The 72089-nt window shown below is 33.7% G+C and overlaps 1 protein-coding gene and 1 long non-coding RNA gene across 9 annotated transcripts; one reads left to right on the top strand and one right to left on the bottom strand.

Annotated features, from left to right (window-relative positions):
• Window positions 1–11692: 11692 nt before the first annotated feature.
• Window positions 11693–68587, bottom strand: LOC143256746 (carbohydrate sulfotransferase 1-like). Of its 5 annotated transcripts, none has more exons than XM_076514384.1 (4): window positions 68442–68587; window positions 30295–30431; window positions 18123–18409; window positions 11693–15772 (listed from the first exon to the last, which is right to left on the bottom strand). In XM_076514384.1, the coding sequence occupies exons 3-4, from the start codon at window positions 18292–18294 to the stop codon at window positions 14787–14789; spliced, it is 1158 nt and encodes a 385-aa protein (XP_076370499.1). In that variant the 5' UTR covers window positions 18295–18409; window positions 30295–30431; window positions 68442–68587; the 3' UTR covers window positions 11693–14786. The 5 variants fall into 5 exon arrangements, with proteins under 5 accessions (XP_076370499.1, XP_076370500.1, XP_076370502.1 ...); XM_076514385.1 differs by having other exon boundaries at window positions 30295–30495; window positions 68442–68565; XM_076514387.1 differs by lacking the exon at window positions 18123–18409.
• LOC143256748 (uncharacterized) lies at window positions 28316–58993 on the top strand. Of its 4 annotated transcripts, none has more exons than XR_013031461.1 (3): window positions 28316–28564; window positions 36539–36607; window positions 58658–58993. It is a non-coding gene; the product is annotated as an uncharacterized LOC143256748 (long non-coding RNA). The 4 variants fall into 4 exon arrangements; XR_013031463.1 differs by lacking the exon at window positions 28316–28564 and adding an exon at window positions 30777–30798; XR_013031460.1 differs by lacking the exon at window positions 28316–28564 and adding an exon at window positions 32294–32352.
• Window positions 68588–72089: the final 3502 nt, after the last annotated feature.

Raw genomic sequence — 72089 nt, 5'->3', positions numbered from 1 at the left:
TCGAATCTCCGTCACACCAAACATGCTCGTTCTTTTAGCCGTGGGGGGCGTTATAATGGTACTGTCAATCTCACTGTTCGTTGGTAAAATAGTACCCTAATAGCCCAAGAGATAGCAATGGATGGTAATAACTAGCTTTCTTTCCTCTAGTTTTAAAATGTTAGGGACGGCTAGCGTAGATAGCCCTCGTTTACCCTTGAGCAAAATTTAAAAACAAATAAACAAAAACAAACTCATAGCTATAAGAACTTACTATTGTGGGAATTCTCACAGTTAATTCAAACAGAGAACACAAAATCCTCTATTTTGACCTAAACGAAGTGCCATGTTACTTTTTGTGTGTAGAAATTAATACACTGTGTAAGAACATAGTAGTAGTTAACGTGTCGGAGTGTGAATCCGAGGGTCCATGGCTTGCGTCCCGTTGCAGGCAAAATGTCTTCTGCATGCTGTGGCCATGTTTTTTTTTTATTAGAGTAGCCCAAGAGTATTGATAAACTGCTTTCCCTCTAGCCTATTTTGTTCGAAATTAGGAACAGCTGGTATCTATAACCATTATAAAGCTTTGCGCAAATATTCGAAACAAAACTCGATCAAAAGTAACGAAATTTTCTCTTAACCCTACTTCCACTATGATGATTCTTCAACGTTGCCAAAATGTTTTATTTTCAACGAGTTAGGGAAACACATCGTGTATTCACAGAAAACAAAATACGTTTTTGTTTTGTGTTTTTCTTTCACTTTGACGAAACATATTTGAGTTTGTTTTTTGTTTTGTTTTTGAAATTAAGCACAAAGCGACACAGCAGGCTATCTCTGCTCTGCCCACCAGGAGAATCGAAACCCGGTTTCTGGCGATGTGAATCCGTAGGCACACCACTGTGCCACTAAAGGAGGCGCTCCTATCTGAAAGTGGTATAAGTAATTTTTTCTCCATTTTTTTTACAGTATTGACTATGAAAACATTAATAAATTTGTGGAAACAATTATTTTATAAGATTAGGGAAGAATTTATTAACAACAGGATTTTCCTTTTGCAGGACTTGCACCTCTATGATATCATAGGATATTTATTATCAGTGAAATAAAATATTTAGTTAAATATATGATCATTTCAGTACATTTCAATGTCTTTGTCCTTCAATCCGCCATTACCTAATTGTTAGAGCATACGATTCGAAATTCATGGGTACGAATCCCGTCACTGAACATGCTTACTCGTTTAGTCATGAAGAGCGTGATAATGTAAGGGTCAATCCCATTATTCCTTGATAAAAGAGTAGGCAAAAGATTGCTGAATAATTATCTTGCACTATCAGAGTCAAATTACGGACGGTTAGCACATATAGCTTTCTTGTAGCTTTGCGCGAAATTAAAAGTAAATCTATTCTTTTCTCCTACACTGATTGTTATACACCATAGAAACGAGGTAATCTTTATTTTATTCTGAATAGTTACCATACTACTCTAATTGTTATACACCATAGAAACGAGGTAATCTTTATTCTATTCTGAATAGTTACCATACCACTCTGATTGTTATACACCATAGAAACGAGGAAATCATTATTCTATTCTGAATAGTTACCATACTACTCTGATTGTTATACACCATAGAAACGAGGAAATCATTATTCTATTCTGAATAGTTACCATACTACTCTGATTGTTATACACCATAGAAACGAGGTAATCTTTATTTTATTCTGAAGAGTTACCATAAGATACCATTTTCTCTTCCAATTTCCCTTTCCATCCCAAACTTAATCTCTTCTCTCATGATGTCGTTTATTCTTCTTGTTTTCTTTATCTCTCTATAAGTTTAGTTTTTCTCTCATAGTTAACATCAAGTATATTCTCTGCACTATTATTTGACATTTGTTCCTTTTGTGATGTCATATTTTTATTACATAATCCTGCCATATTTAGACATATTTTCCTCTTTGTTTTCTTATTCTGTTATTTTCCATTTTCTGAAGTGGATTGTCATCATCTTTCGTATTGAAAATATTCCTCTTTTACCTCTTTCTTTTGTGCTTTATGATTCCTCATTTCTTGAATTTTGGCATATAATACTCAAATTCTCTCTTTCTAATGTTTGAATTAATAATCACTTCTTTTTCCATTTCACTCAAGATCGTGATCTTTAAGTAATAAGTTTATTAACTCTCACACTCGCTTCCTTCTTCCTCTCTCTATATCTTTTACGTACTTTAAACAATTTTGATTTGTTTAATTTGTTAGTGTTTTCCAACACGCTACATATCCTTCATATTCCTTGTTTCTTTACAAAAAATTTTTTTTCTCTTTTTCTTTTCTTATTCAAATTCTACTGTTATACGTCTTGGCCTCTTCCTATTATTCCCGTTAAATGTGTTTGAGCAATTCCTAATAGAACATATCACTTCCCTATTATTTATTCAACTTTTTTCTTAACTTTCTTAGGTTTAATTTTAATTCTTCTTTACTCATTTGCCTGCTAAATTTTGTCTCTTAAGCCTACTTCTTTAATTACTTAAATGGTTTTTAAGGATCTTATAGATTGTACCCTGATATCCTACTTAAAATTGCGTATTTTATGGTATATCTTTGTCCTCCTATTTCAACGTTTTTTGCAGATAGCCCAAACAATTTTTCATTTCTCAATTCTTTATTTATTATATTTATATTAGAAAATTCCTTTCCATTTATTCTTTATATTCTAATTCCAGTTTCCGTTTCTTCTGTATATAATACACATGTTTTCCTTGCATTTTCTTAGTGATAGGAAACGTGATAACTTTAGACATTTTTCCAAACGTTTCTATATCTTTAAACATATTTTCTAATATTGATAAATTATTATTTCTTTCCTTTTCTCATGTCATTAATGAATGTTTTGGGCTGTTAGACTTCTGAAGATTGCAACACTTTTTTTCTGACAAGTATCTTCAGAAGTTTCGTTACAACTGCAAATACTGTTTTACTATATTTTAAAAATCATATTCAACCGTATACAATATTCTAAAGCGCCCCCATAAAATTCGATTAGTTTCATTCATCTCAACCAAGTTTCTCATTAGAGGTGAGGAGTAGTCTCACTGAAATATGGTGAAATATTTTTATATCAGAAACGTTTTGGTGGAAACTATTGATTTCGAAGCCAAATATACGCTAAAGTCCGGGATTTACTGAAATGGACACAATTAATGGCCTAATATTATTTTGATGTGAAAATCAAGGAAACAAACCATATTGCTGTTCACAGTGATGTATTTAGGTAGGGCCGAGAAAGGGCTCAGCCCTAAGACCCATGATCTGAATAAAAGCCCATTGATAATTTTTTTCTATGTAAAGTTACATAAGGTGTTGGGCCCACACAACCTTAAATCCACCACTAGCTGTACAATTCTTTCCTGTTTCCACTTATAATAGTGAGGCCTTCTTACTTCGAACCGCTCTGTTACTTAGAGGGCCCGGCATGGCCTAGCGCGTAAGGCGTGCGACTCGTAATCCGAGGGTCGCGGGTTCGCGCCCGCGTCGCGCTAAACATGCTCGCCCTCCCAACCGTGGGGGCGTTATAATGTGACGGTCAATCCCACTATTCGTTGGTAAAAGAGTAGCCCAAGAGTTGGCGGTGGGTGGTGATGACTAGCTGCCTTCCCTCTAGTCTTACACTGCTAAATTAGGGACGGCTAGCACAGATAGCCCTCGAGTAGCTTTGTGCGAAATTCCAAAACAAACAAACAAACTGTTACTTAGCTTTGCTTTGTTTTAAAATCTGTCTGTAAGAATATATCTTTACTAAAGTATTTGTTTATGTTCTATATCTACTAATAACTCGTGAATAAACAACACATATCTACTTAGACTCCATGGCTCTAACTTACTACAATACACTCTTACATTAGCACATAAAATATTTAAATTAACTGCAATAAACTTTCTTACAAACAAGCACACACGAAGTTCGTATCTGTCAAATTAAAGTCCTGTTTGTATGAAACTTGTGGCGTAGGTGGGTTACATACATGCCACTCAATGCAATACTCAATGCAAGTTAAATAAGAGAGAAAACTAATATGTAGAGAGGCGTTCATGCAAACTTACTTCGATATGTACAGTAATATATTTCTGTGTGTATTTTGAAAAAACAAATTATTACATTTCTACTTAAATGTTTGTTTTCACGTTCCTTTTTTATTTGTCTGTATGGGAACATTTGCCAATCACTGAAACTCTGTAACTCCAGAAGGTCTTTGTTATTAATTACGAAGTTTGTATAAGCGCGGGCCTGAATTGCGGAATAAACTGGCGATTTAATTATATTATTTATCGACAAATGGCACTGCAAATGATTTTCTCAAGAGTTCGGGATCATCAAAATAATCCTTGGACCCCAAAATACATAGATTAATCAATAATTTATTAACTCTTTTTAATACTTTTCCTTGTCCTTTATTAACTATCCTCATAACTTTGTTTGCAGTGTTATGTGACTTTTATGTCCGTATGCTTTCTTAAACCGTTGATGGCGTTACCAGCATTAAATAAATCTATGTTTAATTGATTTAAGGCCAAGAGAGTATTTTAAAATCATTTTAAAATCCTATTCACACAGGTGGTGTATATAATGTCAACTTTTGTGATTAAAAACGAGAACAATATTCGTGTAGGTAGCATTACAATGAGGTCTTTTGGTCTTAGACAGGTATCACTTCTTTTTATGTTCTTGAACGTACTTCTATTTCAGAGATACAAAAGAAGCTGATGTCAATATCCCAACAGAAGACATCTAACAATAATAAACTTCATATTCTTCTGTTGTCTTACGCACGAAGTGGGTCTTCGTTTCTGGGAGACTTATTACAGAGTTATTCCAAGGTCTTTTACGTATTTGAACCTTTTCATTATTTTACAAACAAAATGACTAGCCTCCAAACACAAAAATCAAGTCAATTTCTATACGACATTTTCAATTGCGACTTTTCAAAATGGCGTTCGTTTCTAAGTTGGACAAGAAGGTATAAGCAATATAAAAACCTGGAACGTAATTATCGATTTTGGACTGCTTGTTCGCTTGGAAGAGACACAAATAGATGTTATAATTTTCGGTTCGTTAGCTCTTTCTGCAAAAAGCAGTTAATGCAAGTCATTAAAGTGATAAGAGTTTCGATCATACAGGTTAAATGGATGCTCCAGACGAACCCAGGTATGAACTTAAAAGTAATCCACCTCATTAGAGATCCTCGAGGAACGATGAGGTCTCGATTAATGGAAGAAGTAATTGCTTCATGGTGCAAAAAGTCTTCATGTTCTAATCCTGTGTCATTGTGCACTCAAATAAATAACGATCTTAATTATGCTTGTAAAATGGCCTCAATGTTTTCTGGAAAATACAAACTTTTGCGGTATGAAGACCTTGCTCGAAAACCGCTTGAAACAGCACAAGACTTGTTTCAGTTTCTAGGCCTAGATACTCTACCCAAGGAGGTCATTGACTTTGTAGAGTCACACACCAAAGGAATCAAGTCGATTAAAAAACAGAAGCAAACGGAAAAATGGGCATACTCTACGTTCAGGAATTCTTCTGAAACTGTATTTTCGTGGGTGAATCAACTTCCCTTTAAAACAGTCTTAAACATCCAGTCTACGTGTAAAAGTGTTTTAGACCGTTTGGGTTATGTAGTTCTAAGCTCTCCCCCTCATTCCAAAAATCATAAACTTTTAGCAGATGTATTTAACGAATCAAATGTATGCTAATCAACAGTAGGAGCATTGACAAATGAATTTACTGTGCCCTTATTTAAATAATTATTTTATGCTTGTTTATATGTATGTTTATATGCTTTTATTAAAATTAATTAATATAATATTTATCTCATAATACTATAAAAATAACTGGTTGATCTGTTAAATTCAGTTATTTAGCTGACATTTCAATTTCTCTATAACATTGGAATTATTCATATCAGAATTATCCTCTTTACTTATATTGCTATAATTACAACCTACTTATTAGCTCTTAAATTTCGTATCTTCTATACGCAATTTACCTCATTAACGTTGAATTTTAAAATTATAGGCCTTCATTAGCTTTTGTATGAAAAATTGCTTTTCTGAAAACTGAAACTGCCGAGTTAATGAATAATGATAAACAGCAAAACAAAATAAAGTCGAAACTTTAAAGAATTTTTTTTAAGATTAGTTTGATGCCTTTTGTTTCTCCTTTTTTACTTCTAAAATATCTTAGTTCTACTTCATTTTATCATATATATTTTAAGTTGAATTTTCAGTTTTATTATTGTACAATAATTCATAAACTATGCAATGTATGAAATATAAAACTTTAATCTGTTTAAACAATGTACTTCTCATTAGATCCATTTATCTTCCTCAGTATCATTTATTAAATAATTTCTTTAAATGGAAAAACAAACTCTGTAATCCTAATTTCATCTTTTAATGAAGTCATTTTTTAATTGTTTCAAAACACAGCTGTAGTTGAGACGCTGTTAACGACGTGAATTGGATTATTTCGATGATTTTCCCCATACGTTCAAAGAGGTTGAAGATTTCCTCACCATACTGACCAACTTCACATTTATAAAACCAAGAAAGTAACCTTCCAGATCCCGGAAAGGTCATATGAGAACAACAATAACGGGAGAACTTAGTAATCTAACATAAACAAAAGCCAGTGTGTGTCACTTCACACTTCATTTCTCTCGATTGTCAGAAACAGGAGGACTCGAAAAAACCAAACTGTATTTAACCAGAAAGGTTGTTTGTTACTAAGCTACACAAACAGATGACCGTGCTCTGCTCACCAAGAATATTGAAACCCGGTTTCTAGCGGTAAAAGTCCACGGACATACTACTGTGCCACTGGAGGGCTTATCCAGATACAATAGTTAGATTAGTGTCTGCCCATTACGATTTGTGTGGATAGTTGCAAGGATGTTACGCGGGAGAAAGTGTTTGTTTGTTTGTTTTGGAATTTCGCACAAAGCTACTCGAGGGCTATCTGTGCTAGCCGTCCCTAATTTAGCAGTGTAAGACTAGAGGGAAGGCAGCTAGTCATCACCACCCACCGCCAACTCTTGGGCTACTCTTTTACCAACGAATAGTGGGATTGACCGTCACATTATAACGCCCCACACGGCTGGGAGGGCGAGCATGTTTAGCGCGACGCGAGCGCGAACCCGCGACCCTCGGATTACGAGTCGCACGCCTTACGCGCTTGGCCATGCCAGGCCAGGGAAGAAAGTGACGTAAAACCTTATGAATGTAGTAAGTATTGGTGTAATAAGCCTAAAGTAAAGAAGTAGTGTGGGATCATCTAGCTTAGGGCTAACTGTATAAAACTCATCATGAAAGTAAAAGAATATCGATTCAGTTTTAAACTTAAATCGTTTCTGAATTAAGCTGTTTTCTGTTATATTACCAACGTTTTTAATATTAAAAAAAACAAAGTTACTTTGTTAACAGAGACTCTAAATTAAGAAATCAACGAATATTTTTCCACTTTAATTGTCTGTACATTTCACTTCACACTTTCAGTACATAGACTAACAACATATATAGGCTGTAATTTTATAGCTAAGCATAAACGACATCGTTGGAACGTAGCATTACCAAAACGCACTGGGTTTTCTATATATTAGAAGTTGTTAAACTAACTGATTTTTACCTATAATTACTCGACTGTACTTTTTTTGCCTCTTTATTGGCCAAATTGAGTTTTCCATTTTTTTTCAGCTAACAATTAAATGTGAGGTTAGAATATACTGTGTAGAGGGGGTTAGTAATTGTTCTGTCTTTTTTGACGGGATATACGCCAGTTGTTAATAATTAACATTTGTATTAATTATCATTAATTGAAATGATTGTAATTGATGATGTCTTTACTGGCAAAGTCATGGTCGTAATAAATGAAAAAAATTGTGAAATATATTATTATCTTTGTTTTCTTCAATTCCAAGTTATACACATATAGTTTACCTTTGTTTATTAAACACAAGAGGTCGCTTGTAACAAATCATTCTAATAATACCATTAAACTAACAGGAATATTTTTTCCAAATTTTGTTTTTGCTTTTGAATTGTTTTCTTTCAGACAATGAATGAATATTGAAGTATTAACACTCAAAATCTGAGTGTAAAAATTATTTAAATCTTCAACTTACCAAAATTATCTATTCTGAAGTATGTATGTGTGTGTTTTCTTATAGTAACACCACAGTGGGCTATGTTGTGTCCTCCGAGGGGAATCAGACCTCTGATTTTAGTGTTGTAAATCTAAAGACTTCCCGCTGTCCAAGTGGGAGACTATTCTGAAGTAACTATAAACATTATCTCAACAGGTACACAAGACCATAACGACCAGCTGTGTCTCTTACATATTGTGTTCTATACTCTGTACAATCACTATTACATTTACCTTCGATAAATATACAAATAAAGAATCTAAATTGTCCTTTTTGAACAAATATTTGTTGTTTTACAATCGTTAAGGTATCACTCGGAACACCTTGCACTTACCAAATTAATGTAAACGTGTTGTAAAACCATTTAATAAAGATAATACTATTTAACCAAATCGAGTAATTTAGTTTGGAATACAAATAAAGCAAATGTTTACAAAAAATAACAGGAATCCAAGTGGATAACGTATGGCATAATTGTTACTCCTCAAAATTGTACGTTTAATCCTTTATGAAAACTGCATTTACTCACAAGAAATATACAATTAAAATATTAAGATTATTAACAAACGATTTTCTTCTATAATTTCTTAATCCAAGAATGTAAGTTAACACAACGTTCAACGTTAGAACACACGTGTTCTTACTCAAACGTATAGCCAATGTTATTCATGTCTCCAATCGCGTCCGAACTGTTGCATTACCCGTTTTCCCATTCAAATATGTTTGTACTGTAACTATTTTAGTTTCCTTTCGTACATTAGCTGGAACTCCAACAGTGCTGTGGCAGTTTTAACGATTGTTTGTTTTTGTGCGCTAAATTGAGTGTGCACCTGAGCCAGAACAGTACGCTCATCGAGTGTACAAAAAAATCAGTTTTTTTTTTATTTTGATTGAACGTTGTACTTGATACGCTATATCAATTTTCAAACGTAAACACTGAAGTGTGCATGGTGGCCCTGAAATTATATAAATATAATTGTTAATGGTATGACATGAGGAGTTGTGGGCCTGCCTTGTGACAGTATCGTTAAAGTAATTCAAGGTCATCTTCAACTTTATATCCTTTGAAGATTTTATTAATATGCATCATAAACCAAACTTCAACGTCAAAAATGTAGAAAATATTAAATGAAACATTTGAAGCCAAATATTTCTTGGATGTCTCCTAAAAGCAACAATTATAAGCATGATTTTGGTTTGGTTTTATGGTTTGTTTTGAATTTTGCGCAAAGCTACACGAGGGCTATCTGCGCTAGCTGTTCTTAATTTAACCGGCCCGGCATTGTCAGGTGGTTAAGGCGCTCGACTCGTAACCTAAAGGTCCCGGGTTCGAATCCTCGCCCCACCAAACATGCTCGGTCTTTCAGCCGTGGGGGTGTTATAATGTGACGGTCAATCCCATTATTCGTTGGTAGAAGAGTAGCCCAAGAGTTCGTGGTGGGTGGTGATGACTAGCTGTCTTCCCTCTAGTGTTACACTCCTAAATTAGGTACGGCTAGCGCTGATAGCTCTCGTGTAGCTTTGCGCAAAATTCAAAACACACTATAGGGAAGGCAGCTAGTCTTCACCACCCACTGTCAACTCTTGGACTATTTTTTACCAACCTATAGAGGAACTAACCGTTACATTATAACGCCCCCACGGCTGAAGGATGAGCATCGAATCCGCGACCCTCAGATTACGAGTCGAGTGCCTTAACTACCTGGCCCTGCCATACATCAGATATGCCAAAAGGAGATCGAAATCCGACCACAGTAAATGCTGTTACATAAACATAAGTTTGAGATGAAATATCAAAATTTTGCTTAAGGTTGAAATTAATCGAATGAAAGCCAGCTAAGCGGTAAAGCAAGCGTTTCAGTGTAGCTTTTCCTACATCGTCTACATATGGCATAATAGTCAATAAGTATTAGATGTGCATGGTGCCACGATACGAACGTATGTTTAGAATATTAGGGTTTGTTACAACATTATGTGCTAAATAATTTCCAGATTACTATAGTCTTTGACATGCTATATAATACAATTGAAATGAGCTTAAAACTGAGCTAAATGATAATTTAGATTTAGAAGTTAAATGAATGTCGATAGGTATCCAGTTTCTGGCACTTGCCAACAAGATTGACACACACACACACACACACATATACAATTGATTCTTACACTCAAGAATTTTTTTTCAAAATTTTAGTGAATAGGCTGGATTTTCGCAACACAGATTTAACAGTGTAAGTTCTGTATGTTTCTAAATATAAATTGAACTTAAACAAACATCGATCCTAAAACAGATAAATTATAGTGAATGCGTCACGACGCTATATGTGTGTGTATTGCGGGCTTATTTACGTTTAAAAGAACATCAATAAATATTGACAAGGAAACCATCAAACTGGCACTTGGCACATTTGGTATCATCAGTAGAACAGCGGTAAGTCTGTGGACTTACGATGCTAGAAAAATGGATTTCGATACCCCTGATGGGCAGAGCACGGATAGCCCATTGTTTATCTTTATAACTAAAATTCAGACAAGCTTAACTCATGACAGTTATTTTTTTCACTCGTTAGTCTTTCGTCACGTGAAAACTAAAGTAATGCTTGATTTGCCAACGGTATCCGAGGTGAAAATATTAGAACCTATTGCAATTAATATATTGCAATCACTAAAATATTTGGTCTAAAGCAAATCCATATATTATGCGTGTTGTATGTTTTATAATATAATACATAAGCATTATTTCGTGTATATAGCGACAAAGTTACAGTATAGGTAAAACCTATTGACAGTCCACTTCATTAGAACTTACCCTATAAGCATATGCACACGTGTTTGTGAAACACTCCATTTATCAAAGGCAAAACAAACTAATAGCTATTTTAGTAATAATACATAAGAAAGTTGAGCGAGTTTTACAGCTTGGGCGAATTTCAAAATTCAACGCGGACGTTCAGTGTTGGCGCGCTCTTTTTCTAACGTCAACTTTAAAACTTTCGTGTTCTTTGACTTCCGATTTTGCTTTAATACTGGCTGGGTAGTGAAAAGTGTTGAGATGGATGAATCCAATATGACGGCTCCCATGAGAGGTGACCTGTAACTTACTGAAAAATTGACCACAGAACCTTCTTTCATTCAAAACAAAATTACAAATAGTAACAAATTCACTTTATCTAGAAACGTTTCGAGCAAATATTTTACGACAGACTAAATTGTAAAAATAAAACTAAACCTCACGAAGATCAGTCGCTTGAAACGTCGCAGTATGAAATAAATTTGTTTTTATTTCAATTTTGTGTTTTCTCAGTGGTTTTGATCTATTACTCTTATCTCCCATCACTGTTTTCTCCCGAACAGTTTTTATGTGTATCTTTGTGTTTTGTAACAGACAAACAAACGTTCCAGATTCATAATCAGCTTTAAACAAACTGTGACGTCATAGTAGTTCTAATACTGATTGGTTTCGTTGAATTTTGGAATGAATTTTTATTACTCTCACCATCCAAACGTCGACTCAACCCTTTATTTAGAGAATAAGACATGCAACACTGTGATACAGCTTAAAATGTGGACGTTGGTCATCGGTCCGATAATTAACGTTTGATCAAAATAAAAGAACATGATTCACCAAGCAATAATGAAGAATTATTCCAAAATTTCAAATATTTATTAATTAGTTAGTAGCGTATGGTTACTGTTATTGAGTACAATAAGACAAAATCAATAACTGTTTAAATAACAAACCAGAGAAAATAATATAAGAAAAAACAACAACCACTTCAGTATAAGATTTCAGGCTTAGAACTGCCTCACCTCTTTCATGTCTCTGGTTAGATATTTTATGCATCTCGAAACCGTGTTAATATGTTTAGCATGACTGCAGATATTTTATATGAAGGAGGTTGCTAGAACGTTGTCTATGGTGAATTTCCAGTTATATTTCTAGACAGAAAAAAGGTTTCCATTTTGAATATGAATTAGGATATTTCTACACTCTGTGTTAAATATTTCCTCATAAATCTGAGTAAATTAAACAATGATTACATTGTAATCAGTTTAATTTGGTTTCAATTTCGTAACAAGCTACAATAGGACTATCTTACTAGTTGTTCCTACTTTAAAAAATGATAGACTATATAGAAAGTAGCTAGTCAACACCACCCACCACTGACTCTTTTACCAACACATAACGAGATTAAAACTTCATAACGAAGAACCCACTTTTAAGAAAATAAAAGTTCTGAGACGGTCTGACTGGGAAATAAAAACAAACATTTATTCTAAATGTAGTTTCTATAAAACCTCAACTTCAGATACCTTTTGACGATTCCAAAATTTTGTCGAAACTCTGTATATTTATTTTTAAAAAAATCATTGCTCAGTCTAGCCTTCTCAAAACATTTCAATAGTGTGATTGATCGTAACATTATAGCTTCAGCACAGATGAAAGGAGGAGTGTAAGGGATTCAAAACCGTACCTGGGCATTGCGAGTTGAACGCATAACCACCAGGTTATGCCAGATCTGTAGCATGTAAATGGGACAGTACAATTTATCACAGAGAATAACAACATAACATAGTTGATTGATGAACACCGTTGTCTTTGTTAGCATAACATACGAAACTTCATACTAGTGTTGAATACAGCACAGACAGCCCATTGTGCAGCTTTCTGGTTAACCACAGACAGACGTATGAAGCGGCTGGTGCTCATATTACTCATAACCTCATTAGAAATTACAAGAAATTCAATTTTAACGAAATACTTCGTAAATCAAATTTAACAAGTGTATATTTTCTTCACGAAATAAAAGTATTTAATTTCGTTAAAAGTGTATGCGTTTAAAGGGGAAAAAAATCTCAAGGCTGCGCACATCAACCTGGTTTAAAATCAAACATCATTGCTAGTCAGGCACCTGAATAAGACTGTGACGAATTTTTTAAATTAATACGCCATTTCTAGTTTATAGTATCAACGTCTAGGCACATACCTGTAAAAGCTTTTCATTTTCGATATACGCCAGACATACCCACCCTTTCAGCCGTGAAGAAGTTATAATTTTACGGTCAATCCCACTATTCGTACAAGAGTAGCCCAAGAACTGGCAGTTGATAGTGATGGCTAACTGCTTTCCCTCTTGTCTTACACTGCAAAATTAGGGACGGCTAGCGCAGATAGCCCTCATGTACCATTGCGCGAAATTCAAAAACAAACAAACAAAATCATTTTTGATATAAATTTACAAGCTAGTGCTTGAGCGAGGAGGGAGAATGCATTTCATGCAGTTTTAAAACGAATAGAATAACTTGTTTTTATATATATATAAATATATATACGTATAAATTCATATATATTTATGTATGAGAAATGTGAATTTTTAATAGATGTTTACACATATTCATTCCAATTAAAATCAAAACTATGTATATCTAAAGGACAACAATTTAAAGCCTCAATTACGTATATTATGGACAAAAATTTTGATAACGTGAACGAATGGAATAAAATTAAAATTACCTTCCTGCTCATGTTATATTATTCTCTTATATTGTATTTCCTCTTTTCCACTACACACAAAGAACATCGAATTCTAGCTTTTTATGACAATGTGTGTAAAATAAAAGAGAGAGGAAAATCTAATAATACTGATCGCATATTATTTTTCAGCTTTGATATGGAATACTTCGTTTTGCATCATTTAATAAAAAAAAACTAAAACTTCTATAAACACTATCACTTTATTTCGTTTGTTTTAATGACCATTTTATTAAAAATTTAGATAAATTTCAGCTTTTTAATTTAATACCTTCCTCATAAAATTTTCTTTTCCCACCCCTTCAATTAGAACCCATGATATCATTGGATGACATTTGAGCCAGTAATGATTATCAGTCAAATTTAAATGTTGAACATTCCACGCATTGGTTTTGTTTTGTTTGGTAACTAGTGTTCGTGAAGTACATTTAGTGTCATTCTTCAACAGGTTTGTTACTAGAAATTATGTGCTCCAATATATAACGAATTGTTTCACATAAACTTTGAATGCTTAAACTCAACTTCTTGCAGAGTCAGGTAATCGATTTGTTTCTTTGTGGTTACAGACAAAGTTACATTAAAATAGGTTTATTGTCTTATAAATTGACAGACATATTGCTGCACTATTAGACTGGGAGCGAGATTATGAAATTGAATGAATCATACTATAATGGAACTCTGGCTTACATGATACAGGAAAAACTATTTTATTACGCGATGTGCAACTTCCATCTTCGAGAAAACTAATGAAAAAAGCCATCATTTCGAAAGAGCTTACGTTATAGGGTTGTGTATTTTTGCCTATTTCAAGTCTGTTGTCATTGTTTGTTTGTTTTATTTCGAGCAAAGCTGCACGAGGGCTATCTGCACTAGCCGTCTCTAGCAAATCAAGACTAGAGGGAAAGCAGGTAGTCATCACCACCCACCACCAACTCTTGAGCTACTCTTTTAGCAACGAATTGTGGGTTTGGCTGTACATTAAAACGCCCCTTAGGTTACGAGTCAAATGTTCAAACCACCTCGTCATGCGGGGCCGTACTCATTGGTATCTTCTGAAAGTCATTTGCTCAACAAATATTGTTTTCATCGAAAGTTTCTTTAAAAGGTAGAGTATAATTGATCTGAGAGGAAGTGTTTAGGTTGTTGTAACTCATTCGATTAAATACATCTATACAGTTAGACTGAACTTTTAAAACTATGTTAAATGGAAGTTCATTTATCCATGAAACTGCAGTAGCAGAGGAGTTTCGGAAAGTCGTGTATTCCCAAAGTAGTTTTTCCTTGGTTACTGGAAACTTCGTTACTTTAGTGTGCGATATCACAAACTTTACAACCTCCTCTGGAAGAGATTCTTTTCCTAAAAATCGGAAAATATCTTGGGCAGTTTCTAGTGGTTTTTGGGCAAGGTCCTCATATCTCAAAAGTTTGTACTTTTCAGGAAACTTAGCTTTAATTTCACACCCATAAGTAAGATCATCGCTGATTTGAGTGCACAAGGACTTGAAATCGGAGCATAAACTCTTCTGACACCAAACACTAACCTCTTTTTCCATTAATCGCGATTTCATAATTCCTCGAGGGTCGCGTACCATGTGGATTATTTTCAAGTTTAAATTTTTGTTCTTTTCTAACATCTCTTGCACTTGGTTCAGGGAAAACCTGATCACTTTAACGACTTTGATCAAATATCTTTGACAGAATGAAGTAATGAAATGGGCGTTATAACAATTTTTTGTGTTTCTCTTAACCGAGCAAGCGCTCCAGAATCTGTTATTTCTTTGAAGGTTTTTGTATTGCATATTTTGTTTGGCCCAAATCAGAAAGGAATCCCAGTTATTGAAATTACACCGAAAGATATCTGACAGAAACTTTCTTGATGTCGGTATTTGTGGTAAAAGTATTTCATTTCCAAAATAATGAAGAGGCTCGTAAAGGTAGAAAACGTCGGGATGGCTTTGTAGTAAGTCACCCAAGAACGAGGATCCACCTCGCGCATAAGTCATCAAAATGACGTGAAGTTCTTTAGAGGGAGAAGGAGTGGAAGTGGTGAAGGCTGAAAAAAAATAAGAAAACATTAAACACCATTCCTTCTCATATTAACACATACTTCTCACTATAATATTCTAAAATGCAGGCAGAACAAAACTAAGTCCTGTAATTTAAACTTTATTGAATAATACACAGAATATTGTTTTAATATAGGTACGTGTTTAATAAGTGTTATGTAAAACAAACTTATTCATTCAACACTCGATTCCATCAAGGAACATAGGGTCGCAATCACTTGCGAATTCTTCAACAGGTTTTTAAGTGAGTAGGTTGTTAGCCCACTGCACCGAGCCGTCCCTAATTTAGTAGTGTAAGACTAGAGGGAAGACAGCTAGTCATCACCACCCACCGCCAACTCTTGGACTACTCTTTTACCACCGAAAAGTGGGATTGCCTGTCACATTATAACGCCCCCACGGCTGGGAGGGCGAGCATGTTTGGCTCGACGCGGGCCCAAACCCGCGACCCTCGGATTACGAGTCGCACGCCTTAACGCGCTTGGCCATGCCGGGCCGAAACAAGCTTATTAAATATGTTTAATTATATAAACATTGAAACTCTAGCGCTTTCATCTGTAGTACTATTTAAACATACTCGTTAATTAGACCACTATTTTCTTTACGTAAAAATGTTTATGAAACGAGCTTCTAAGAACTAGTTTAATATAATCCTTATTATATTAAATTATAAATAATAAATAACAGTTTATTTTTGCAATAACGTGTCAAAGGAGTTTGTAATTTATGAAATTATGAAAATTTATGAAAGATTTTATTTTACTTCCATGTTTTTACAGTTGTTGCTAAACAATAATTCTACACAATAAACTAATAAGTCAACTTTAAGTAGATTACACTGTTGTTGTTTTTTCATTGATTCAGGTTTTTCTCTTTTCATTTGAATGTAACAATATTGTACATAAACGTTTAGTATTGTATACGATAAGGGTTTTTGTTACTTTTAACTTGAACGGCACCTTATGAGTTAAAAAGTTAGGTCGGAAATGGCCGATTTCAGTTGTGGCTTTGTAGGGTAAAACTAATTTATACAAATTATATTAGGCAGACCCATTTTATAAAGGGAGAATATACTTTTTCTTCAACCAACCAACCAAGATCCAGTTTAGTAGTGTTTAAATTTAACGTTTATTACTTAACGAAAGTGTTACATTTATCCATACACACTTCCACTACCCACGTGACTGAACTTGTGATTCTCATTCATTTTAAAAAGACTGTAACCTCTAAATACCATCTACCTTACTAATGAAGCACACTGCCGTCATTTAAACTTCTGCACAACATGTAGTATTAGAGCACAAACATCTATGAGTGGGGTAAACGTCATCTCTATAGAACAACAAATGAACAAACCCAGCTACAATAAAGTCAAATTAATAATTTCCTGAAACACGTGCTACATGGAAACTACAAAGATGCAGAATAAATGAAAAAAAATATTTAAATAAGGAGGTACAAAATGCAATGTACGTGTGCATACCACAGACGTGTAGAAGTACGTAATTTAAACTTCTGCCAACAACAGAAAAATTCTAACAGCTGAAATCAGCATATCGCGGAATTGGACCTTGGACTGTCAGATATGTGTTTGAGTTTTCTTATAACAAAGCCACGTTGGGCTTATCTGCTGAGTCCGCCGAGGGAAATCCAACCCCTGATTTTAGCATTGTAAATCCGTAGACTTACCGTTGTACCAGCGGGGACTGTCAGATTCGCAACCTGGTACGTCAAGTACTAGACTATGCACAACCCTTACTTCAACTGACAATAATAGTTAGAAGAACTGAGTTGTGGTTATTTGAAAGACACGTGAAGGATGTGGATTAGTATGAGAATCATAGCTAATAATTAAGATACACACAAAAGAGACAACCGACATGTATTTATACATTGCATCTTTTCAAGAACAAGTTTCCTGAAGAACTGTTTTCTTTTGTAATGTTACATCCATTGTAATTAGTTACATTATATAGAATAAACAACTTTACATGATAAGAATAAAATAAGTATTGAATCAAAGTCAAATCATATGATAGCCTTTTAAATCCTTAATATAAATATTTTGTTCAAAGGCTAAATAAATAGTGATTATTAAAATAAGAACCTTTCGGGAATCATAATATAATTACACACGTACAACAAGAAGGAAATGTTACTGTTGAGATACCTCATGTAATTCCCCAATGGCTAAAATGTATATCTTGAATTTGTGTTAGTATTTTGTGTATTTAAGAAAACTATAAAACAGTCTCTCTATGTCCAAAAGAAATAATTTTAGTATTGAAACCATTAAATGTTTTCTAGATTAATTACATATTCTAGAAACACACTCACCAAAGTTTAGAAAAGAATAGTTTTCTCTTTTTACGGTTCCAACCATCAATATAAATGTGGCAATAAAAGCAATGCTGCAGCATACTATAATAACCCTTCGATTTCGGATTGACAACAGAGATAGTCTGTTCTTAAGGCTAGTTCTAAACGACTCAGTGTACGTAAAATACATTGTTCTACAAAGCTAAGAAAATTTTTTGCACTTTTATCTACCCGGTTTAGTAAATCCAAATATATATATATATATTTCTGAAAGTAGGTGGCAGTGAGAGACTCAGATTTTCCACCTGAAATACGAAAAAAAAGAAAATATAAATTAATTTGTAAATACTTCACTTAACTTAAATCTATATAAAAAATAATCTCATTTTCTTACATTAACATAAAATAACCATCCTTCACCGCAGGGCTCAAAAGTATTCCCATGATTTATAATGTACCAGTAAATTACTTTCATTATCCCCGATTACTTCTACAGTACATCAGGGGGGGGGGGGCAAGTACACCAAACAATTCCATTAGAACAACCTTTCGTGTTACCTGAATACATGTATACATTTTGGCATCTCTAACTTGTAAATGGATACAAATATAGTTTTCAATATGTCACTCAAGGATCCAGAGGAAGACAGGAACATCAAATTCGATGCGAGATTCGAGTTCAGTGACTTAAAACCTACTTCTATACCCCAACACCATATTTGGGTGGCCTTTAGGGACATTCCAGCCTTTACTTTAGCGAGTCTAAATTAGTATAGTCTAAAAAATGAGCATAATTAGAGGAATTAATAAGTGTTTAGGAAGAGGTTTTTCATTTGTTATCCTAATTCTGTAGAAATGTAAGTTTTGTAAATGTCGATAGAAAACCCAAATGACAAAGAGGTATTACATTGGTTTCTTAATTTATTTCAATTGTCACTAAAAAAAATAAAAACACTATTAAGTACTATTGCCATCGATTATAATCGAGTGAACAATTTTACAAAACATGAATCAATTGATCAGTAAATATTAATTCATTATTTAAGCAGTTTCAGAGTAAGGCAGTCAAAGGAATTTTATCATGCTTGGCATTGCTTTGTTATGCCTCGCACTGAAGTGAATACATGACAATAAAGTAATTTAATTATTGCTTATGTCCTTCTCGCTTTAAAATCTAAATACATTGTCAACTTTTATCTCTATCTAAAAAGTTTTGAAAGATTGACTGATAACCATAATTTTTAAGGAGTTTTGTTTCGTACCAGAATTCTCATTTGTCGTTTCTTGGTTCATTGCGTATAGTTTTAAGAAAAATCCAAGAGATGTCCCTTAAATAATAAATGTCGTTATTTTATTGTGATTTTGAGCAAATTAATGAATTTTAATCACCATTATCTATATTCTAATAAAAAAGCAAGCCCAAATAAACGTAAAAAACTTTGTACAAATTACAAAGATCACAAGGATACAAGCTATTGTGTGGGATGTAAAATGAATCCTGGGATTTGGAGGTAACTGCTGAAGTAGGACCCACATTGCGGTGGGGACACATCGTCTATCAGTCTTAACCTCCGTTTGCCAGTCTCACACGAAAAGACTCATAAATAATAATATAATCAAATGAAATAGATATTAGGAGAGCGAGATGTGGGTGCTGAAGCCCACAGTGTCCCACATCTATATCACCCTTCACTGCTTGCTGACAGTTGGGAGAAGATGACTGCTCTGCAAAATAAAAAGAAGAAAAAGAAGCCACAATAATATCAATAATGCACTTCCACTTAGGGGTAGGTAAGATAAACTTACCTGAAGTTGGCACTAGAGTTATTTATTTTTTAGTCTAGAATGTTTGTTTTGTTTTTGTTTTTTTGGAATTTCGCACAAAGCTACTCGAGAGCTATCTGCGCTAGCCGTCCCTAATTTAGCAGTGTAAGACTAGAGGGAAGGCAGCTAGTCATCACCACCCACCGCCAACTCTTGGGCTACTCTTTTACCAACGAATAATGGGATTGACCGTCACATTATAACACCCCCACGGCTGGGAGGGCGAGCATGTTTGGCGCGACTCGAGCGCGAACCTGCGACCCTCAGATTACAAAGCGCACACCTTAACGCGCTTCGCCATGCCGGGCCTAGTCTAGAAGGCAAAGTATAAAAGGCCCCAACCAGTTATTTAAACTAACTAGATACTCCCAACTACCACCCATTAAGTCCACTCTAACTACCAATTATCAGACTCTAAACAAGCATTTATATGTGATAAGGTGTTCATCTCGTGAAAGTAGTACCAAGTTGTTTGAATGACTTTATTAAAAATTAAAAAGACTTATCAGAGACATTCAGTAAAATTGTATTAATTTTTTACTTCTTTATACTTATCTAGCACATATTTATCACATAATATTTTAATAATTTTATTTAAAGTTTCTCTACTAAATCCATCAAATATTAATTTTTGCATCAATAATTCAACATTAACAAGAAAATATCGTAAGGACGAGAAACCCATCTGGAGAGAAAAACTATACCCAAGATGGCTAGTTTTTGGTTTAGTTTGTTTGGAATTAAGCAAAAAGCTACAAAATGGGCTATTTGTCCTTTGCCAACCATTGGTATTGAAACCCGATTTTAGAGGTGTGAGTCCGCAGACGTGCCGCAGTGCCATTGCAAGGGCAAGACGAGTGGTATAGGTATCAAACCTTTAATTAAAATAAAGTACAGAACAACGTTTTGAGACTCTTAGGTCATCTTTAGGTTAACAAAGAGAATTTGCAACTGACCGTTGTCGAGCGCATGTCTTAGGAACGAGAGTATAAACGGATATGGGATTGTAGGTGGCGTTGCAGTTAGATGTTAGGTTATTAATTAATATAGGTATACAGGTGTTCCTTCATACTGATTCAGTTTAGGTTTGAGTTGTTGCATAAGTAGGGCTTCTTTGATTTTGTGTTTGTTTATATTTGTTTCCCTACTTAGCATCCGGGTGTTTTATATGGTTATGTTAGGTTTATTCGATTTGCAGTGTTCAGAAACGTGTGAAGGTGTTTTTTGTGTTCTTTGAAAATCTGGTTTCCATTTTTCTGCATGTTTCTCCAATATAGAAGTCATGGCAGTTGTTACATTGTATTTTATAAATAATGTTGGTATTGTGCTTCTCAGTGTAGTTTTTACATAGTATGGACTTCAGTTTTATGTTTGTTTTTTGAATAAATTTAGTGTTTACTGGAAAGTTGTGTTTTGTTGTATGTTTTTCAAATCTTAGTTATTTTTTTGCTGATATCTGGAATATATGGTACGCAGCAGTGTAAGATTTTGTGGTTTGTTGTTGACATAAGTGTGTGGGTATAATTTTTTCAATGGTTTTTGGAGGAAATTTGTCGAAGTTGATGAAGTGTTGTTTTATTTTATTGATTTCCTCGTTAATTTTATTCTAGTTTTGAATTGTTAATTGGTTCTTGTGATCTTGAGGTTGAGAAATGTTGTTTGGTTAGTTTTATTGTGTTCACAGGTAAACTTGATGTTGGAGTGTATAGAGTTAACGTAGTTGGAAAACTAAGTGTGTGTTCTGTAGATGTCAATCCAGTAATTGTATCGTCAACATATCTGTACCAGAATAGTGGGAGGGGTAAGGCTGAAAAGACCAATTGAGATTCAATCTGTGTCATGAAAATGTTGAGTAGAATTTGAAACACGAGATTGCCCATACTTAAGCCATTTATTTGTCAGTAGTTTTGGTCATTGAACATAAAGTTAGTTTTGATAGTAGTGAAGTCCATAAGAGTTGCTAATTGGTTTCTGGGATTTGTATTAATGGGTTGAAGTCTTGGATATAAAGTTCTAAAGCTATTTTGCAGACTTCAGAAGTTGGGACTTCTGTGAAGAGAGAGATAACCTCAAAACTGTCCATTAAGAGTTTATGGTTTAGTTGATCAAGAACATATTTAAAGTTAAAAAAGTATTTGTAAAAGAATCCAGCTGATGTTACACATTTAGAAAATGCCTACTCTATGTATTTACCGAGGTTCTAGTTGAATAATTCATAGGCCAACATTATGGGTCTTAGTGGACAATCAGGTTTCTAAGACTTGAGGATACCATATAGTCGTGATGTGCATGAGTCGATCTGGTAGATAAGAATAAAAGTATTCTGATATTGTATTGATTTTTCATTTGTTGTAGTGTTTTGTTTAGTTGGTTTTCATGTGTTTTTGTTAGAGTTGTGTGTATTGGTTTAAATATCTGTAGACCACATCTCTTACTGTAAGAAAGAACAAAATTGAAACATTTTTGCAAGAAGTTTTATTTTCATCATAGTTATTTCACCTATTTTGTTTTTTAAAATATTCCAAGATAAGATAATCATATTTACCTAGATATAGTCCTGTTTTCTAATTTGAATTTTTTTAAATGGTTTAGTATGTCCAGTACTTGATAAGTCTGTTATTTTACTTACATTTATTAACGATATCAACTGAAGACATATTGGACTATGATGAAAAATGAGTTTCATATAAAAAATATAAATGAAGACTTGTATCAAATATTCAAATATACGTTAGAAACTCATAAACGTCTAAGCTAAACACATAATTATCTGGGGTTTGTTCCTTGGATTGAATATAATAAAATTAAGTTACTCTTTGTTCGTGAATTATCAACACAAGATGAAAATAAGTAATATTTTCTCAATATTTATACATTAACCCTGTCTAAATTTTTAATCAGTAGCAGGCCCAGATTAATCTCACTGAGTAGTCAGCATAAAATACTTTTGTTATAAAATACGACGAACTCACTGAAATACAAAAATTAGGCACTAATATTTTGATTCATAAACTATATTAAATATCTCACATAATGAGCTGAAATGAACGAGTGGTAATATGAATATAATGTATAAGAGATGTATGAAAACTAATTTAAACATGTATCATCCCTAGACCATCCATCCATTTTCTGGTATGGCCAGTGGGGAGTTTGGCTACCTTTTTTGGTATCTTTCAGCTCATAAAGAGACTACTGCCACAAATATTTGTATGCTGTGGAAAAAAACTACTGCCAGAAATGTTTATATGCCGTGGTCTCCCGATGTAAAGAAACTATTGCCATAAATGCTTCTATGCTGCAGTTTCCCAACATAGACCTATGTTGTCCCTCTCATATTTCAGCTCGGACTCTACACGTCATTCAAGTCGAGAGCGCTGGGATACAAGCTTTCTTGCTCTTGCTGGACAGCTACGAGCGAGTGTACACATAATCTTGAAAGGTGTCTACTTTCCTTTGGAAAATTTTAGTCGTATATTAAGTGCAAAATAATTTAGACAGAAACCACATTTATAGTAGTCTGTAGGGAAGTGCAAGCAATTGATGATGAATGCTTTATCAGCACTTATAGGAGGTCGAACTTTTTAATACAGTGATTGTTAATCCAGCAACAGGGGAGAGGGAAACACATCAGCGTTCTACAGCCCACCATGCTTCCAGTGGCCTACCAGCATAGATAGATTTTGTGCCATTTATGTACGCCCTGGGCTATCAGAAACTGATGTATATCCTGGGAACAGCACTAGAAAATATGGGACAGCATCTATGCAGGCTATTACCTATCAGGCAGATTTCTTTTTGAACGAAGCCCTTGTCTTGTCCCTAAACTTTTTATGAATTTGTTTTTGTCACTTCATCCAGCTGTAGAGTGCCACAGGCTTTTCATGTTCCAGCTTGGATCTCGTCCTTCATCTGGTGATGCTTTTATACTTCTTCAAGGATCAGTCTGAGCTCATGATCCGAGATTTCACTGTCAACTGGAGCAGTAGACACGTGATGTGAGATTGTGTTAAACTTTGCCTTGGCCAGCACCCGAATCTAATCATGCTTGTTTGAACTTAACAGCCTGGAAACACCTAATATACTGGGCAACCACATCGAGTAGCTAATGAACTAGAGCTGTCACTTCTAGGCCCAGAACCATTGAGACAGCAATAATAGTGGAGAGGTGATCAATGCCACCGATACCTGTTGCCATACTGGCCTTCAGTAGGCCAGTGTCCATGCCATCTAAAGCATTAATGTCATAGTGGTATGTTTGCCCAGGGTAGCATTCTTCTCTTTCTCTTCTTTGAGTTACTACTAGAAAAGACTTATCTTATACAGCCTATATATTTGTAATACCCCCACTGGCTGCTCCACAGGCAGCTAAGGATACATCATAGGATGTTCCAAAAGAACATCTGAAGGAAAGGCAGATGGTGGTTGTGTTAATTGATTCATGGTAGAGTGAATAACTAGAACAAGTTTAATTAGAAGCGACACAACTGCACAGGCAATGTTGGGGCTGGTGATGATGATGCTGACCAGGAGTTATCTTTGTTCCCTTGAGTTAAATTTAGTGGTGCCAACAAACTGACCACTGGGATTGATAACATTTCACAACGTGATTTCAGCAATGTTAACAATGAAAGTCACTATTGCAATCACATTTCTGCTTGCAGATGGCCCGATGTAAAGCATCCATCCTGGTGCCATCATGGTATAGCCATCTACAATGGTTTTGGACCATCTACACCAATGTCAAAGGATCACTTATACAGACCACCATTTTCTTTTGTGCATACAGTGATAAACAGCTTGCGGGAGTCCACATAAGCTTTTGTAGCTGCATCATAGGTTAATTATCTTATAATTGTTCCAACTGATGTTTGACGAGGGTTGAGTAGTGTCGTCTTGGGACAGCATCCTGCTTTATACTAGAGCTACTGCTCCTTGAGTTAAAATCATAAGCCTTTCTTCCTATGTCTTGCGTGTCATTGTAGCATAAAAGTTCGTGATACAGTTTATACTCATGTCAAGATATTATATATTTCGACATGCTGTCGCCAGCTTTAAAGACACAAAGTACATCGTGGTTGCCCACATAGTTTTTGGTGGCACCTTTCTGGAGGTCTTATGGGTCAGAGAAGTTACTAATCGTATCTGAAACAAGACCAGTGGACTGGGACCAGCTTATGATCTCATCAGGTTGCAGAAAAACTTTTCTTCTAAACTTTCAGGAATGCCTCTACCATGACATTTTCAGCTCATCATCATTCTTTCTCTTCACCTTTCGATACAACAAGACGTACAAAATCCGACTCTTGACCTGAAATGACTCCTAAGCCTACATATTCGACCCAAGAGAGTGACTTAACGACTGATTCTCTGTGGGCATTCTGTCAGAGAGTCAATGCTATACATTATTAACAACTGCAGTGCAACAAAGGCCCTAATGAAGAAAAATGATATGCTTTCCGAGTTGGCCTCCAGTGACCGCCATGCACAGCATGTGGATAGTTACACATAAGAATAACGTGGTCTTAAAATACCTCCAGGAACAGGTGTGCTGGGTTTCTCTATTCCACTGTAAAGATTGTGACTCGTTTGAGAACTGTGTCCATGGGAATGATGTCATCTCCAAAAGATGAACAGCTTGAAATGCAGATGCTACTGACAAAAATAAAGCATGCAAAGAGTGATCAGCTGGTGACTTATAAAGTACTTGCTTAAGCCAAGCATGTAGGAAACAATCATACTTATTCTAAGTTTGGAAATTTTACAAATATATTAGAATTCAGAGGCAGGGGTGCATTGCGTATCGTAGTTGTGAAAGGAAATAAACCGTGACAAATGTATCGACCGCTTTATGGATGTGCCAGAAGAACAGATTGCCCCTGTATTCCCAAGTAAAAACAATAGGCCTCAAGCCAGGTAAGAAGTAGGATGCAATGTAAAACCATCAGCAGCTAGCAGCTTTGGTCGAGGACAAGTCAAACAATACCTGTGTCGGATCATTACAACAAATTAGGTCAAAGTTATGCCTGACAAAGAAATAGAAAAACTCGAAGCAGCTATAACCAAGACCTTGGGGGCAACTGCTCTTCAGCCTTATATGGAGGTAGTCAGTGCTCTCCTTCACATCTTGGCAAAAGATTAGCCAGAGTTTGCTCACAGCCTCGATGTTGACCCATTTGTCGGGCATGCACCTATGAGCTGTAACACCATTATGGAATGGTCTTGGCGCCTCTAACTACAGCCTCGACCATGCATGCCCATGAATATCAGACAATGCTGAAGCTGGAAGAACTGAAGAAGGTGACAGTGGCTTAATCAATCCAGACAAAAGATCTTAAGAAGATGGAGGCAGGTCTAAAAAGTGCTGCAGCATGAAGGCCAAAACAGAACGATTATTGCCAGAGCTCCATGAAGCGAAGACAACCCTGATTTTAGAACTAGACACCGCTACGACGATCACTGCAAACACCACAGCTGACACAACTCTGTAAGTGTCACGATGAACTCCATATACGTTTGGCAGCCTAGGAATTGCAGGAGCCCTATGGCTCATTTCATGTTAGGATATAATACAATATATTCTAAAGGAATGATGGCAGACTGGCTATGGAATAACACCCAAATTCTCCTTCAGAGCATCATTTGAAAGTTAGTTTAGATCTGTTTATATACAGTAAAAATCATGTCAACAACAAGCAGTGATGGTAAAATGCTGGTCAATGTGACCTACCATTTTGCTGTAGTTAATGGCCTTACCATGGGGTAAAATGATCTTCAAAGGCCCCGTCCCCAAGCTGTACCTTCCTGGCTATGATGTAGGAATGGTAGTCTTTTATGTATGCCTTGCCATTGCACCATGATAAAATAGGGTATCATTCCAGTAGATGTGTTTAAGTAGCTGTGCTACTGAGCAAAAATAATTCCCAATAATGGAAACAATAATAGCTTCAATTGCAGTGCTTGTGGTGGAGGCTTTCGTTAGCGCTCTTGTGTTTGTGGCTCAAACCACCTCTTCTCCATGTTTGCTGCTTCAGCACACTTGTGTGTTGATAAGAAGTGCAAACACCATGACAACACTATAGAACAGTTATAGGCTGCAAAGACTAAATGTTCTCTAAAAAAGGACGGAATGCCTGGACTGTTCAATGAAGAGCTTAGCAAGAAGAGACATTTTTCTCGTGATCCTGAACTTGAGGAGGCATATAGGGTCCTCATGTATTATCAACAAAATGTCCAGTGTGCAGCATATGTCAATGACCGTTCAAACCCACCTGGCCATAACCAATATCGTGTTGGCATCATAGATATACAAGCTGTCCTCCATAGTATGGCTTTGGATAGCATGGGCGTCGTGGCACCTCGGTCGGTGAAGGAATTTATGGTTACTGGCTTGTGTCATTGTTTGGTTAACATGATTATCCCCGTGTATTGTCAGATGTATTTTCGTGACTCCTGTAACAATATACTCTGCATTACAGTTTATGAATTGTACTAAATATTCGATTGTGTGTGTTCACCATTTTGTTGCTTGTGTTAAATGTTGATGACCCTCAGTAGCAATAAAAAAACCTCATATATGTTGTAGTTCATTTAATGTTAAACATGAAAGTATCTACAAAAAGTAAGAACAATATTTTTCTACAACAGAAATGGTTAAACATGTTTATTTACATAGATCGTTTAAAGCTAAATCTTAGTGGAACAAATATATAGATTACTTATAAAGCTAAACATAAAATCATTGTACATTATTTAGATATTTATATTTAAATAAACGCTCTTTTCAGGGCGAATATATATAAAAGTATGTTATACAATATATTTATTACAAAAATAATATTAAATTAATTAGCAATAAATATTTTGGATATAAAACATCAGAAAATGCAAAAACGAAAGCCTTTCAAATTAAATATAAAAAAAACACATAACTTGTATGTTAAATGTGTTAGTAACACTATCGGCCTTTAGAAAAACAGTCTGCCATTGTAAAAATGCTTGAAAAACACTTATGTATAAATAAATAAAAATTATAAACATAAGTTGAGACAAGTTGAAATCTATATGCAGTCCTTTGGAAGTCTCGTAACACTGTCCACTAATAGAAACATAACCTGTCTTTGTAAAATATATATAATGCAATTAAACGTCTAAGCAAAACTATCAAGTTGACGATATTAGACAGCAGATTTAATGTAAGTTTTATTTATAAAACTAAATTGTAATTGTGATAGAGATAAAACTTATTCATTACTGATGATCGTAAAATGTACAATATGCAGCTTAGTTGAATTAATAATTTTAAGACTTCCATTGTTACTAAAACGTTGATGTCTTGTTACATGTTGATTACCATCTAGCGGGATTTTTGCGAACTGTGCGTTCTTCACAACAACCAGCAAGTGTTATGGCAGCCTGACAACTTCTGCTGGTCGCGAATTCGAATCCTTCACCGAACAGTAGGATTGACCATAACGTTATAATACCACCATAACTAAAAGAGCAAGCATGGTAAAAAGAGAGGACCAAAATTTGGCGGCGGGTGATGTTGACTAACTTCCTTCCGTTTTGTCTATTATTCAAAACGTAGAGACAACTGACGTAGAAATTCAAACAAGCACTAATTTTAGGCTTAAGTAAATAATCTATATTCAAACAATAGCTGACAATGGTCATAATGTTGATTAGACCTTGAAGAATAGCGACATTGTATGTTAGAATTGTTGTGTCGATGAAACAATGGGTAGAGCAGTAATAATACCACTAATATACAATTTAAATATTCCACACAAGAAAACCAAATTATACTCTATGTAACTGAGACACGACTGTTTTCCAGATAGGTGTGTATTACAGAGGAACTTATAATAACATGTTAACACCATAGCCCTTTTCTTAGATAAGTATAAGATAGCTCAAGTAGTAAGTGTTCCTTTTGGTTTAGTGGTATAGCTAATAGTCTTACTCTGATTATGAAATAGTTTATTTTAATATACAATACATTAGTTCTTACTGACACAACTGTTGTTATTAATATTCATATTTAATCGTCAACATGGTCGACTGTTGAAAGTTAAGCTACTTTATTGGCCTAAGTGAATAAAAAGCAATAAGTCAGTGAATAATTCTAGATCTTTCTACGACACGCTACAGTTACGAGTTCTGTGTTTCTTTCGTATGAAGACAGTATAGAACTACAGCTTAATTCTATTGGCTAGTATAAAATTAATAAGAGTTTTTATACTGGTTCGTGAAAATATAAGTAGCTAATGAGACTCGTATAAAAGTATCATGAGAAGCCTACTGAAGTTTTCTTGTTAACGTTTTTTTCTCAGTTCAAATGCAGCTTTAATAAAGTGTTCGTAAAGTTCCACGGCACAATTTTGTAAATAGTAATTGTTTGTTTTTATTCAAATAAAGAGAATACGAGAGCACTGATGTGATGAAGGAATAGAATAATATTGTATTCTGTTTTCTAGGTAGTTTGAACAAAGAAAATAGTTTTTTAGAGTGTTCTATGCAACCGACCTGTAGAACTTAGTCGTTGTGCCAGTCTCATGAACTCAGAAGGTCGATATTTGTTATTAAACGTAATTCTACAAAAAGGGCGACCTTTTTATTACCTGCTCATCATGGAAACGAAACCCGGTTTCTTGCAGTTTAAATCCAGATAAATACCTCATGTCAATAGGGAGAATTCATGATAACTTAAACCGAAGATAAAGCAGTATTATGGTTAAAACTAGATTCTTAAAACAGTTCTAAGCTAAGTGTTTACGTGGTCCTGTTCTGTAAACAAATAGTGTTATTTTCAGCCTGTAGGACTACAGCCTTCATATAACACGTAGATTTTCAAAGTAAGCAATGCAGATATAAATAAAATAATTTATCGATTAAATTATCCATAGATGGCGGGCTTCAAAATAATATAACGGAAACTTTATCAGCCACTATTTTATTATTATTATGTACAATAAGAATTGTGTTTCTTACGACTATTTAAGGGTTTGCTTCTTCAACTGGTGGGTCTATTTACCTTACTTATACCTTAAAGATGTAACTAACGAAACCATATCTTTCAACTACAGCAAAAACTGTTATTTGACGTAACTTTGACGAAACCGATATTTTAATATTTTGTAGATGTTATAGAAGAAAAAAAGAATAGAAAAATTATTAACTAATAAATCCGTAGATGCAAGAAAAGAACATTAAATGTTTGTTTAATAAGACTGACACATTGATCTTATAAATAACAATATTTCTAACTTAAAATTACATAAACAGAAAACGAATTACTCGTAAGGAATGACAAAATTCGCCTAATTAAAGGTTATATACATAAAAATGATTTGTTTTTACTTACTAAGACAATAACCAGGTGCTTAGTACAGAATTGGGTGTTAGCTGTTATGTTGTAATTCTCACTTTCTCCACTGTAAAGGAACGTCACGAAGTTAATGTGGCTGGAATATCGACTTCTGAAGTTACTGCGTGTTACATCTGCGTACGTGCGAGGGGGAAAAATGTTAATCGTTGAACTTTATTTCCCTATTTAATAGGGAAGCTGAAATAAAATAAATGGAATTTAAGAAAAGAAAAGAAAGATAACGTCATTAATTTCTGGATTTCACGTGCCCAGTCAGTCCAACTTCGTTGTATGTCCTGTGTTTAGTAACATCGCAATGGTTTTAACGTTTATAACCATCACTGTGTACCTGTTGACACATAGTTGAGTGCGCTGTTTTAAAACGGCTTTGAAAACATAAATCAATAAGTCTTGTAAAAATACGGCCAAAATAAAGTCATAGTGAATGCCATGGATCAGGTCTACATTTTAACATTATTTGGTGATCCATTTTTTGGAAGAGTAAGTATCAGCTCTTTTCAGTGCCAAATATTTATACACTTAGACCGTTAAAACGTAATCAGATCAGAGACTGGAAATTCCTGCAAGGAAAATGAAACATTTCAGTCTTTTAACGTGAGTACGCATATTTGTATTAATATTTGAACTTCCACCACGTTTATAGTACTTTTTTTTTTAAATTAATGCACAAGTTTTGGATGAATTATTTAAACCTTCTACAGGTGCGAGACGTTTAATAAATAACAAAATCTAACATTTCATATGTGTAGAAGTTTTAGCTTATTTAGCCAAATGCTTATGCATTAATTTAAAAAAAAAAAAAAAAACGTGGTGGTAGTTCAAATAAATTAATTAATACAATCCTTGTACTTAATGCATTTGAAAACAAAGGAAAGTGGATCATTTTGAAGCATTAGGACTGTCCAGAAAAAGATATGTAAGAAGTTTGCAACATAATAAAGAAATATCTCTCTCTGAAAACGAAGCCAACAAAGTATGGGTTCACCAAATAAGAATTCCAGTCATGTCTTCCGTTCAATTGTCGTATACCTCAAACAGCTACAGAATGAAATGGATATTTATGTTACTCCATACGAAAATATGCCGGTCAAATCGCTGGACACTATGCATATAGATATCTGTGAGTTTGTGTTATTGAAGTAGGGGCTTGGAAATATTTGATCCTATAAACTATAGAAAGCATGAAAAACATGCATGGAAGTGTGATTTGGAACAAACAACTTTAAGATACGAACTCTTGCAATGTAAATTACGATTCAGAGACCATTTTAAAGATGCACAGTCATCAAATAAGGCATGAAATAACATGGAGTGTAACGACGTGGCGAGGTTTCAAACTCGTTTTTATATAGCGAACTGAACCTCTGTGTATTTCATAAATAAGCAGCTATAAAGTAATACAGACAAGTGGTATTACTTGTATCCATTATGTATCCAATCTAAATACTTCTATTCTAATACAGACATCCATCCTAAGAAAACTCTTATTATGATACAGGCATTCATTCTAAATACTCCTATTATAATAGAGACACTCATCCTAAATACTCCTATTATAATACAGACATCCATCCTAAATACTCCTATTATAATGCAGACATCCATCCTAAATAATCCTGTTATAATAGACATTCATCCTAAACAATCCTATTATAATACAGAATCCACCCTAATATTGTTATAATACAGACATCCATCCTAAATACTCCTGTTATAATACACAGACATTCATGCTAAACAATCCTATTATAATACAAACATCCATCCTGATCAATCCTATTATAATACAGAATACACCCTAAATAATATTGTTATAATACAGACATCCATCCTAAATACTCCTGTTATAATACAGGCATTTATCCTAAATGCTAATATTACAAAAGAGTTCTTCTCAATCGTTAGTTTACTTTGTAAGTATTTTTCTTGTTATTCACTGATTGTGTTACTCTGATACACTACTTACTTGTCTTCTGGACATGTAGTGTCATGGCGGACGGGTGCTCACATCAATAGATAAGGTTTATTTACCAGGTAAAGTAATCTACCTTTAACATCCAATTTAGGTTCAACTCCCTTTGTCATTAAATACAAGTATAATTTCTCAGTGTGTTTTAAATAGCGAATTTTAGAGATCCTTAATTAAAATTTGAAATATAAATCGAATACATTAAACAATATATACCTCATATATTTATCAATTTTCTACAGTGTAGCTTGTATTCTAGTCTTTCTTTCTGCCATCTCTATATGACTGTCCGTGCGTTTGTTTGTTGAATAATTTGAGATATTTCAGAGAAATATCCAGTTTTGCTTTCGAGTCACTTTTATGTTTCACTTAACTTTTGTATTCTTGTCTGACTTTTTTTTTGTATTGCTCAATTTCCTACGAACAATTTAACCTGTGCCTGGCCAAGACTAGGTGCAAACTTTAATAATGCAACATAAATCTAAATGTGACTAATTTAAATAAATGTCAAAGAAATTAGGTAAAAGTACTGGAGAATAACACTTTGTTTGAAAATTAAACTACATCTCAATATCAATCAATAATTAACAACAAATTGTTTTAACTATATCTTATGAACTGACTTGTTTTCAAGATCAAGAAAGGGTTTTTATTTTCTAGTTAGACTAAGAGGTTACATCTTACGATTAGCTATTACCACAAATGTACACAGTCTTTCACAACAGTAATGTTTGTATGTCACCATTAGGGAAAGCTTGTGTCAGTTTCATAATACACACGTAGTCAAACTCAGTGAGCTATACTTTTGAAGGGTTACATTTTTCACATTAAGCCAATTTTTAATTCACATTTTGAACTACTCTCCAAGTTTTAAGATTCTGATTTAATAATCAACCTATTGTAAAGAACTTTATATTAGCTGTCTAGAAGACAATGCAGACTATCAAGAGTACCCTTCATTGAAACAAGCCAAAAGCCTATTAATCAGTGAGACAATAAAACCATATTTTAAAGCCTCGATAAAGATTTGAAACATTTTAACAACCTTCAAAGAGTTTTTTCTCATTATCTCCAAAAAGGAATGCAGTAGGATAAACAAGAATAAATGTCATGCTTATTAATCTATCATTTCCTGGATTTTTACTTTTTTCTAAAAACTTGGAACATTGGAAGTTTTCAGTTACAACCTCCTCCCAATGACTTTCAAATGTTTAAATAAATCAGGCCAGGAGTCTTAGTATATACAAGATTTCTAACCTTTCTCAAAGTGTGATATTTTTGAACAATAGTATTATCTAAGAATGTCAAACTTGTACAAGTTTTTATTGTGGTGTTGAAAGAACAGACATACCTATCCAGATAGTTTAAAGTGGCTAAGTGTAAACTGCTGTTATCTTTGATGAATGTACTAATTTTTCAAAAAAGATTAATATTTTCCTCTCTAGTAGCTTTTACTCTTTATTAGTTTAATTAATAAAATTTATTTTAATTCAAATGTGATTTTAAAACTATAACTGCCATGTACTCTGTCAAACCATATGTAGTGTGATAAACTTGCAATTTGGTTATTGCATGTTATAGAATTAGAAACCAGTTAAGTACATCACTTGAAAACTTGCAGTACTTTGACATATTTTAGACACTACCCTGTAAAGAGTAAATAATAAAGATTAGTTCAGTTTATGTTATTTGAAGAGTGGGGAATATCAGTGTGTGAAAACAAAATTATTAGGACTATTTCACTGTATCTTGCTAGCATTAAACAACACAATTTTTGATTTTCTGTGAAGTTGAATTGCATAAAGGTGAAATAGATGACTATGGCTTAACTTGAAAGATGAGTAATCTTGTGATTTCATCACAAATGTTAAATTAGTACAAATACTTAGAGTAAATTTTTCATTTTTTTTACCTTAGGATACTTGCATTATCCTCACTTATGTATTAAGACAGTTTTATTATGGAAGAATATCTTCAGAATGGACCACAGCATTTGTTCTGATGTTGTCCAGGTAACTGAACTTGCATCAAAAAACAGATTTGTCTTGAACTGGATGTCCTAATTTCTGGGACTTTGAACAGTAGATGTTAATGTATCCATTGTGCAGACTAACTTTTTTGGAAGCATATAGCAACAAATTGCTCAAGTTGTGGAGCAGTTGCTGCACCTGGTAGATTTGGATGCTAAACTAAACATACTTAGAAGGTTCTCAACAGTTACATTACATATGGCATGAGCAAGACATATTTGTAAGTTAAGCAATGTGACTATTTATTGGTTTCATGATAGGTAAAAGTTGAAGTGTCCTTCATACTTTGTGATGTTCCTGTTTTGGTAGTTTACAATTTCAGGAAAGCAATACTTTACAGAGAAGATTCACATGTTAGGTAAAAAAATACACTGTATGACATATCCAACTAAGAAAAAATCAAGCCATTATTTAAAAAAAATTGTTTATTGCATACAAAGATTAAATGAAAAAGTGAATTATAGAATTTAGAGATAGTAGTGCTACTAAAAGATTCATTCCTGCCTGCACAACTATATTGAACAAAGTTAAAACTTTTAAAAGTAAGTGCTACATATGTAAAAACAGATAATATATCATGTTTTTCACCAAAACTTTGGAAAGCTAAGTGCATCATGTATATAGGAGGGTTTCTTTAATCCTTGTCATGTCTTAGTGATATTATCTGTAATCTTATTTTTATTTAATTTGATTTGATCAGTTATAGTAATTTATTTTAGAAACTTCAAGCTTTTGTTATTCACATACAATGTATAAACAGTATACAGTAAACAATTAATTTGGTTTGTTTTGACATTTAATTTTGAAAAAAAGATTTTTAGATATACTCTGTGTAGAGTAATAATTGACTCTGAACCTTTATAATCACAAGCTTTTCAGTCTTTGATCAAGAGAAAGTAAAAATGAAATACGAGTCTGTTAAAAGTATGTAGGGATTAATAACACTTTTGAAAACATGTGTCTGTGAGAAAACTTGTTGTCTGATAGCTGTGATCAAACAGTGTATCCAAACTTGCAATTTGTAGTGCAATAAGCTGTTGCAAAGGATAAGGTCTGATATTTGTACTAAATTCTCCACTCTATTTTGAGTGTTTTCTTTGAAGACTGCATTTAAACAAAAACAAAGTCACAGAAACCTATTGAATCTGTATTGTGGGACTTGACAAGTACACTCTGTATGTTTGAATGTAATGGCTGTAAATCTAGTATTTGTAGACATTCTTCTAATGAAAATAGTTATTGATTTTGAAATGTTGTCAGAATGGTGTAAATCTGTTCTCCTGAACCTTTGTTAGTACCAAATTCTTGTTTTTCATCTTGTTAGTAACTTCATGAGATATGCCTAACTTTATCACAATGGCTGTTTGGTTCAAAAGGCTCTCCTTATTGTAGTGTCCACTTTATTAATAAGCACTTACACCATATAGACTTAAGTGTGGTTTAAGAGCTTTTTCCTGTCCTAAACTCTTGGCTGTGTGTTCTCAGATTTAGTAAAGAACATGGAAAACTCATTTATTAAAATGTAATGTCTTTTGGCTGTATAGTTCCTGATAATCTTGTTTTCCAGGAAGCTGTAGCTGATGATGTAACAAGAAATAATCAGAAGCTAAAATATTCAAAATATTTTGGTGTGTCAGTCATCTTTCAGAATTTTTTAAAGCATTTAAAATCTGTCAGTTCCTTCTGTTAATAATAGGTTAATTTCAGTTAACTAGTTTTATGTCTCATAAACCTGTTAATTTGTATGTCTAATTAAAATAAATTTACAAAAGCCCAAAAAGTGGGACTGTAAATTTCACTCTTTCAATAAATAACTTTTTATTTATCAGATTTTGAACATTAAATGATAAAAAAATAAATTGAATCTAACTTAGTTGCAGATTCATTAAAACATGAAGTGGACACAAGAATAAAGTTGAAGTTATGTATTAAGCCAAAGTTTTTTAAAATCATAAGGTTTTCAGTCTTGATCTCCATCTTCTTCACTAGTTAAACTATTTACAAGACAATATTATTTAAAACATTCAGGTACAAATATTTTAACATGCCAAATTTAAATGAGATAGCAATAAAATAAGATTGGATAATACTGTCATTCATTTGAATTCCTTTAATTATATATTAGTGTGAAAATCTTGTTCTTCATTCAAATTTGTATATTGTTTGTATTTTCTTGACATGAAGCTAGGTGTGAACAAAATTATTATTGTATTTCTTACAGGGCTTAGCAGTATAATTACAAGTCATCTGAGTATCTGTGAATGTGTGGAATAAAAACATGGAGCCTCAGGTAGGTTAAAATACATGTACTTAACTAATTTTTGTGGTTGTATCTGCTAGTTTGATAGTTCTGTATGCAAGGTTGCATAGAGTCCTGAAAAGTCAGGAAAATACATAATTTTAAATCTGGGCTTGGAAATCCTTAATTTTGGAAAAGTTGTGGAAAGTAATTCTTACGCATTAATTTTGAAAATCAATTATTATTTCTGATTGTTGTGAGTATAAGAAAGCTAAAGGAGAATACTTTTGATACCATACAGCAAGTCTACTAAAGGTTATAGTTCAAAGTGGCACCTTTTTTGTACTATACATCTGTTATTGACTGATATATAACTATTAATATTATTGGCTATCCAAAAATGCATTTACTCCAATTCAATTATTAATAAAAACTGATCTTAACAAAATGAGTGAGTTCAGATGATGGGCACGTTAAAATTCAGTTGATGCATGTGCTGAGTGTTATAAAGATTGAACTCTTACAAGACTAATTGTAAATTAAAATTGAACAGTTTAAAATACCATTGTTTTAATTTCCCATATATAAAATATATTCTCTAAGTGTGTGAAGTTTCATGCAAGCTTTATCAAAAACTTAATTATAAGCCGAACTAAGCCATTGTTTATGAAAATCATGTCCCTGATACTGATTGTTTGTAATTTCTTTGTAGCTGTTATTCATAATCAGTAGTAATTAGAATTTTTGGAGAGTGCATAGGTTAAGGAATAATGTTGTGTGATGAAGAAAAATGTACATGTTTTGTAGTGCAATTCAGTGAGAAAAAATCTCAACCATTTGTGCAAAACTGAGTAAGTTTCATTTCAATCAAGAATGATTTGTAGAATTAAAGAACAAAGAATGGATTGCAGAAGATTTATCAAACTGATATTGTACTAGAGGTGTAGCTTATGATATTTTTGCATTGGCAGTATCGGCTGTCCATTGATTTAAGACTCGTGTAGGCAGTGAGATAATAATCATAATAAATACTGGATAAAAATTATTTTAGGTTATTTGTAAATAAACTAATCATTTTTACATGGTACACCATGTTTATGTGATTGATTGTTGTATCAGCCCAATAAGTTTTGAAAATGTTATGGAATTGCTTTAACTGAAATGGTGTACAAGTCACTTAAGAAGCTGTGTTTTGTCTCAGAACTAATGTGAAAACAGCTTATTTTCATGCAATGCTGTATTGTGCCCAAAAGATGGTTAATGCGTGTCAGGAATACTGGCCTAAGTGTTTTTCCTTTTTGCTGTACTTGTCCAATTTAACACGGGTTAAATTATTTTTTGTGATAATATTTCCATTATCGTTGTTTGAAAGTTTTTATTTTAAATTTTTGTTATATTTTAATGAATTGTTGTTGTGTGACCCTGGTTGTAGTAGCAGTGCATTTAGGCCATTACAAAAGTCAAGAATGGGAATGCTTTGCTCCAGTGTTATGATACACAATTCTGAATAAATGTGAGAAAGATTGGTACAAACATCACTTTCAGTGCCATTTTGCAAGAACAAATTGTAATGCATGGTCACATGATTTAAAATATGCAAAGAAATGATCTAAATTAACTTTGGTAAATATATTTTGAAACAAGTAGGTAATTTGAGTTAAAAAAATAATTACATGAAGTTCTAATTAAAATAAACTTTTTTCTTCCAAAATTATTTATTTCAGGACAAAACTAAATTAACTTTGGTAAATATATTTTGAAACAAGTAGGTAATTTGAGTTAAAAAAATAATTACATGAAGTTCTAATTAAAATAAACTTTTTTCTTCCAAAATTATTTATTTCAGGACAAAACCTGTAACTATTTTGTAAATAAGTTGAACATATATATATACACACACATATACACATTCATTCACGCATTTCATGATTTTTAACATTTGGTCATGACGGTTTCTGCAATGCAGCACAGAATACTCCACACATGAACTAACAGAGCCCATAACTTATATTACTGTAGCCTCAAACTAAAGACATAAATATAACAGGTTAAGCAACTTTTATTATGTTAAACATTCTTCCTACAGCTAGCAGTCAAACTTTGAATATTTGTTATGTGTTACTGAAGATTGGTGAAATCAAAGGATATTTAAATTTATGTAAAGTGTTCATCTGAGATTCAAAGACATGCATTTCCTTATGTAAGACTGCTGCAGTTCAGAATTTTAAATTTTCATGGCTCCCTTGTATTATATCCAGTGTTGTTTTTTTTCTGACAAATGAACAAATTATGTGGACAGAAAAAAAAAAACTACATTGGACCAATGGTAAAACCCTTTGTTTTTCAAACCTTGAAGTCTTAATATGAATTTTAGACCCATATACAAAATTACAATTTCTAAGTTAGCTGATATTAATAAAATAATGGTTTAAATCAATTATTTGGAAAATGGACTTGAATTATTTTGTCCAGTAAGCTAATTCGTGAAAATTGAAAGTGTGTTTTTGTCATCTTTCTAAGGAAGAGAGTTATTATCAAGTTACTGGAGAGAGTTCAATAAAGCTAGCAGATTATCTTAGGTTTGAATTGTCATAAAGAGATAGGATAAAATTTCTTGACATGCTTACTGAACAAATTATTCAAGTCCATTTTCCAAATAATTGATGTAAACCATTATTTTATTAATATCAACTAACTTAGAAATTATAATTCTTGTATATGGGTCTCAAATTCATATTAAGACTTCAATGTTTATTTGAGAAACAAAAGGGTTTTACCATTGGTCCAAAGTAGTTTTTCTTCTTTCCACACAGTTTTGTTCAGTTAGCTAATTTGTGAAAATTGAAAGTGTGTTTATGTCATCTTTCTAAGGAAGAGAATTATCAAGTAACTGGAGTCAGTTCAATAGAGCTAGCAGTTGACAGTTGACTGTTTGGAATTATAAATCTAGGTAAATTTTTTTATAAACTGAAGACCGTAAGACTAGAAGATACAAGTTTACGATACTGAAAATTCACACAAACAAAATTCCTGTTGATAGCTGGTGTTTTTTATATTTTGTAAAGAAGTTGCACTATGAAATTGTTCACTGTAGAAGCTACAACACTGAAAGAGTTAGGATGAGACTGAATGAGTATTTTATAAATTGGAGCCAAATACTAAAAAAAGTAGGGTTCTGTATCTAATTTAGAAAAGCCAACAGAAGAATTTCAGATAACATAAATTAGCCAAACCACTCTTTGTTCTCCTTTGGAAATATAAGCAATACATTCTGGGTATAGAAATTTGAAAATAGTTTCCTTTGTGTATGTGGAAACATTTGTTATATGAAAAATGATTATGTTACAATGTAGTACTTTGAAAAACTTTTTTTTGTTGATCTCAACAGGCTCTATTATCTTCTATTAAAATTTTTTTTGAAGAAAGCCAACCATACACCTGATTATTAATATAAATTCCTGCCAAAGTATTTCTCATATTCACATTTGCCACATTGGCATCATGGACAAAAAACCAAAATATAAACACCTTAGAATAAGCACTTTTATCTTCCAATGAAGTAACTGCCATTAAGTTGAAAATGTCCAATGAATAACAGTAATGAGATTTAATTATTTTACATTTTTAGTACAAATATTTACTAAACATTTAAAAACCTGGTTTTCTAAGGATTAACAAGGCATTTGATATTACATAAAGGAAAAAGATAAATCATTTAAATATTTTCTCTCACAATATGCATGACTATTAAATACTCATTTTAATCTAAAATGTTGTTACAGGTTACATGCTTTGCCAGTATGAACAGAACAAAGATAATCACTATAAATATATAACACCAAGATGGAATTTTTACATTAACCCTACATAACATGAAACTTTAGTCTGTGCCAAGATGAGAGCACAATAATTATCTTTAGGTTTACAATGAAATCATACAATGTATTATTTAATACAGAACAGTTGCTTTACTAAGCATTTTAACATAATATTGAAACTTACTCTTAATTTTAATGACACTAAAAAATCAGGAACATATGGTTTAATCTTCAGCATGACTGTCTTATGTTCAATGCATTCAGTGACTATCTACTCAACTATTTTTGCAGTAAAGATTGCTTTGGAAAGCTATTCTTGCACACATACGATCCTGGCTTGAAAATGATAAAAACTGACTTTTCAAACCACCCTCTATATTTTTTAGGAAAACATAACTCTCCTGTTAACATTAAACTTTTGTAACTGTAAAGTGCTGCTCTGAACTGTCAACATCAACTCATTACACAAGATAATTATCTTACAAATTAAATTGCCTATATCAGTATCTGGAGCCGATTCCATCTTTTTAAGTTCTCTAAATCTAAAATTCAAAACTACCTTATAATGCTACCTTAGATTTTTAACATAGCAAAACGAAACAAAAAGCTTTTATCTACCCGGATATTTTTCTTGGTCTAACTGCTAAGCTTCAACATCAACTCTTAATTCTTCAAAAAGAAAATAAGATGTATATATCTATCATTATGTTAGTGCTAGAACTTCTTGTAGCTAAACCTTAAATTAACCATTAATTTAGGTCTAATATATGATGCTAGGCTTAGCGATGAGTTACTTTTCTTCGATAACTACTGCTACCAAGTCCTAGCAAACTGAACTTTTGGAACTTTTTAAATATCATATTACTAGCAGTGGTACCTTGATGTTCAACACAACTTTTTTTACAGCGTCAAATTATTTATTATAAAATTATTATACAAACTAAGTTCTCTAAACTTCAAAATTAAAATAAAATAAGAAATACCAGTTTAAAAATGTACATTCCAATATTTTTGAGACATGGCAAATACAGCCTACACTTCAACTCGAAAGCTAACATGCTTCCGGTCTAAGATGGCGAAAAGAAATTTTAGTGGCAGAAACAACGGTATAAAGTGTAAACCAAGAGCCAAAACAGTCATGATAATGTATCTTAATAATATCGTATTGAAATGTCAAATGTTACAAATTTAACCTGGTGCAATTTGTATTTATCTTTTAAAAACGTTTCCTTTTAAAAATTTACAAAATATATCTCTATTATACGTAATGAAACAAACAGAGCCAAAAGCAAAATATCTTGCTGCAAATATCCGTTTAATGATGTGCTTGTTGGTAAAACTTCACGCAAACCTACAGGGTGTTCGGAAAGTCACTGTGCACTTATATATTTATAAACAGACATGTTTCAATATAGAATACAGGAGGTAAATATGAATGACAGTTATAAACAATGTTGAAAGTGACCCCCGTTGGCATCAATACAGGCTTGGATCTATCTTATTTTGTTTCTAAACACGCTATCAGTTGGTGGCTTGAAATAGACTGAATGAATGCTGATTACAAAACTGCACAGTGACTTTCCGAACACCCTGCATAATTGTCCATGATTTTGAAGTGACAGACCAGAATAAACGCAGCTAGTCAACACTACCCATACGGGTTATAATGTATCTGCGGCCTTAAAGTGCCAAGCTTTACGGAGCGCGAACCATGAGAATGCAAATTCAAAGCACATTACCCACTGGCCTGTATCTAAATTAGTGAGATATACGCTGAGTGGCATTAAAAAACGCAACTAGAAATAAAATGAGTTGTATCATATAGGTTGAGCAATAACGGTGCAAACATGCCTGGGTTTTAATAATGAGCATTCTCTGAAAACAGTTCAGATCATTTTAATCAGCATGATCACATGTCAGTTTCTAAACCAGTCAAACTTACTTATCCGTTGCTGTTGTACATAATGTGAGAATATGGAAAAACTTTTCTATGCAGTACATACTGTTTCTTCATCCTATAAAATGCAGGGTTTTAAAAGATAAATTCCACCACAAAGAAAGATGCCACGGCTGACGCAAGAAAGCAAAGATCAGGCAGTCGGGATGCTGATGACAGGGATGACACCAGGAAGGATCGCGACACACTTTGGAGTGCACGATACCAGACAGGATCGCGACACATTTTGGGTGCACCTTCATGCACGACAATGCATGTCTGCACACAGCATGGGTGTGAACAAATTGTTTGAATGAGAACAATGTGAATGTCATGGACTGGCCTCTATATTCGCCCGATATGAATCCTACTGAGCATCTCTAGGACATTCTGGATCAGCGCATTCGTCAACGGGATTTTGCTCCCAGCTCTTTTGCTGAATTATGTGCAACACTTCTGGTTGCGTGGGACATCATCCCCCAGAGACAGATTGACAATCTGGTGACATCTATGCCACGCAGGGTCTAGGTTCTTCTGCGACAAATGAAGAACATACCCGTTATTAGTGTTCTGGACGTCGAAATCCTGATTAAGCTGTGTTAACTTCATTATAAAGTCCGTACTAATTTCTCTTGATGTATTATAACACTGTTTTCTTTCTGCACTAGGCCTACCATTCCTGTGGTTATGGTTTCACACTGAACCAAATATTGACTAATATTCAAGATTGTTCAGGAAGTTTCCACAAGCAAATATTAGTTAACTTTTAACATAAAACTTAGCGTGAGTGCTCAGAAAGCAAAGTATGTAAGTGTGTGTGTTTTCTTATAGCAAAGCAACATCCGTCTATCTGCTGAGTCCATCAAGTATATAAGTTCTTTCTAGCCTATTTCAGAGATTATCATCAGTTAAGAAAGTTACTGATGTTCTAGGATCTCGTCTGATGGTTTTGCTTGTGCCACTCCAGTGGCACAATATAATTTCCGCTGACTTATACAGCTAGAAACCAGATTTCGATATCCGTGGTGGGCAGAGCATAGATAACATTTGGCGTAGCTTTGTGCTTAATAACTTATACTTTCCTATAATAATAGATGTTCATCATACATCTAGTATGAGCAAAAATTTGCAAATCAAAGTTTTTCAGTTAGTGGTTTGTAAGTTAGTTGACCATCCTGGTTTACTGGTCAAGTAGATAATCCCATTATATTAACAGATCAAGTCAAAACAGTTATTCTATTTTTCATTTTCTTATCTGATTCCTCACAGCCTCAATCAAGACTGTATAAAACAGTGTTTTTATCATGGCAATCGACTTGCTCATCTACCTCTGATTCCTGGAGCAGTTAAGTTTTGAGATGACTTAGAGCTTGAGTTTGCTGTTGTGCCCTACTTACGTTATTTACTAACTGTTGCAGCTTGTATTTCATAACACTGACGTGTTGATCAGGCCAGCCAGTTTTGAGCTACTTATATGCTGTCTGAATGTACTGTAACCACATCCAGTGTGATTGATATGAAACATTATCAAATCAACTTTCTAAAGAGTATGAAGAGCAGAGCAAGTCAGTGTAAACAGTAGAGTGAGCCTATTTCTCTGTGTCTGCAAGATCCAGAGTAAATAAAACGATACAATTCAGAAGTGAACACGGAACCTATAGAAAAAATCACGCATTCAACGATAGAGCTGCAGTAGACCATGGTAGAGCCTTCAGAGTTACTAAAAGCATCTGTAAAAATAGGAGTAGACAAATGGTTTGAAAGATATTCATTAAAGAAAAGATGATGTTTCAATCAGGAGAATACAAATTGATAGTCATCGATATAGAAGCTCTAGGAGAAAGTTATTTAGCGATAATATTTATTGAATGCTAATACGAGTGACAATCAAAGGAGAGGCTTGAGAGAGTCCAAGTTCGTGTGTGAAGGAGTGTGATGATGTTGATCGTACATAGACTCAGAATAATTATGCTAGCTAAATAGAAGCGAATAAAAGAGAATCTTGGGATATATTCAGGCTTAGGAAAAGGTATGACAGAAATCTTAGACTACATATCTGGAAAATCCTTTTCCGCCAAATCCATTTAAAACCAATAATAATAAGAGAGGCAGGTGAAAGATACTGCAGTATTTTATAGCAAATGCCATCTGGCCAAACCATTGTACTACCAGACTAATATAAAGCAAGTTTAAATTCTACTAGCAGAAATAACCAATTATAGTCATAAAGCTCATTCGCTTGAAATGTAGGCAGTGAGTTTTCAGCTCATAATTGATGATCCAAAAGACAGAGATGTAAGTGGATATGATGAAATTGTGAGAAAAGAACTGTACTAATGTTTCAGAATTATCTTGTAAATCAGCAATTTTCTGCTAATGTAAGATCAAAAGAAGATGAGAAGTATACCTCCCATTAATTTTTCAATTTCTGTTGCAAATGACCTTGGAGTTAAAGATGGAAAAAATACTGGAAGTAAACATTGACGCCTAGTCTTCCAGGTATGAGTACGATCTGATGAAAGATCATTTGGTTGCTGAAAGTGAGATGTGATTTAAGGCCTGTTTCTGTTGGAAGTCAGGAGCTTACCATGGCAAATGTTTCAAGTTTTTATGGACTGGATAAACAACTGCTTGGACAATACAAGCAGTTACTGTTTTCACGCATTTGTGAACAAAGGGAAAGTTAACAACAGTCGGATCAGGCTTGTTCCAGCTACCAGCATGACGCACAAGTAATGATATCACTAGTGATTTCTCTTTCTATCTCAAAATTAATAAAAAATGATCATTGTCCAGTTTCCAAGAAAAACGTGAAAAATGAGTCGGAGAACAAGGATAAAAAATGGAAATGGCAACAGGTCAATAAGATCATCAAGGATTTGTATGATCAAAATTCTCTCTTGGTAACAAGTAAAGAAACTAAATCGTGATGGAATAATCAATGAGACACTGGTAGGAACAACTCCTAGTTGTGTATTCAGTGACATAGTCGTGAGAGTTGGTGCTACTTAACCAGAAGCACCATATTTCCATGAACTATTTTGTCATATAACCTGTCCTTCCTCTGTAGAGAAAACCACCAAAACGTGACAGGTTTGGTGAGTTTCAGGAACTCTATCTGCTCGGAGGGTAAGAATGTACAAAGATCTCGTTGCTGATCTCGTTAGAACGTGGAGCTTGAAAGTTACATTGTTTGAGAAATGTCATTTTTTTTCTCGAAAAAGAAGGAAATTTGGATGGTAAACTTTATTGGTTTGGTGTGTGACCACTATGTTTCTTATTATCAGGAAGAAATTGTTTGACTTTCTTAAATTCGATCACTAAATTTTGTCAGTATTGGGAATAGAGTTTTGAGTAGACACTGACTTCTCTAGAGCCCTTCTAAAAGTTTTTGAATAAAGAAGAAAAAAAGGAAGTATTTTAGAAAGAGTAGTTTCTGACGGAGAATGTAATATTATTATGATAATATATAACGTGATAATAAACAAGCCAAAGCAGTAAAGTAAGAAGGCGACTGTGTCGTCCGTCCTTGGTAGTTTGTATTTGGAATATTCATGAGAAAAAAAAATTCAGTACCTCCATGCACAATAAAGTCCTAAATTTGGACCAACTATCAAATTAGGACAGTGGAACTATGCCAAGGTTTCGTGAATGCTGTACATAAACACCAGCATCAGACATCTAATGAAAACGACCAATATGGATGTGCTTTAGACTCGAGCCACATAAAATTAGTCGATGGACTATGGTAGTATCCTATGGTCACTCTTTATAGTAATCAAAGGTGAAAGTTATATGTTGTAGCGTTTTCAGAAACACATCGAAACACTAAGATCCTCTCCTCCCCTTCATGTGTGGGTGGACGGTTCGATCCCAGAGAAGATAAAGTGTAGAGATAGAACATTCCTTTCGAGATCCTCTTACTATGTGCACGAAATAACACTGTGCAACAAAAATATGAAACTGCCTTATTTTATTTGTGTACTTACGACAATATAAACAGGAAAAAGAATCAAAAGAATGAAAATTTTTGTGTTGACGAAATATTTTTTTTTAAACTTATAAAACGAAAACAAGTGCTTAGTCAACATGTAATCTTTTTATCTACATTTTATAACGTTAAACACCCAAGAAACCTTCACTCAATTTTCTCCAGTAAAAGTGAAACCGAGCTTTAAATTGTTTTTGTAAATAAAAGCTTCAGGTGAAATCTTTTTTTGCTAATATAAGAAAAACCTCATGCAAACCAACTACAGCAATGCCCACTTGGTGTCCTTACTTGAAATCCATTTAAAAGATCCGCAACATTTTATTTGTGTTTATATATTTTTTGCCCTCCCCCCTTCAATTGCACAGTGTTATGTCTGCAAACTTACAATTGTAAAATCCTGGTTTCGATACTTGTGGTAAGCAAAGCAAGGATAATTCATCGTGTCACTTTGTGATTAACTTCAAACAAATAAATTATGTTTTTGTTACAAGCGTCATTAATTAACGACGTTGAAATTTTAGAAATTAAAGAACAATTTCTCTTTAAAGTGATATATAAGAGTATTAAGTCAGCACAATTATATTTCATAAAACCCAAAGTAAAGAGATATGTTAATATTTGTGAGAATGTGTAATTTTCGTATTGTAAAATATACAAGTAATTTTGGTATTGTAAAATATAAAAGTCGTTTGATGTTCTGATTATTTCGATAGGGAGATATCGTGGTAATCTGACATAGTTTGGTTCATTTAGCTCTGCTAGCCATGAAGATTAGTCGTTTCTGAAGCCCCGAGTGGGATTTTCAATGCTACAAACCAGGTTTCGATACCCTTGCTGAGCAGAACACAGATATTCCATTTTGTAGTTTTGTGTTTAGTTCCAATAAATCATTCGTTTCCGAAAGTTTCGGAAGTGTTGAGAGCTATACACGATAAACATCATCTTTGACTAATTTTTTAAGGCTGAAATAGAATGTATCCACGTGGTTAAATGAAAAGCTTATGCTACTACAATTTGAAGTTCAACCCCTATGTCAAACACTGGACTAATTGATTATTGTGTAGCTTTTTACACACAAAAAATGTCTCAAGTGATCTGAAACCATGTTTATTGCAACAAGAAAAAATATCATTCACTATCACTACCATGACATGATCAAAAATATCAATTTAAAAAGATTTAACAATGATGTATGTTTTCTGTTGTGTCCATGGAGGGAAATTTAGCACCCTGATTTAGGCGTAGTAAATCCTAAGACCATTGTCCTATCGGAGAATAAAAATTTATATATGAACTAAACTAATTTCTCAGTTGTTACTAATAAGAAGTATCGCCTGGAACGCCATGATTTTTGTAGTTATTTTGGTTATTTTGTAAAAGCTCAGACTTTTGTTATCTTAAGGTACAGTGCTATTCAAACTTATCTCCTAACTTATCAAAATACAGATAACATTTTCATGTACCCCGAGAGCTATTGACCTAAAACTTAGGCTGTTGAATTTTTATTGTTCTTGAGTATATATAATTTGTTTTTGAGTGTGTAACTTAAACGAAAAGGAATTTAGGAAACACGTTTTTCGGTGCATTCTGTTAAAAACCAAGCAAAGCATACGATGACGAAGCAGGCTTTTCGGCTTTTGATGAATTGTTTCTTCGTTTTATAGAGAAATATTGTTTTTCAACTAGAGTTAGACGGAATCGATGTTAATTTTATTTGCAATAGTAAACTGAACAATTACAAAATAGAAAACCAAACCGAACGAGATTTGGGTAGTAAACTAGATTCACCATTAAATAAAAAACAAATAATTAAGTTACAGAGTGCATGCTTTCACAACCGGCTAAGTATGAGTCTTTTTAGGGTAGCAAGTGTGATTAAAAATTAAAACAAGATTGAAGTTAACTGTAGGTGCTTTATCATAAACTTCTGTTGCAGATTTTTGAAACCAGAGTTCTACCTGGTTTAGTTTTGAATTTCGCGCAAAACTACACGAGAGCCATCTGCGCTAGCCGCCCCTAATTTAGCAGTGTAAGATTAGAGGGAAGGCTGCTAGTCATCACCACCCACCGCCAACTCTTAGGCTACACTTTTACCAAAGAATACTGGAATTGACCGCACATTATAACGCTCCCACGGCTGATAGGACGAGCATGTTTGGTGCGACCGGGATTCGAACCCGCGACCCTCGTATTAAGAGTTGAACGCCTTAACACACTTGGCCAGGCAAAAACTAATAAGTACAATATGATTGAAACATTTGAAGGAAATTCAAATTACAATTTTCTCTTCATATTAAATGTTAATTTTATTTCAAGCATAAACATTTTATATTTGTATTACAATAGCTGTAAATAAATAGTTTCACAAATTTATCGATCGTACAATGAACGGCACGATACTTTGTATGTGTTTTTTCTAGTCGCAAAGCCCGGCATGGCCAAGCGTGTTAAGGGGTGCGACTCGTAATCTGAGGGTTGTGGGAATAAGTCACAGCTCTGGCAACATCTGGTCGAGATTCGCCTGCTTCCAAACGACCAATGGCGTTGTTGCGTCAGTCAGTCTTGGCGTAACTGTATTGCGTGTCGGTGGCTTAACACTGAGCTATGGAAACCGAGAACCCGTCAATTTTATAGGGATTTTGCACATGTTGCACTTGCAGAACATGCAGATCTCTCAAACAAATTTATTGGACACGAATGCGTTTTGGCGAAAATCCGATGTTTTCCACCGTTTTCAAAGTGCACAACTTTTATTGTCATTTTGGTCTGACAATCAGTGCCTTAACACGTGTAACATCACATTCTCTGAGCTTGTAACGTTATTACATATATTTCTCTTTAAAATAAAACAAATATCCCTTTTGCGTTTCTTGTTTTGAAGAGGATATAACATCATGAAGCTCAAGTCTCACGTAATTTAACAGTTTTGTTTTTTTGTTTCTTCTTGAAACGCCAGTTTTCTTTAATTTGATACTAGAACATTACTAAATATATATCCTAATAATAAAAACACCCACTTTTAAATACAATTAAAAGAACAAGCTCTTGACAAATACTGTTGGACTTAACAGTCATTCATAGATACAGTTCGAAACAATGGACTTAACGGTCATTCATAGATACAGTTCGAAAAATGAACTTAACGGTCATTCATAGATACAGATCGAAACAATAATTGTTCATAGATACAGTTCGAAACAATAACCGTTCATAAATACAGCTCGAAACAATAATCATTCATAGATACAGTTCGAAACAATAATCGTTCATAGATACAGTTCGAAACAATACTCGTTTATAGATACAGCTCGAAACAATAATCGTTCATAGATACAGCTCGAAACAATAATCGTTCATAGATACAGCTCGAAACAATAATCGTTCATAGATACAGTTCGAAACAATAATCGTTCATAGATACAGTTCGAAACAATACTCGTTTATAGATACAGCTCGAAACAATAATCGTTCATAGATACAGCTCGAAACAATAACCGTTCATAGATACAGCTCGAAACAATAATCGTTCATAGATACTGTTTGAAACAATAATTTCCTTATCCATGTCGTAAGCCCGGTATGGCCAGATGGTCAAGGTACTCGACTCGTAATCTGAGGGTTGCAGATTTCAATTCCCTACACACCAAATATGCTCGCACTTTCAGCCGTGGGAGCATTATAAAGTGACGGTCAATACCACTATTCGTTGATAAAAGATTAGCCCAAGTGATTGGTGAAAACTAGCTGCCTTCCCTCTACTCTTACACTGCTAAATTAGGGATGGCTGGTGCAGATAGCCATCACGAAGCTTTGCGTGAAATTCAAAACAAATCAATCGATGTAATAAAAAATAAACTTTTCGGTTTCAACAAAAAATAATTTTATTTGATACTTATATAGTCTTAAATACACAATACTGTTCAACGCTTGTCAACACATCATTTTCGGGAGTCAGTGGAAACGTCGGAACGTGTATTTGAAACTGTAAATCAGTCTGAATTAAAATAAAATTTTTGTGAAAAACCAAAACAAAAAAGGTTGTTTTTAATTGTATTTAGTTGTAATTTCATACAAGTGTCCAAGACCCTTTTTTGTTGTTGTTGTTGTTTATCCAGATTAGAAAGGTTGGGAAAAATATTTACAATACAGTTATTCAGCGTGCGCTGAGATCTTAGCATGAATAAATTTTCATAATATAAGTTTCCGCTACGTCACGTATCAAATATAACGCCGTTAGATCTGGTCTTTAAGCTTAGACAAGTTTTTTGTCATACGTGAACAGCTTAAATATGTTTTTGTATTATTATTCACTCATTTGCTATGTCGTTTTACCTAATGAAATGCGCTCCAGTGGCACAGCGGCATGTCAGCGGACTCACACCACTAGAAACCGACTTTTGATACCTGTGTTGGGCAGAGCATAGATAGCCCATTGTGTAGCTTTGTGCTTAATTACAAACTGGATACAACTGTGGTGGTTAACAGTGTAACGAAAATTTATATATTCGTTTAACCTGTTTTAATATATTATTTTAAAACAAGTAGACTATGTGATGTTTCTATATTACTGAACTTTATCGCCAACAAGTCACAGACACCTACTGTAAAGAATCCGACCCATCCATACATATAAAACCCTGACAATACCAATAAGAGTAACACTAATTTATGGTTATTACTTTAATTGTCATATTTTCCATTACTGGTACTTCCTTTTATAGATCTTATTGGCGTTCTGAACATTTGGGAATCTTATCATATTTACCTTTCATATACTGCTTAGAATTGAACTATTTAGTACTTCCTGCTGAGTGTTCAAAAGTGGTAAGATTGGGTAAAGATGGATTTGTTATATCACACACACACACACACACACACACATCTAATAGTATTTTCACCATGCTATTCTTATTTTTCTTATATTTAACTTGGTTACCGTTTAAATATGATATCAGAATTATCTACTATTTATTGTATAATTCTATTCTTCATTTTATTATCTATTATATATACTTTTATCTTCATAAACATTAGTTTTTGTCTTGTTTTCCTCCGCTCAGTACTATTCTGCAGGCCCGGCATGGCCAAGCGCGTAAGGTGCGCGACTCGTAATCCGAGGGTCGCGAGTTCGCGCCCACGTCGCGCCAAACATGCTCGCCCTCCCAGCCGTGGGGGCGTTATACAGTAATAGTCAATCCCATTTTTCGTTGGTAAAAAGTAGCCCAAGAATTGGCGGTTGGTGGTGATGACTAGCTGCCTTCCCTCCAGTCGTACACTGCTAAATTAGGGACGGCTAGCACAGATAGCCCTCGAGTAGCTTTGTGCGAAATACCAAAACAAACAAACAAAACTATTCTGCTGTCTAACAATACAGATAGATAGGAGTAATTTACTTCACACGTCAAGCTGATCCGTATTTGTACAATGGATCTGTATAATGGACCTTCGATGTAAAAGATAATAATTGATCTTTCTTATATTCTTTCACATCTATATGTTTTTTACCATTCATCAAGTCTACAATCTGAGCTAAAATCTACTGCTATAGTACATTAAAACTAACTTTTTCAGTTAATAAATTATCCTGATTAAACTAATTTTAAGGATTCTCATAGATCGTTTAGTACATCATATAAATACTTTACCCACATGCATTTGTTCATTTAAAATTATGCATAACATATTATAAAGCCACTTCAAAACTTGTAATTAATTTTTTCAACTACAAACATACTTTTTATGTTAACATTTCCAACAAACTATCTCGCGTAACAGTTATTTATTGAAGTTAATGTTTTACGCTTTATCAATAACACTACAAGGAATTCTAGTTAAAATGTAAGCAATATCGTTAACTTTGATTTAATCCTAAACACATGTATTACGTTTCAGCTAGTGTAAATACCTTACATATGTACCTCTAAGTTATTTTACCGAAGTTATTAAAATAAAACTTGTTTTATGACGTAATGAGTTATATTTGTTTGTTTGTTTGGGAATTTCGCACAAAGCTACTCGAGGGCTATCTGTGCTAGCCGTCCCTAATTTAGCAGTGTAAGACTAGAGGGAAGGCAGCTAGTCATCACCACCCACCGCCAACTCTTGGGCTACTCTTTTACCAACGAATAGTGGGATTGACCGTAACATTATACACCCCCCACGGCTGGGAGAGCGAGCATGTTTAGCGCGACGCGGGCGCGAACCCGCGACCCTCGAGTCGCACGCCTTACGCGCTAGGCCATGCCGGGCTCAATGAGTTATAATCACTAAGAATTAAATAGTGATTGTAATCTAATTAGGGACAAAGGTTACTTTGGTAAACTTTAGCCTTAATGCTCAGAAAATGAGATTATTTGACCTTTCACTTCAGTGAGCATTTGGTCTTTAGATTTTGAAAAGACAGTCGTTACTAAGCTATAACAATAGCAAGTTTGAGATTCTTCTCACATAACGATATAGTTTCAGTTTTTATAAACTACTATCAGATTTTAATAATTGTGTGTTGTTTTTTTTAATTTGTGCAAAGCTACACGAGGATACCTGCTCTAGTCGTCCTTAATTTAGCACTGTAAGTCTAGAGGGAAGGCAAGTAGTCATCACCACCCACCGTCAACTCCTGAGCTAGTCTTTTGCCAACGAATAATGGGATTGACCGTCACATTGTAATGACCCCTCTGTGATTAATTACGTTTCAAAATAAATGTCTTACAGTTCTTGCTATTGATATTTATAAGTTTAATGTTTGAATAATAGTATCTTCAGAATTTATTGTTTTACTAACAATGCAATGCAAATTAAGACTGTTTTAGGTCTTATTCAAATATGAATAATATTTGATTTTTAGTTATTTTGTTTACTTGCTAACAATCAATGTTTTTTGCATCAGAATAATGTCATAGTGACACCAAAATGACACATTATTATCGTTCAGTTTTATGACTTGTCCTTCTGAGAACGTCCACAAAGAATCCAAGAACATTTTTGTGACTGAAAATTCAGCAGAATAGATAAGGAAACAAAATGCTACATCAATAACAACTTTTTTCTCCCTTACGCCTGTCTTACGCGGATAAACTAGGGAACACATCAGATAACTTGCCAAAATGTTTAATGTTGACGTCCCATCCTAGTTAATACTTAACAAAGAACACGTTAAAATAAACATACAGAAAAAAAATTGAAACATGTTCTACTAAACAGATTTACGTTAGAAATAAAAAAATGAAACACATTTTGGGGCGAGAAGACTGAAATATACTGGTAAAATTACGTGATTCCGCACTGTGGAAAACATAACCTCAACAGACTGAGACGATTAATGTCTTGTCGTTCTAGACAAATTCTTGAAGGAAGAAAAAAACATTTTTTATATCAAAAACGCTGAACCCATTATGAAATAGAAACTTAAAAACAGAACTCAGTAGTTTAATACTACCATTAATTAACAACTCAAACATTGTCCCAGCCAATTACAGCTTATCTCACATGAATACTAAACAATCCTCTTGCACTCTAGGCTTATGTCATGAAGGATCCACTTGTCATTATGTGCTCCCTTTACAAGCGATAAGTCCATACTTAACGACTGCATTCGGTATTAATAATTTTAACTTTAATTATTTTCCTATAAGCTAATGGAACTGTTTTTTGTTTTCAGATTTAGCTCACACCTTGGGTACTAATGGCTAAAATTGTTAGATGCCTGATCAATGAAAGCGTGATTTTCTCTCTTCCCCCCCCCCCAACAGACACTGTAAATTCTCTGTCATTGGTTCTACCAGTCCCTCTGCAAATAATATGACATTAAATCTATCAACCTTTGCCACAAACTATTTCCTATTGGATCTATGGATGCACCCTATTTTAAACTATTTTGTTAGTGTTGTAACTCTCTAATATCGTGAGAATGGTGACGGTAAACTTAATAATTTTTTTACACTCTGGACAAACAAAACCTTCATCAAAACATTGAGTGTCACACACACCTCGCTTGTGTTACCCTTTTCAATTTTTATAGTCTTCCAATATCGTCTCTGTAAGTGTCGCCCAGAAACATTAAGTCGTTACCAAAACCACCTGTGGGACGTTCATTATGAATACATTTCTGAACATCTATAAAAAGCCAACTTAATATCTTCTGTTAGTCATCTTTATGTAGACGAAGTATTTCTATAAAATTTTGGTTGTGTACATGTTCATATTTTGTAAGACTCTTGAAAATAAGCGAATCAAAATCAAACATTTTACTAACGTGTTATCACTCTACTGCTAGAAATAATTAAACAATGTGTGTTTTAGCATGTATTACCTAGAGTTGACTGGCTTTATTAACGGAATGTTTGGCACAGTAACTGGAAATTGTCCGACAGCCAACATAAGCTATCTTGTTTTAGGATTTTTACCCGAAAAGAATAAAAAATTATTCTGAAATTGAATACAATTTTGCTTTTCTTTTTATAGAAGAATGGCTTCCAACATTCATAGCTGGCTATCTTGATTACCGTCATTTTTGGTCCTTGGGCAAAATTTCTATCGTACACCATTGGACCAAAAATCACGGTAATCGAGACATTTCAATTTTTTTTATGAGACATACATTATCTTCCGGAAACCAAGATATGCAAGTAGCATATACTGAGGCCATTAGGAATTTTAATAAATAAATAAAGAGATCATTATGTAATATTATCCTTTATACAATATGTGCCTCCTTCACAGGTACTTTATACAATATGTGTCTCCTTCACAGGTACTTTATACAATATGTGTTTCCTTCACAGGTACTTTATACAATATGTGTTTCCTTCACAAGTACTTTATACAATATGTGCCTCCTTCACAGGTACTCTCAGCTTATGTTAAAAATAAACTTTAACTTTGTATAAAAAAGCAAGAAACATGAATAAAGTTTTAAACCATAAGTATATACAGTATGTAAGTATATACAGTATGTAAGTATATACAGTACGTAAGTATATACAGTAGATAAGTATATACAGTACGTAAGTATATACAGTAGATAAGTATATACAGTACGTAAGTATATACAGTTTATAAGTATATACAGTATGTGAGAATATACAGTTTATAAGTATATGCAGTATGTAAGTATATACAGCATGTAAGTATATATAGTACGTAAGTATATACAGTTTATAAGTATATACAGTATGTGAGAATATACAGTTTATAAGTATATGCAGTATGTAAGTATATAGAGTATGTAAGTGTAAACAATAAGTATATACAGTAGATAAGTATATACAGTACGTAAGTATATACAGCATGTAAGTATATACAGCATGTAAGTATATACAGTATGTAAGTATATACAGTACGTAAGTATATACAGTTTATAAGTATATACAGTATGTGAGAATATACAGTTTATAAGTATATACAGTATGTAAGTATACAGTATGTAAGTATATACAGTATGTAAGTATATACAGCATGTAAGTATATACAGTACGTAAGTATATACAGTTTATAAGTATATACAGTATGTAAGTATATACAGCATGTAAGTATATACAGTACGTAAGTATATACAGTTTATAAGTATATACAGTATGTAAGTATATACAGCATGTAAGTATATACAGTATGTAAGTATATACAGTATGTTAGTGTAAACAATAAGTATATACAGTATGTAAGTGTAAACAATAAGTATATACAGTATGTTTGCACAACAACATTCTACATGAAATCTTAGAAAATCAAACCAACTTATCCAACATTTTAAGATTTCATTATTTGTATATATAAGATCAAAGTATACTCTCAAAACATTAATATAACTCAAAACGTTTTTAGTGTAGCGAGGTTCCTGGAATGTGTTACTAATAATTACCATTTCTTACTTTTGAACTATGACAACGTAATAAGGCCATTCGACCGACTATGCGTTTCTACAAATTACTTCTTGTACAGAACACTTAATTAAGTTTTTTTGTTTGCTTGTAAATTAATAAACACACCTACCTCCGCCCCTTTTATTATTTTCTTCTAACTGAATAATAGGATTTGATCGATTTTTAAACAGTGCCATTAACCTTATTACTTGATTGTTCTTATGAGGTTCCATTATCCCGCTGATTTGATTGTTCTTATGAAGTACCTTTAAACCTCTGACTGATTGTTCTTATCAGGTGCCATAAGCTCTTTGACTTGATTGTTCTTATGAGGTTCCATTAACTATCTGACTTGATTGTTCTTACTCCCCTCAAATATTCATCTTCAGGGGTAATTCATGTTTGGAAAATTACAACTACAAGTACAAGAAACAGAACAACAGGAAATAAAATATTTTGAACTTGGTCATGTTTCTGTAGCAGTTTTTTAAAAATCGGTTAAGTCAAAATAAACGCAATTTGCTTGCATTAAACTAATCTGTTTGTATAAAAGCTGAATACGCATATAATTAACATCTGATAACGTAGTTATTTTCCACAACATATAATTAATAGATTGTTTTGCTCAAAGCTACACGAGAACTACCTGTACTAGCCGTATTTACTTATGACTGTTTGTTTGTTTTAGAATTTTGCGCAAAGCTACACTAGGGCGATCTGCGCTAGTTGTCCCTAATTTAGCAGTTTAAGACTAGAGGCAAAGCAGTTAGTCATCACTACCCACCGTCAACTCTTGGGCAACTCTTTTACCAATGAATAGAGGAATTGTCTGTCACATTATAATGCCCTCGAGGCTGAAATGGCGAGCATGTTTATTGTGATGAGGATTAGAACCCGCAACCCTCAAATTACGAGTCGAGCGCCCTAACCACCTAGTTATGCTGGGTCTCTTTACTTGAGAAATAATATACCATTCATTCGAAAAATTTAAATCTAACTCCGAATTTCTGTATAACATAACATAAATGTGTTTCCTACATACCAATTTAGAAAAACATATAAATCTGAAGAGAATGTTTATTTAAAAATCTCTTCTGCCTTGTTAAACAAATTGTTATTTTTAAAACTATAAGATATGTACTCTATACGTAATGTTTAGTGAATCATACGGCACGTCTATCCTTGAATACTTAATATAAGCAAATCCAATATCTCAATGATTTATTACTTTATACGTGACCAGGTAGCTAGGGAGCTTGATTTCGAATCTGAGGGTCGTGGGTTCGAATCCCCCGTCCTACTTAATATGCTTGCCCTTTCAGCCTCAAGGACGTTATAACACAACGATGAACCCCACTATTCCTTGGTAAAAGTGTTGGCAGTGAGTGGTGATGACAAGCTGCCGTTACTTGTCTTCCACTGGTAAATTAGGGACGGCTATCTTTCTGAGTTTGTACAAAGTTCAATAAACAACTTCATAGACATTTGTCACTCTGTTTATCATGCATATGAAACTCTTTATTTTTGTTGTACTGCTTATAATAAATCGTTGAATACAGTGTTCCATAAAGTTAGCTTATAATCAATTTATTGGTATTTCGGATATTAGGCCCGGCATAGCCAAGCGTGTTAAGGCGTGCGACTCGTAATCTGAGGGTCGCGGATTCGCATCCCCTTCGTGCCAAACAGCTCTTTTAGCCGTGGGGGCATTATAATGTGACGATCAATCCCACTATTCGTTGGTAAAAGAGTAGCCCAAGAGTTGGCGGTGAGTGGTGATGACTAGCTGCCTTCTCTCTAGTTTTACATTAATAACTTAGGGACGGCTAGCATAGATAGCCCTCGAGTAACTTTGTGCGAAATTTAAAAAAAACGAACAAACAAACTTCGACTATTAATTTAATATTTTAAGATACTCACGAATAATTAAAATTATTTATATTAGCGTTTAGCAGTGTAACGCTCCTTTCAGGTTGATTCAAATAAGAATTAAGGAGTTCTTAATAATTTTGTTTTGAGTGCTGGTTCAACGTTGAAAACTTAATAGAAAATAAGAGGAGTTTGATTCTTTTAAGTCGCTACTCAAAAAGTTACTAAATTTATCTCTGTCTTTCCGCCATATTTTAAGGCATTATGTGAAGGGATTTTTTTTCTAAGCTATAAAATGCATAGAAAAGTGTTTGTAACATTTATTGAACGTCAATATAAACACGAACATATATCTACAATAACGTGACGTTTACACAAGTCACGCACGTTATCGATCAACGTTCAACTTGAGTTGTTCCCATATATCTACTGTAACAGCAGTGTCTAGAGATTATTCAAAACTAACTACTTGAAACTTTCCACAGATTTTAAGATACGCTGGTATATAATGGGTATATAACGAGTTTGCTATTTCATTAGCAGCTACAGGATATTTCAGATGTTTGATGTCTTTCAGTTTTGAACATTAATCAAGACAACCTAACTTTCTCTTCTCTTGATTATTCACAGGTCTACTTAAGTCATTAATTTCCTGGAATTATTTTGGGTATATTCCATCCCTTGTTGAAATGCGATTGAACAATGTTGGGATATGTTGTCAAGGCGTGTTAGTGAATTCCAGCACCCTCCTCAGAATGTACATGAACTCCGACAAGCCCTGGTAGATGAGTGGGCTGCCATACCCCAAGATAACATCAAAAGACTGATTCGAAGTGTGCCAAATCGGTGTCAGGAGTAAGTCACAGACCGTGGAGGTCACACTAGATATTGAATGTTTCAAACATTTCTTGAATAAACGCATGTAAACTGTTTAAAGTATGGAATATCAGTTTTGGTGATACTGGTCATTTTTAAAATTTTCATTTCTCCATGTTTTACCGTTCATCATACATTAAGAAACGGATACAGATAGAACTGAAATGAGGCAAATTACCTAAAAAAAATAAAAATATTATCACATTTGGAACACTGAGATAAATTACATAAGAAAACGTACTTATATATGCCGAAACGTTGTTCGCTCCTCTACGTAAAAAAATTTTCTCAACCCAAACGAGCCGTTTTTACATTTATATTTTTCTCCAAAAGTGGGTTTTCTCGACATCACTGAAGAAAACGTACTTGTTCCTCTATTTTTTTGAGCAGTTTATAAATTAGTCCATAAGACACACCTGACTATGTTTTATGTATGTCGTAGGGGCTAAAATTCATAGTACAAGAAACAAAGAAGATACCTTTCAAAGAATGCCTCTCAAACTTGTTAAATATATAGTTATACATTATTTTAAGCATTATTTGTTCATTAATCAACCTGCGACCAAAATGATAAATTTTACCGCAATGGGAATTTTTTGGTGAATTACGTACTGTACTATCGACATAATATTTTATGTGTGATAGTTTCATACGGAAGAACGATCAGCACATAACTGTCTGATAAACTATAGGGAAGGCAACTGGTCGACAGTACCCACTGCCACCTTTTGGGCTACTCTTGATTGACCGAATCTGTACTAAAACAACCTAGTGAGAATAAAATATTTAGCTGTATAAAAAATTAATTAAATTTATATAAAAATGGCAGTCTCGGTAAAAATATAATGTAAAAGTTGGTAGGCTGAACAAAAAAAAAAACGTTGCTGCTAGTTCGAGTGTCAATAACAAATATTGAGCTAAGAATGACAACATTCCAACATTTGTAACAACCGTAGCAATATCACAGATTAAGTGGAGATTGTGGATCCGAATTATTACTCCACTCAGAGTTAAGCCTTTATTGTGTTTCTAAAAAATGTGCTTTGGCGGACACTCTTATAGCCGCATTTACAGCCCCAAAGTGTAAAACGAGTTTTTAATAGAATAATGAGGCGCGATCCTGCAACCTTTAGATTCACACTGTAAACATGCCAACCACCAGACTAGACCTATGGCGCGGCATGGTGGTCAGGGCACTTCACTCGCAACCTGAGGGTCGCGGTTTCGAGTCCCAGTCCCACCAAGCTTGTTCGCCCTTTCAGTCGTGGGACGTCATAACGTAACGGTCAATCTCATTATTTGTTGCTAAAAGACTAATTTAAAAGTTAGCGGTGGGCGGTGATGACTAGCTGCCTTCTCTCTAGTATTACACTGTTAAATTGTAACAGTTTCGGGAGATCAATAATTATAAGTCATTCGTTATTGTTATGGATAATTGTACACTGGTGTCCTGCTATTTAAGTATTCAACAAACAGCTTACAGACACAATTCTCAGAACTGTGGAATTTTGTTGCTTTTTGAAATGTCCACTAACTCATGAAGTTGTTCATATAATACTGCAGATGCATGTACGCTAAAACGGATATCCAATTTACGTGTATTGGGAATCGCTAGACATTCATATAAAGCTACTCTAATTTTTATAACTAATATATATTCTACCTTACTTTAAAGTCACCTTCATGAAAACACTCTCACCAACTTGTTTCAATTATTTTCAAAATACTAACAAAATTAATGTTGCATTTACAAAAAAAAATTAGCACTGCTAACTTAGTTTTAGGATTTAGTCCTAACTCTAACTTCCGGAGCTTACAGACCATCAGAAGATATTATTGGAATTGTGGACGAAACTATCGTGGACAGCAGGAGTGATTCAAGGCCTTCTATTTAGAATAAGGTTTATCTTTCTCAAGTATTTGTTTATAACAACTATCTTCATTAACTTATAGGTAACTAAGTTACATTTTAATACTACTTTTAACTTCTATAGTTAATTTAATTTTGATCAGAAAAAATTAATAATTATATTTGTTTTCTACTTTGCCTAATTGCTTAGTTAAGTGAATTTAGCAAATGTAAGTGCAGATAGAAAACTTAATGTAAACGAGAATAGTTTTAAATAGTATCTAATCTACGAGAGATTTATTTTCTACACTAGCTACCCCTAGTAACAATGCAGTGCGTCTGCATACTTACAACGCAAGAAACAGGGTTTTGATACCCTTGGCTGGGAAAGCACAAATAGCCCATTGTGCTTCACAACAAAGAAACAAACTAAGCTGTCCATAAGTTTTAGATATTCTGGGATATATAATTCGGTTAATTCTGAATAATGTAATGTGATAATTTATTTAACACAATCTGTAAATTAAAGATGTCCCCGTAAAGTAAACAAATAAGCCCTAACATGTTTCTGCGATAATATTACCAGGAACGTTGTGCTTGGTTAGACTTATGGATCAGTATTAACCGTTAAAAGCTGTTGCACCTTATTTCACTCAACTTTCTCTGGCTGCGTATTTACATCACAATGTTTATTTTTTCTTGACCATTATTGCGTGTATTTATACACATTTGTTAAATTCAGAGGTCCAGTTATCTTGGTTCGTTTTTAAATAACCACCATAATATATACTTTTGTAGCTGTATTTTAATCTATACATAATTAATGTATTCAGTTTTTTTTCTTTTCTGTTTTCTTTTTTTCATTTAAGAATACAAGGTTATAAAAAAATTATTCAGTGAATCCAGTACAAATCTATGAGCTCCTAAGAAGCCCACATACAGTAGTTGGATAAAAATGAAAACAAAAATCAATAGAAGAAGCTTAGCAACGTATAGTTCAACTTTTTCCTTTTGGAAACGCTTTAATTCCGTTATTTTCTAAAAGGCAAGGCATGCTGGGAGTTAAGCTTCGTTTCTCGGAAAGACAAATTGACACACAGAACACGTTAATTCTTAGTTATTTTTCAACCTATGTTCCATTTTCGTGATGAATCGTGTGGAATAATTGCCATGCTTTTATAATATTTAATATTTTCCCTCTTACAAAGTTGTGTAGTGTGAGTCATCAAAGTTCCTATTAACTGGTTCCCCTAATTTTTGAAAGTCACTGAAGTTATAATTCGTCCCCATGTTGCCCGACAACTAATAAAAACATATATTAATTTATTTTAATTATACGGATTACATTAGCAACGAATTCATGATGGTGAAACTGAAGTTTAATAATGAAAATGAATACGGTTGCTAAAACATAAAACATTTTATTTACAGCAGATGAACGGAAAACAATGTTTATATACATTACACAACAGCTGATGGAATAAAGCAATGTTTATATATAAATTACACAACAGCTGAACGGATAAAGCAATGTTTATATATACATTACACAACAGCTGAACGGATAAAGCAATGTTTATATATACATTACACAACAGCTGATGGAATAAAGCAATGTTTATATATAAATTACACAACAGCTGAAGGGATAAAGCGATGTTTATATATACATTACACAACAGCTGAACGGATAAAGCAATGTTTATATATACATTACACAACAGCTGAAGGGATAAAACGATGTTTATATATACATTACACAATAGCTGAAGGGATAAAACGATGTTTATATATACATTACACAACAGCTGAAGGGATAAAACGATGTTTATATATACATTACACAACAGCTGAAGGGATAAAACGATGTTTATATATACATTACACAACAGCTGAAGGGATAAAACGATGTTTATATATACATTACACAACAGCTGAAGGGATAAAACGATGTTTATATATACATTACACAACAGCTGAAGGGATAAAACGATGTTTATATATACATTACACAACAGCTGAAGGGATAAAACGGTGTTTATATATACATTACACAACAGCTGAACGGATAAAGCGATGCTTATATATACATTACACAACAGCTGAAGGGATAAAACGATGTTTATATATACATTACACAACAGCTGAACGGATAAAACGATGTTTATATATACATTACACAACAGCTGAACGGATAAAACGATGTTTATATATACATTACACAACAGCTGAACGGATAAAACGATGTTTATATATACATTACAGTGTGAACATTTTAAATATGAAGAAAACTTTGTATATCGTTAAAGGCTAGGCAGTCTTTCGCTATGATGAGACTTTCTTTAATACAGAAGTCAAGACCTGAAGATTATTGTAATGTAAGTTTAAAAATTATCATTCTTGTAACGCAATTTTCAGATTCGCTGAAGATGTAATAAGTTAATCCGAAACGTTCGAACCTTGAAAATAAAATGTTGTATGTTTCATCTTTGATACATATTACATATTTTAAATTGCGTCGTATAACATATTATAACACGTTAAACAGTTATCTGAGGATCAAGTCCATTAAACATCCGGAAAAGAATGACACACCATTAAACAGGTGTTTCTTTTCTCTCTCTAAGATTTTTTGTTGTTGTTGTATACAAGTATATGGTTATTGAATAAATGGAAAAAAATACTAAAAACAACAACCTATGACATAAGAAACATATTTAAATACTTAAACCTCTTTTGCAGACCTTTAGAAGTCGAAATGATGAACATGTTTCTATTTTGAAATAGCCTAAAGTTAAAGTAGCTTTTCATACCTCAAACAATTTCTTTTAGCAATTTGTGGTTAAGACTTATTGGATTAATGAAAATGACACAAGTTTGTATCTCAGAACGGCTAGTGAGGGTATTAACACTTTTATTGATTACCAGAGAACAACGTTTCGACCTTCCTAAATCGTCTTCTAGGTCATCTTCAGATCATCATCAACCTTAAGATGGCCTAAGGAGGTCAAAACTTTGTTCTCTGCTCATCATTAATTAAAAGCGACCCATACCAGATGTTCTGAGATACAATTTTATTTCAAGCAGGTTTCTCGTCATCAAGAATAATACAAATTTGATGAAAAAGGTTTCGGGCAAAAGAAAGGGGTTGAATTATTTAATCATAAGAACGTGAACTGTCATAGCTGAATTATTTAATCATAAGAACGTGAACTGTCATAGCTGAATTATTTAATCATAAGAACGTGAACTGTCATAGCTGAATTATTTAATCATAAGAACGTGAACTGTCATAGCTGAATTATTTAATCATAAGAACGTGAACTGTCATAGCTGAATTATTTAATCATAAGAACGTGAACTGTCATAGCTGAATTATTTAAATTATTTGTTTCCCAGAAACGATTTAACAATTCTGATACATAACTTTTCAGGATGTGCATTCATTCAATTATGTTGTTGTGTTTTCAGTAAGTTTCCACAGAATCTTTTACTACATTTACAAGTTGTTGTTTTCTTCTTGTTGTTGGTTTTCGATCCCATTTCTGCGAAGCAACCCTCAAAGTTTTAAGTCCTGAAGGTATCGATTCACGTCAATAAAACTTCTTGTCTCTTGTTATATCTTTTTTTCGCTGCATACAAATATACGAGTGTATGAATAATAGTTTTAGGAAAATGATATCTTTGAAGAAAAGCTACAGGAGTGTTTTCCCAGTACGATAAAAACTTTACTTATACGTATCGATTTTAAAGCATAGTGGATGTTCTCCAAGTACAGACCTTGACCTGAGTCTATGTCTGTGTGCGTACAATACACACTGTCACGTGTAAAAACCAATATAGCTGCTTCGTCGGCACTGTACGAGTTGTTTCTACGCAGACACCTTTCCTTCCACGGAACATTTCACTTTGTACACTATACTCTTTGTTTTTGGCCTGGCATTGCCGAGCGCGATAAGGGATGCGCTCGTAATCTGAGGGTCGCGGGTTCGCATCCGAGTTGCGCTAAACATACTCGTCCTCCCAGCCGTGGGGGCGTTATAATGTGACGGTCAATCCCACTTTTCGTTGGTAAAAGAGTAGCCCAAGAGTTGGCTGTGGGTGGTGATGACTAGCTGCCTTCCCTCTAGTCTTACATTACTAAATTAGGGACGGCTAGCACAGATAGCCCTCGAGTAACTTTGTGCGAATTTCGAAAACAAACAAACAAACTCTTTGTTTTTTTTTAATTTCGCGCAAAGCTACACGACCGCTATCTGCACTACCCGTCCCTAATTTAGCAGTATAAGGTTAGAGGGAAGGCAGCTAGTTATTGTCACCCACCGCCAACTCTTGGGCTACTCTTGTACCAACGAATAATGGGATTGATCATTACATTATAACGCCCCCACGGCTAAAAGGACGAACATGTTTGGTGTGATGGGAATTCGAACCCGAAACCCTCAAGTACGAGTCGAGTGCCTTAACCACCTGGCAATGCCGGGCCTACGCTTTTCCTAACTAGTTTCCAATCCGACCTCTCTAAAAAATAGCTGAAAAGTCTTGGTTTAAGATGTCATTTTGTGTGTGTGTGTTAGTTAGTTTGTTTGTTTTGGTGGTAAGCACAAGTTACAGACTAGTTTAACTACAGGATAAGAGATCTTCATGATTCGCCAGTTTGGAGAAATACGTTATCGCTGTTTAACACCAACAAAATAAATAAAATTATGCAATAAAATATAAATCAATCAAAAATTAAAATATGCTATTAACTGTGTGCAGAAAAATAGTCCTTATGTAAGAACATGAATGCTTTTCCTGAAAAATAGCTTTTTACAAAAATATTCCCATATTTCTATTTAATACAAATTTGAAAATAAAGACTCGCCACAACCACGAGGAGTTAAAAAAACCATAACACAGAAAAGTTTTGTTTGTTTGTTTGTTTTTGAATTTCGCACAAAGCTACACGAGCGCTATCTGTGCTAGCCATCCCCTTAATTTAGCAGTGCAAGACTAGAGGTAAGGGAGATAGTCATCTCCACCCGCTAACCACTAGTGGGATACTTTTTTACCAACGAATAGTTGGATTCACCGTAATATTATAACACCCCACGGGTGAAAGGACGACCATCTTTGGTGTGAGGAGGATTCGAACCCGCGACCTTCAGATTATAAGTCGAGCGTCTTACCCACCTGGTCATGGCGGGCCAAGTGAAGTGTGAACAGTCCTGTTTGTTTTACATTATTTTATGAATATTACCTGACTAACAAGCCCCAGTGATACAGCAGTAAGTTTGTGCACTTAAAACGTTAAAAAACCGGGTTTCGCTACCTGTGGCAGGTATAGTACAGATAGTCAATTGTGCTTAAGTACAAAAAGCAGTCGTTAGCCAAGTATCCACATAAGTATAATTTTATAAAGAATTTGTAATAAATTATTTTACAAAGGTTTTACAGAATTTTACTCTTGAGAAACCGATATCAGGAAAGACTGTTTTTAACTAGCCTCAAACTCTGAATGTCTTAGACTTTTAATAGTACTACTTACAGCTCAGTATAATTGTATAAATGTGTTTTGAAATATTACCGAAAAAAATTCCAAAAATAAAAATAATTAAATAAAAACAAATTCAGTGCTTGCTAGTAAGTTAAGAGACTGACATAAATATTTGATGTTAAGACATATTTGAACGTCTATAAGGAAACTTCTTAATAACACAAATTCGGTCTAAATATAAAAAAAATTAATGAAACTAATTTAAAACATAAAAGGGCCTCGCATGGCCTAGCGCGTTAAGGCGTGCTACTCGTAATCTGAGGGTCACGGGTTCGCTCCCGAGTCGCGCCAAACATGCTCGCCCTCCCAGCCGTGGGGGCGTTATAATGTTACGGTCAATCCCACTTTTCGTTGACAAAAGAGTAGCCCAAGAGTTGGCGGTGGGTGGTGATGACTAGCTGCCTTCCCTCTAGTCTTACACTGCTAAATTAGGGACGGCTAGCACAGATAGCCCTCGAGTAGCTTTGTGCGAAATTCCAAAACAAAATTAAAACATAAATATTTAAACTTTCTGTCAAAGCTTCAACTTCTATAAAGTTTGTACTTATCGCAAAGCTGCTAAAAATATCTGCCTCCACCTTTAATTTTCACTATTGACCAAACGATAGACAGCCTGTCAACAGAACTCTACCACCCACTAACCAAGATAAGAGAGCTTAAAGTTCGGGGTATTTTTTGCTGTATCGCAAGGATTCGATCACTATTCTCCAACTACAAAGCAAAGCTTCAACACAAATGCAAGCATCTCATTTTCTTTTAAGGTAAGTTATTCAAAAGAATAGTGTAAATTCCAAATTTAAAGCAGATTTTGGAATCTGCTTAAACATTCTACTATAACAATGTTAAGTTTAGAGACCCTGTAGAATGTGAATATTGAAACACACCTGTAAGAGAATTTCCTATTGTTGCAGATTCTGAAATGTATGTGCAGAGTTTGTACCAGACAGATTTGGATATCAATTTAGGCTTTTTCTGTTAGATCAAACTTCATACCACCTCTGCGAACATTTATTGCATTGATTCAGAAAAAGTCAAAAACCAGCAGTGTGACTATTTACTGCATATACATATATAGATTCATACCTTACTTAGTACCATATATGTAGTAATTCTCAATTGTATCTATTATCTTGTATCCAAGTCTACGGATTTACAACGCTAAAATCAGGGGTTCGATTCCCCTCTGTGAGCACAGCAAATAGCCCGATGTGGCTTTGCTATAAGAAAAAAAAAAGATTCTCAACCCCCATTAAGTATAAAAGACGAATACAATTTTGAAAGAAATGTAAGGAAAGCCTCAACAATGGAAAATTAGTGTTTTTAAAGGAAGCTCTCGGGTTCCAGTGAATCGATTTTTTCTATTAACGATATCAATGAAAACAATGATTTGAATATGAAGTTATTTCGATATGGATTCCACATATTGGAGTCAAAGAATTTTGGAGATTTATATGAAAACTGAGAGAGGTATGTAAAATAAACATCCAAAATAAATTCCAAGAATTGTATTCGCTAAATGTTCATACGGATGGGTCCCTTTTAATTGAGGAATGAATAGGATATTTGAAGTTCTAAAGATTGACTACACGGATTTATATGAAAACTGCCACGACCATGTAAATGATATGGAATCAACTTGAATGGATAGAGAAGGAAACTTTATCACAAATGTTCAACCTTTTAGTCAGTTTATGTCTAAACGACATAAACTAATTTAACATTTAAATATTTAAATTTTATGGTAAAGCTTCAACTTCTGTATTTTTTGTACTTCTGGCAAAGTTACTAAGGATACCTGCCGCCATCTTAATTTTGGCATAACAACAAAAGCTCGTCAAAACGTTGTGCATTTGTAGTAAACTTTCTTTCACTGCCCATTCAAGCCATCTCCAAAGTTTAGTTTCTAAAAAGTGGGTTCCTCGTAATCAAATGTAAATAGTCACTCAAAAAATCTACTTTTAGGGTTTGGATAATTTTGCAGTTTCGACCCCATATGAGAATAAAAAAGTTTTCAGGGCTTTCAGGATAGGTTGCAAGCCTTACATAAAAGTTGGTAAGAACAAATAACTGGTTGTTTAAAATAAGGTGCGCAACATTGCTCTTTCCCACTAACTTCACAGATAATCAACTACAAATTAATAATCACTTACCTTTGCAAACACTAGGTATTAGAAAAACGTAAATATCACATGTTTGAATGCTTAGTATGTGGCATCTTGAAACACTATACGAACGAGGAGTTAGTCGACGTTCAGGCGAAAGTAATTTCTATATATAAACTTTCTTTTTAAAGACCTCCGTAACCAAACGTTTTTTGGCCACCATGTGGGAGAAAATTCCTTTTTATATCACACTGAACCAAAACTTGGAAGAATGTACATGTACTAGCAGAGATCCGTGTAACATCTACAGTCAGATTAGTATTTTTAGTTCAACAGTATTTATTTAAATACAATATTTCAAGAATAGCATCAAAATCTGTGATTTCTCTTGTATTAAGCCTAACATTAGTTACACTTTTATTAAGTATGGCCTATTTTTCGATAAGGATATAAACTAACATTATAACTTGTCTACGTTTTTTGCTGTAGTTTAGTTAGGGCAAAATTTTACCATACATAATATAATCAATGAATAAACTTATAACGTTATTCTACGATCTAACGTTAGACCTTTTTAAGACCTTCGGCAAGCTTTTAATATGTTGTTGTACAAAGATGTCTGCTAAAGTATATTTACATCAGACCTTTTTAATAAAGTGCGCATTTATATAGCAAAATGCGCGCGAATGCTTAGGACAAAGAAAAACAGAATACCATTGTAAGAGTATACAAAGGATGTCCCGATTTTAAAAAAAAGGAAAATTAATTTAAATGTTTTGCAGCATCACACTTACAAAGTAAAATTTAACGTTTTGTGTCATGCGTTTGTTTCTCAAAAAACTTCAAAAACGACTAGACAAAGGGTAGACACGTAAATTTCAAAGATACACAGTATTTATGGTCATTTTTGGTGTCTCGAGTTGAAAATTAATTGCTTATGTGTAAAGATGAAACACTTCAAGTGTCGTTGTCGTTTTCTTAGTACAAACCTGTACAGTGGGTTATCTACATCCTTTCATCTGAGAATTAACCGAACCCCGGATTTTTACGTTGTCTATAAGCCTACCGCTCATCCACCGTTGGACTTCAAAGAGAAAAATGGTTTGATCAAGCACGTAACATAAACGGGTAACATCTCTAAAGAAAACATGTGAATGAAATTCATAACATTACTAACTGAGGATATTTTGTTTTTTTTCTTATAACAAAACACATCGGGCTATCTGCACTGTCCACAGAGGAGAATCGAGCCACTGATTTTAGAGTTATAAATCGGTAGAATTTCCACTACCCCAGCGCTGAATAGGCTAATTAAGATTATGAAATATAGCTAACAATTAAGGGGTTACAAATAGTTGGCTACTAACTGAAGGTGAGCAGTGCAGGAAACTAAAATATTATATGTCACTTTACTTGCATTGTATTTTCGTCACAGTGTATATAAACCATTGTACAGACTTACGACTGGAGAGATCAGGCTCCAATTTTTAGCGTTATAAGCCTTCAATCTCACTTCAGTGCTATCACGATGACATTAAAAAAGTCATTTTGCTTTACTTCACCATTAAAATGTAGAGTTAGATTTGCTGAAAAACTATGTTTAGGCATAATGTTGATAAAAAAAGTAGCTCCTAACGTTTATTTGATTTGTTTTGAATTTCGCACAAAGCTACACGAGGGCTATCTGAGCTAGCCGTCCCTAATTTTCTAGTGTAAGAGTAAAGGAAAGGCAACTAGTCATCACCACCCACCGCCAACTCTTGGGCTACTCTTTTACCAACGAATAGTGGGATTGACCGTAACATTATAACGTCCCCACGGCTGAAAGGGCGAGCATGTTTGCCGCGACGGGGATGCGAACCCGCGACCCTCAGATTACGAGTCGCACGCCTTAACACGCTTGGCCATGCCGGGCCAAAACAAACAAGATGTTGCTTTTCCAAGTTAGACCATGTTCAATTATTCTTTTTAGTGCTACACTACTAAACGCTACATCCACATAATGATGTATACATATCTTTTATACATCTGCGTATTTTATTTTAACCCTTTTACCACTAAAATGATTATAGTGTACATGGCGGTTTCACCTTTTCACGAATATTAAAATAATTCAGCACTTTACTACCTCAGGATATATAGATATCTAATTGGATTTAAAATATATTATATGTAATGATTGCTCACTTAAAATACTAGTGAAAATAATCCATGCAAAAAAAACACTAAAATATTTATACATTTTAGTAGAAGCTGGAACTTTTAAAATAAAGTTTATTTCCAAGTAGAGTACACTTTAGGCGTATTGTACTGATGTACAGTATATTTTAAATATTTCAGTTAAAATATTCATCGCTAGAAGGAGTTTGTCATGATGATTCACCTGTAGTAGCAGAAAACTAGTGAATATTAGAAAAACGCTAGACCGACTGAATTAAACTTGGATAATCAATCTGATGATAGTTATCGAACTAGACAGTGAGCCAAACAATGCGTTTGTTATCGATCAGTTTGTAAGGAATTCTTGGAAGTAAGTTAAATGTATATTATTTTAGCAAGGTCTTTCAAATTAGTCAGGCATACAACAGCTACAGAATCACTGTTAAAATTGTTTATGAAGTTGAGTCTACTGGTGAACGTGGCATATAGAAAATTTTATTAAAGCAATTAATTCGCTATCATTACGCGGACTGATCTTCGCAATGCTTTTAACAAATAATTCAAAAGAACCTATTCAATGATAGAACACACTATAATACTGATGTCAGAAGTTAGGTTATTTTTGTGAAAGTAAATTAGAACTTTGACTAAACTTTAAGACAACGACACGAGCATAAAACGGGAATGACAATTTGCTTGAGATGAAGAAACATTAGAAAGAATAAAAAGAAAGTGACAAAATTAAAAGATTGAGAAGAAAGACACAGAAAATTAAACTAAAATAAGACAAAGAAATAACAAAACTAAAGAGAGAGCAAAAAATAACAGTAAGTTAAAAGAAGCTCAAGATGTAAAAGACAAAAATTTAACACAATTAAAAGAAAGAAACACGATATTTAAATAATAATTAAAAATAAAATTAATGAAGTTTTTGGAGATATGTAGAAGAATTAGAAAAATTAGATTGAAGAAATAGAGAAATACATTATCAAAGATTATTGAAGGTTTGTCCAATTATTTTAAATGAATGATTTACGAGAAAGAGTGGATTTGTTGAGTTATTACCAATCCATTGATGCCATAATAAAGGAGGGTTATGAATTAGGCTAAATAGCAATGTAACTTGAATCATTTAGAATCACGAAATAGTTAAAATGTCATTTAGAAGTTAGAGAGTTATCAGAGCAAATAGTATCATAGTGTCAGTACACTCTGCATGTAAGAATGTTCAAGGTCCTCAGTAGGCATAGTACAAACATACAAGCTAAAAAACATCAACAATAACAGAGGTTTCTTTTAAAAACAAGAGAACAAAGTAGAAATATTACATGATTTTTCTCACAAACAATAGGTCTATTAGTTTTATGTTCTTGTTTACTTGACTGCTGTAATGTCACATACTATAACGGCCAAATACATTAACAAAGCTATTATGATCAAATTGTAGCTTGTATACTTATAAAGAAGTTTTGCCATTTTCAGTTTATATTTTTACAGTGAAAAATCAGTTTAGTGAATAATTTAAATAAAAATTAG

The sequence above is a fragment of the Tachypleus tridentatus genome, chromosome 7, assembly GCF_004210375.1.
Source record: "Tachypleus tridentatus isolate NWPU-2018 chromosome 7, ASM421037v1, whole genome shotgun sequence".
NCBI lineage: Eukaryota > Metazoa > Arthropoda > Merostomata > Xiphosura > Limulidae > Tachypleus > Tachypleus tridentatus.
This window is presented reverse-complemented; position numbering and strand designations above follow the sequence as displayed.

Excerpts from the sequence above, each read along its gene's own strand:
- LOC143256746 (XM_076514384.1), bottom strand. The coding sequence starts at position 18,294 with ATGTATTTTACGTACACTGAGTCGTTTAGAACTAGCCTTAAGAACAGA. Across the intron at positions 15,773-18,122 it reads CTATTCTTTTCTAAACTTTG|CCTTCACCACTTCCACTCCT; the intron begins GTGAGTGTGTTT and ends ATTTTTTTTCAG.